At 35.9% G+C, this 58,645-nt stretch overlaps 4 protein-coding genes and 1 long non-coding RNA gene across 16 annotated transcripts; 2 read left to right on the top strand and 3 right to left on the bottom strand.

Moving 5' to 3' along the window:
• Nucleotides 1-5,190: 5,190 nt before the first annotated feature.
• On the bottom strand, nucleotides 5,191-9,548 carry LOC132627928 (ent-kaurene oxidase). 3 transcript variants are annotated; one of them, XM_060343543.1, is made up of 9 exons: nucleotides 9,254-9,548; nucleotides 8,948-9,113; nucleotides 8,272-8,432; nucleotides 7,102-7,263; nucleotides 6,864-7,004; nucleotides 6,518-6,772; nucleotides 6,248-6,409; nucleotides 5,965-6,159; nucleotides 5,191-5,611 (listed from the first exon to the last, which is right to left on the bottom strand). In XM_060343543.1, exons 2-9 carry the CDS (start codon nucleotides 9,102-9,104, stop codon nucleotides 5,300-5,302), a joined length of 1,545 nt encoding a protein of 514 aa, XP_060199526.1. In that variant the 5' UTR covers nucleotides 9,105-9,113; nucleotides 9,254-9,548; the 3' UTR covers nucleotides 5,191-5,299. The 3 variants fall into 3 exon arrangements, with proteins under 3 accessions (XP_060199526.1, XP_060199525.1, XP_060199528.1); XM_060343542.1 differs by having other exon boundaries at nucleotides 8,948-9,116; XM_060343545.1 differs by lacking the exon at nucleotides 8,948-9,113 and having other exon boundaries at nucleotides 9,254-9,547.
• A 9,286-nt stretch (nucleotides 9,549-18,834) lies between these two features.
• On the top strand, nucleotides 18,835-23,650 carry LOC132627929 (uncharacterized). Of its 2 annotated transcripts, XR_009578002.1 has the most exons (3): nucleotides 18,841-19,252; nucleotides 21,768-23,202; nucleotides 23,508-23,650. It is a non-coding gene; the product is annotated as an uncharacterized LOC132627929 (long non-coding RNA). The 2 variants fall into 2 exon arrangements; XR_009578001.1 differs by lacking the exon at nucleotides 23,508-23,650 and having other exon boundaries at nucleotides 18,835-19,252; nucleotides 21,768-23,391.
• A 3,720-nt stretch (nucleotides 23,651-27,370) lies between these two features.
• On the bottom strand, nucleotides 27,371-30,007 carry LOC132623499 (pollen-specific leucine-rich repeat extensin-like protein 3). Its single transcript, XM_060338268.1, has one exon. The coding sequence runs from the start codon at nucleotides 29,836-29,838 to the stop codon at nucleotides 27,649-27,651; it is 2,190 nt and encodes a 729-aa protein (XP_060194251.1). The 5' UTR covers nucleotides 29,839-30,007; the 3' UTR covers nucleotides 27,371-27,648.
• A 1,106-nt stretch (nucleotides 30,008-31,113) lies between these two features.
• LOC132627930 (putative B3 domain-containing protein Os03g0621600) lies at nucleotides 31,114-37,751 on the top strand. Of its 9 annotated transcripts, none has more exons than XR_009578004.1 (7): nucleotides 31,345-31,610; nucleotides 32,559-33,033; nucleotides 33,381-33,529; nucleotides 33,847-34,267; nucleotides 34,390-34,559; nucleotides 36,384-36,768; nucleotides 37,379-37,751. XR_009578004.1 is itself a non-coding variant. In XM_060343550.1 (6 exons), exons 2-6 carry the CDS (start codon nucleotides 32,586-32,588, stop codon nucleotides 36,714-36,716), a joined length of 1,521 nt encoding a protein of 506 aa, XP_060199533.1. In that variant the 5' UTR covers nucleotides 31,114-31,317; nucleotides 32,559-32,585; the 3' UTR covers nucleotides 36,717-37,224. The 9 variants fall into 9 exon arrangements, 7 of the variants coding, with proteins under 7 accessions (XP_060199533.1, XP_060199534.1, XP_060199529.1 ...); XR_009578003.1 differs by having other exon boundaries at nucleotides 31,346-31,610; nucleotides 37,280-37,751; XM_060343550.1 differs by lacking the exons at nucleotides 31,345-31,610; nucleotides 37,379-37,751 and adding an exon at nucleotides 31,114-31,317 and having other exon boundaries at nucleotides 36,384-37,224.
• A 720-nt stretch (nucleotides 37,752-38,471) lies between these two features.
• LOC132629125 (putative transcription elongation factor SPT5 homolog 1) lies at nucleotides 38,472-41,608 on the bottom strand. Its single transcript, XM_060344858.1, has 3 exons — nucleotides 41,546-41,608; nucleotides 39,273-40,278; nucleotides 38,472-39,124 (listed from the first exon to the last, which is right to left on the bottom strand). The coding sequence occupies exons 1-3, from the start codon at nucleotides 41,606-41,608 to the stop codon at nucleotides 38,472-38,474; spliced, it is 1,722 nt and encodes a 573-aa protein (XP_060200841.1).
• Nucleotides 41,609-58,645: the final 17,037 nt, after the last annotated feature.

Genomic DNA, 58,645 nt, shown 5'->3' on the forward strand with positions numbered 1-58,645 from the left:
GTGGTTATCCTGACCTTAGACAGCTAGCTTTTTAGGTTGTGTTACGCTGAAGGTTTATTTCTTCAAGATATTAGAGCCAGATTTATCTCTATTATAGTGTTTCCCATAGTTAAGGCCCACGTAATGTTATTCACGCTTGATATGCCTAGGCATACAGGGGAAGGGGGAAAGGTGTTGTGTCTTACATTGGTTGATGAATAATTATTTGTCTTCTTATATGATTTTGGGCAACTCTCACCTTATGAACTAGCTTTTAGGGTGTGTTAGACCTAAAATCCATTACTTTCCCGTGAGAAAAGAAAGCGTAACTGATAAATAGTGTAAATATGTAGTAAAAGAATATTTTGTAAATCTTCTATTTTAGGTTAGTATAGTTTGTATCCTAATAGGACATTGTAACTATGGTATATTTACCAACTCAATCAATGAGAATGATCACAGAATTAATCTCTTTCATGGTATCAGATACTAGGGTTTTTTTCCTTCTCTTCCGCTGCCCTAATTCTCCGACGTCCTCTACCCACTTTTCCGACGTCTTCTTCTTCTTCTTCTTCTTCTTCTTCTTCTTCTTCTTCTTCTTCTTCTTCTTCTTCGATTTCCGTCCATTTTTCGTGCCTTCCATCAATGGCAGACACCAAGTTCCATCCTGCTTTGGCTGTCTCCAACATCAAGAATCACATCCCAATCATTCTTGAGATGGAAACGGATCATTATTCGGCTTGGGCCGAATTATTCAAACTTCATGCCCGGTCTCACCGTGTCCTTTCCCACATTCTGCCAACCGGAAAGGAGAAGGCTCCTACCACCGACGACGAAAAGGAGTTGTGGTCCACTTTGGATGCCACGGTACTTCAATGGGTATATGCAACCATCTCCACGGACTTATTGAATACAATCATCGAAGAAGACCTATCGGCAAAGGAGGCCTGGGATCGCCTCCGTAATCTTTTTCAAGACAACAAAAACTCCCGTGCCGTTGCTTTGGAACATGATTTCTCTCATGTCAAGATGCGGGATTTTCCAAACGCTTCGGCGTATTGCCAACGTCTCAAGACTTTGGCCGATCAACTTAAGAGTGTGGGGGCTCCGGTGACCGACAACCGCCTCGTTCTCCAACTGGTGGCTGGACTCCCAGAGGCATACAAGAATTTGGGTACCTACATCCGCCAAAGTAAGCCTCTTCCACCATTCTCCGAAGTTCGGTCAAGTTTGTGCCTTGAGGAAAAGGCGTTGGCTGAAATGCACGATGACTCGCCCGCGGATATGGTGGCTAATTCCAAACGTGATTTTGATGACTCTTCTCATCTGGAAAATTCTGGTCGTTCTCACCATCATCAGGGCAAAAATAACAACAAAAACCGTGGCTCTATCGGCAGGAATAATAACGGCGGTGGCCGTGGTTCGGGCGGCGGCAGTGGCAGCCGATGCCGTGGAGGACGCCCCTCAGGTGACCAGCAGCAGTGGCAACAACCCTCCTCACCGTGGCAGTGGGGTTGGATGCCTCAGTGGGCTCCCCCTTGCCCGTATCCTACCACGCAGTGGGCTCGGCCACAGCAGCAGTGGCAGCCGCCATCTTCTTCGTCTGGCCCGAGGTCGCTGGCCCAACCTGGCATTTTGGGCTCGCGACCACAGCAGCAGGCATATGCAGCCGCGGGCCCCCCGACGCAATGGACTCCGACGGATATTGAATCGGCTATGCACACGATGACGTTGAACCAACCCGATTCGAATTGGTATATGGATACCGGCGCCACGTCCCATATGACATCCACAAAAGGTACTCTCTTGTCTTATTTTAATTTGAGCAATCGTAATACTGGCATTGTTGTTGGTAATGGTAATTCAATTCCAATTCGAGGTTGTGGTCATGCTAAATTGCCTCCCCCGAACCCTCCTTTATTGTTAAACAATGTCCTTCATGCACCAAAACTCATAAAGAATTTGATATCGGTTCGTAAATTTACTACTAATAACTATGTGAGTGTTGAATTTGATCCTTATGGGTTTTCTGTGAAGGATTTCCGGACGGGGATGACTCTCATGAGATGTAATAGTAGGGGTGCTCTCTATCCATTGTCCACCTTCAAATTTTTCACCAATTCACCGTCGACTTTTGCTGCCTTGTCTTCTACCCGTTCGCATGATCGTTTGGGCCACCCGGGAGCTTCTATTTTAGATTTTCTTAGGCGTAATAAAAGCATTGAATGTAATAGTTCTAGTTCATCTAGTATTTGTCATTCTTGCGTTCTTGGTAAACATGTTAAGTTGCCATTTGCTAGTTCTATTTCCGAAACTTTGTTTCCATTTGACATTATTCATAGTGATTTGTGGACTTCTCCAATTTTGAGTTCTATGGGCCATCGTTATTATGTTCTGTTTTTGGATGGTTTTACCAACTATTTGTGGACTTTCCCTTTGGCTAGAAAATCTGATGTTTACTCAAAATTCATGGATTTTAAGACCCATATTCTTACTCAATTTGAACGTCCTATCAAGAATGTCCAATGTGATAATGGGAGGGAATATACTAATAGTCAATTTGGAAAATTTTGTGCATCCAATGGGATGTCTTTCCGTCTTTCGTGTCCTCATACATCCTCTCAAAATGGGAAAGCAGAAAGAAAAATTCGTTCACTAAATAATGTCATCCGGACTCTTCTTGCTCATGCTTCTATTCCTCCGTCTTTTTGGCATCATGCATTGCAAATGGCGACGTATCTCATTAATATTTTACCAAGTAAGCTATTGGGTCACAAATCACCTTTAGAGGTCCTTTACCAACGGAAACCATCTTATTCTCATCTCCGAGTCTTTGGGTGTTTATGTTATCCCCTTTTTCCGTCTACTACTATTCAAAAGTTGCACCCTCGGTCAACTCCATGTGTCTTTTTGGGATATCCACCAAACCATCGTGGCTACAAATATTTTGATTTATCCTCAAATAAAATCATTATTTGTCGTCACGTTTTATTTGATGAGACTCAATTTCCGTTTTCCAAAATCCATACTCCGGCTCCCACCTCTTATGACTTCCTTGATGATGGCCTCTCTCCTTACTTGATCCATCATATAGCCGCCAGCCCTCCACCGCTGCCCTATCCCCCTCCGTCGCTGCCCGTGACTCAGGACCACGCCGACCCCTCCCCACCTGGGCAGCAGCCTCCATCGTCCTCTACGCAGGACCAGTCCGCCTCTCTCCCCCACCAGCTTCCCACCACCCCGTAAAACTCGACCATTTCTCCACCTGTCCAGCCCAATACCCACACACGCATGGTCACTCGTAGTCAGCGCGGGATTTTCAAGCCCAAGCACCCATTTAATCTACATGCGGCGGTTACCAAGTCCCCCATACCTCGTAAACCGTTGGATGCACTACGTGACCCTGAATTGGAAATTGGCCATGGATGATGGATATGATGCTCTTATTAAAAATAAGACGTGGGATTTGGTTCCCCATCCACCTAATGTGAATGTTATTCGGTCTATGTGGATTTTTACTCATAAAGAAAAGTCTAATGGTGATTTTGAGAGGCATAAAGCCCGTCTTGTAGGTGATGGCAAAACACAGCAGATTGGCATTGATTGTGGTGAGACTTTCAGTCCGGTCGTGAAGCCAGCAACGATCCGCACTGTCTTAAGTCTAGCTCTATCTAAACATTGGCCCATTCATCAGTTGGATGTCAAAAATGCATTTCTTCATGGCGAGCTCAAGGAGCCGGTTTATATGCATCAGCCTATGGGTTTTAGAGACCCATCTCGTCCCGATTATGTGTGTTTGTTGCGCAAGTCCTTATATGGGCTTAAACAGGCACCGAGAGCTTGGTATAAAAGATTTGCTGACTTTGTTTCTTCCATTGGTTTTGCTAATAGCAGGTCTGACCACTCCTTGTTCATCTATCGCAAAGGGCACCACTTGGCTTACATTTTACTATATGTGGATGATATTATTCTTACTGCTTCTTCAGATGCTCTCCGCTGTTCTATTATGGGCCTTCTTGGCTCAGAATTTGCTATGAAGGACTTAGGTCCTTTGAACTATTTTCTTGGCATTGCGGTGACCCGTCACAAGGGTGGTATGTTTCTATCACAACGAAGTTATGCTACGGACATTATTGAACGTGCAGGAATGTCCTCGTGTAAGCCTTCTTCCACTCCGGTTGACACTAAACCGAAGGTCAGTGCCTCTTCTGGCGATCTGTGTGACGATCCCACTCATTTCCGGAGCCTTGCAGGTGCTCTTCAGTATCTTACCTTCACCAGACCAGATATTTCTTATGCAGTACAGCAGATTTGTCTTCATATGCATGCTCCACGAGATACGCATATGCTTGCTCTTAAGCGGATTATTCGGTATATTCAGGGTACTCTTGATCATGGTTTGCATCTCTACTCATCATCAGTTACTGATTTGGTTTCATACACTGATGCTGATTGGGGGGATGTCCAGACACCAGACGCTCGACGTCGGGTTATTGCGTGTTTTTGGGAGATAATTTGATATCCTGGTCATCTAAGCGCCAACCTACTCTTTCCCGCTCTAGTGCGGAAGCAGAATATAGGGGGGTTGCTAATGTTGTCTCTGAATCATGCTGGATACGTAACCTCCTCTTGGAACTACATTGTCTGATCCCTAAGGCTACTTTAGTTTATTGTGATAATGTCAGTGCCATTTACTTGTCAGGAAATCCAGTCCAACATCAGCGCACCAAGCACATTGAGATGGATATACATTTTGTTCGTGAAAAGGTGGCGCGCGGCCACGTCCGTGCCCTTCATGTTCTGTCCCGATATCAGCTCGCCGATATTTTCACTAAAGGACTGCCACATGTCTTATTTGAAGATTTTCGGGACAGTCTCAGCGTTCGGAAACCTCCCGTTTCGACTGCGGGGTGTGATAAATAGTGTAAATATGTAGTAAAAGAATATTTTGTAAATCTTCTATTTTAGGTTAGTATAGTTTGTATCCTAATAGGACATTGTAACTATGGTATATTTACCAACTCAATCAATGAGAATGATCACAGAATTAATCTCTTTCAGTAACAACCCAACATTGTTTTTCAGCAATGCCGAATTCCGGGTAGATCAAATCTCAGTAAGAATTGATCCATGAGACTTGCACATATATGCTCCTCTAAAATTATATATCATAATAGTGAAATTACTTGGGGTAAGCTGGAACTAGAGAAGTTAAAGCAAGTCGTCTGCATTCATAACTATTCGATTAGTAACAAAAGCTCTCAAACACAGACTAGCTAGCTCTCTTAGTACAGAGTGGACAGTTGAAATCTTAAATGCATTAATTTCTTGGCTTGATATGAGCTTGCATTGGGTGAAGTTTATGAGTAGTAAGACCCATTGTTGCAACATTTTCTTCTTCTCCTTCTTTTAGGCTCCATTCAAACTCTTGTATCAATCTAGCAATAGTTGTGCAACTAATTGTCATTGCTTGAAAAGCACCAGCACATACCCTTTTTCCAGCCCCAAATGCCATTGTCTTCTGCAATTCCATTGGATCATACTTGCCGTCAAGAAATCTCTCAGGCTTCCACTCTTCAGGACTCTCCCACACTTTCTTGTCCCTATTGCAACCGTATATATTTATTGCGATCTGCATATACAATGTATACAAACAACTAATTCAGATTACCTGATAAGAAACAATAACAACAACAATTGTGCCTCGGTCCCAAACAAGTTGGGGGTCAGCTATATGAATCCCCACTTCCTCACTTCTTCATTTAAGCTCATTTCATAAACGCGTGCCTAGGTGGCACGTCCCAATGATCAGTGTATTATGAGGATTATCATGAATTGACAAGTTTTACGCTGGCTGCTGGTCAGCCAATGCCATCCATTGTTTGGGACGGGCAATGTAAGCAAGCTCATACAGGCAAAGTTTACTGCACCTGATAAGAAAAGAAAATTTTAATTTACAAGAACTAGGGAAAAGGGGTTAATTACCTCAGCTCCCCGAGGAACATGGTATCCTCCTAGTTGCGTGTCTTCGTGGACATATCGTAGAGGAACAATAGGTACAGGACTATGCTTTCTCAATGTTTCATGAAAAACAGCACATAGGTATGGAAGTTGGCAAAGTTTCTCTTCTGTGATCTTGTTCGATCCACAAACATTTTGAATTTCCAAAAAGAGTTGCTCCTACGTGATTGACAGTCGTGAGATACAACCAAACTGCAGAGAGAAATCAAGGCAGAAAAATAAGAAAAGGGCAAGATTATGATACTACCTGTCGTTTTGGATCTTTCGCTAATTCATACATAGCCCATTCAGTGCTCACCACTGTTGTGTCTGATGTTTCAATAATTGCCTCCCAAAGCAACATTAGAATTTGCTTCTCTGTTAATGTCTTAGCTTCAGATAACAAGTAGTCGATACAACTGTTCAGTTCCTGTATATAGATTCCACCAATTTAGAAAATTAGCCAAGGACCATAACATAATTATGGTATGGATTATGGAATTAGCATCTACTTAAAACGAATTAAAAGCAAGATCACCTCTCCCGAGTTAATACGTTTTCGTTGCTCTATTATTAGGGCCTTCATCACTGCTTCCCTGCGTAGATGTTTTTGCTGAATTCTATTCTCAAAGCTTTTATTAGGAACCCACTTTAAATAGGGGAAGAAATCTCTCCAGTCCACATCAATTGCACCTTCCATTATATCAAGTACTAAGATCTTGAGTAATTCTTCTTTTGGCAAAGTGGCATCGAGTTCCTCCACATAAATAGACTCAAGATCCTTTCCCAAAGCCTGCAAATAAAGTTAAAACTTTTTAAAATAACCGACCAGTTGTTTTCTGAAACAACAACATACTTTTGAAGCTGAATTTTGAAAAACTCACTTGTTTCAATGCCAAACCAAAAAGTTCTGACTGAAATGTCTTCCTGAGATTAACTACTTTGTTAGGATCGTTCCTAACCAAATCATGCAGTTGCTTAGACACATTTTTTATCAAGGTGTCCCTGTGGATGCGGTAGCTTTTCTGCATATTAAGCAGAACTTCGCGTTGGAATCTAGTCCATGAAGCAGACTTAATTATAATGAAGCAAAATATGGAGGGCAATTTCTCAATGACAAACCTGAGCAGTTGGTCCTAGAACACTGGTCAACACGTGGCGCTTCACTGTCTTGTGAAACTCATCATAATCACTTATTGCAACCATATTCTTGTCACAAGTAAGGATTTTCAATGCGTTTGTTAGCTTTCTGGTTGAGATGGCTGAATATCTAGTCACCATAGCCTAATAATATGAACAAGCACAATAGCAAAAATTCAAAAAACAGATCATCCGTATCAAGTATTGTGAGTACAGAAATACAAGCCACCCAAATGACACAACAATGATTTTAAAAAACGATGATCAAGCATGCCTCTATACTTTAAGCTCTGTGCAATGATGTGTGACTATTTCTCTAACCTCAGCATTAGTTTAGAAGGATCTTTATATTCGTTGTATTTTCTCTGATATTATCAGAACTGTACAGAACAGCTGAGGTGGTACAGCCACTCTTTAATCATATTTATTACTGTGACTAAGAACCACTACACAAGAACCTTTTCCAATAGAACAGTTGAAGTCTATTCAAGACCAACAACATACAATCCAGGGTTATATAGAAACCAAATATGGAAATAGCAGTTAGCTAAACCACCAACTACTTCGCCTTCGTAGTACGGCCTAGTGTTTACAACGAGGAACTAGGGAATACATTCCAGTTAGCAATTATCTAGAGGCAGGGACACTTACTCTGGTAGTATAGTATTGAAACCTATTCTGGTGCAGCTGCAGCTATCAGGAAATTTTGGAGCTAATATACAGCATTAGTCAGATTATGTGTTTCAGCGCCCTTCCAGTCAGACTGAAGTACAATATTTCTAACTCTCACTACTCATTGGCAATTTTGCTGTCTACGCTTCTCATCAGACACTGGCTCTATATTCTTACAATTGTCATTAACTTTTACTAGTTGAGGCCATATCTCATATATTATTATCTTCTAGCTAGATAAACTTGAAATACCACATTATTTCTCATGCCTTAAAAGCAAAGACTAAGAGGACAGAAAACCTTTTGACATCATACAAAATTAAGAAAGGAGAAGCTATATAGCAAGTGAGAAATGGATAATGGTCAAACAAGGTTACTTGAGCTACAAACTTAGAGCTCAATTCCAATCATGACTTAGACGCAATTTGAACCCAAACTTATAAAACAGAAAAGAGGTTTGTGAGTGACTATTTAGATTACCTCCTTGGCAAGTTCATTAGTATTGAGGACAACAATTGTATTCGCGCCGGTTTTGATGGAATAGATGGGTCCATAGGTTTCAGCCCATTTTGTAAATGTCTTGTGGGGTTTTTTCTCAGTCATCTGCAGTAAATTCCCAATCACTGGTAACCCTGGAACCTCTGCACCAAATCCACACATACTTCTCAACATCATTTACCTATCTACATGCATTATGCAAAGGCCAATGGAGCTCATGTCGACACAAAACATAGATATATATGTATAAAATTACTAAAATTTCAATATTTTTACATAATTTTGCAGGATTGTAAAATCTTGAAGGTTGAACAATCAAATTCAAAATTACGAATCCGCCTCTCGCTCTATGCAACAGCAAACTCGGTTATATTGGGGACAGGGGCGGAGCTAGAAGTTGACGTATGGAAACCTTGTATTTGTATCAAGAAATTCACTGAATATGTACAAAAAGTAAATATAGAACTTGGGTACTAAAACCTGATGTCACTGTCCGTAAATATAGAACTTGGGTACTAAAACCTGATGTCACTGTCCTAGAATTAGAACTCATAAAATTCAAATCCTGGCTCATCTCTCAATTTTGGGGTCATGAAATTCAATCCAAATAGCAGAATTGGAATGAAACTCATACAAGATTCAAAAGTAATAAATTTACCTGGCAAAGGTGGGAGAAAATTAGAAGATTTCCTTTTTTGATCATTAACATACTCTTTAAGGAACCATAGTGAAATCCCACCAAGAGCAACAGCTGGACCACCCACTGTAAGAGCAGTTCCTAATGATACTGCTTGAAGATTCAAAATTGTATCCATTTTTCACCACTTCTAGTTTCAAGAACCACAAGAATATAACAAGAGAAGAATGAAAATTTATAACCTGAAATCTGAATTAATGGACTAAAGTTGGTGACTGTGCATATTAATGGAACAACAAGTGTCAATATAAACAAAAAATATTTTACCTTTTGGAACTTGATACAACCAGAAGCTGATGAAAAAGACAGAGAGAAGGGTCTTTGTCGTTTACTTAACTTGACTTATGGAACGAATATACCAATCTGATTAATTATCAGAAAGTTGCAAACTTTGGAGAATTCTTTATAATCAAATAAAAGTAAAAAAACAGAGACCACCTTGGAGGATCATTGTTGGTGGTGGATGTTTGGACTGGCTAGACACTTTCTGTCCCATTAGCTTGTCCACCATGCATCAACTTCATGTAGGCTGCTTTTTTTAATTGCTCACTTATTGCAGTAACCTTATTTTTTCGGTATTTGAACTTTACAAGTTCTAATTTTGGGATAGCTATTTCAGATGTTAGTAATATGAGTTTTGAAATTATTTTTTGTACACATTTTCTTAATATAAATACAAAATTCAAACTAAAATTATTGAATTCGACCTAAGCCCTTTCTTGTGTTGGTTTCATTTTGTAAAATGATGTTTGATTCAATACAAGATTTAAAATTAAAAAAATATATGCAAATAATTATGAATCAGTGAATAAATTCCAATTCTCTCTCTCTTTTTTTTCCTATCATACTTTTAACTAAAGGGATTTTCTTCGATTTTTCAATAAATATAAAAAGTACTTTAAATAAAATATGTGTTTATAACATGTCACACTAATTCTATAGTTTTATGAGCATATTATTGATAATAAAATAAAAAGCTTAAAATTACATGTTTTCAAATGAGGAAACGTGTGATTCTTTTTTACAACATATCAAAAAAGAGAAATATTTTATAAAATGAAACAAGTGAGTAGTGTATATATTGCCTGTATCTACAAGTACTGGATATGAATTTTGATAATTAGATGTTCCTAGGACTATGCTAATCTAAACGGAAAAGGAAATAGCAGACCACAAACATAAACAAACGCCTTCTATTGTTTGTCTTTTTCCTTTTTACCATGGAAAAAGGGTCAAAAATATCCCTCTATATTGGGAAAATGGTTAAAAATATCCTCCATTATAAATTTGGATAAAAAATACCCCTCCCGTCATTAAGGTTTTCAAATATACCCATGTCTTAACGAAAATTCCCAAAATAACCTGATTTCATTTTTAAACTTGCTCCATTTAAACCCGACCCAACTAAATAAAAAACTCATATGGGTTACCCGCTCCTGTACCTAGTGGCTCCAAATGTAGGACTCGGGAACAAGTTGGCTGCATATGGGGTTTTTATGTAGTTAGGTCGAGTTTAAATGACGCGGGTTTAAAAATGAAATCGGGTTATCTTTGGGGGATTTGAGGATTTCCGTTAAGATAGGGATATATTTAAAACATTATATGACAGGAGGGGTAGTTTTGACCCAAATTTGTAACGAAAGATATTTTTAGCCCTTTTCCCAAAGTAGTGGGGCATTTTTGACCCTTTTACTATGCCCCAGTACTCGTCCAATCCAAATACAAATTGCCATGAGTCTTGTTCCAAAAGTTATTGTTCTAATAAAGGATTTTTTTTAAAGCAAGTCCACTAGGCGAGGTGCCCTAGGGCTAGTTTTTTATTTATATAATAAAAGCGAAACGCAAAGGAAAAGTACAAGCAAGGAGGCTAGGACTTACCATACTAATCCTATTGAGGCGTAAAAAACCTCTACTAACTAACATGCATGTAAAAAATAAGAAGAAGAAAGCACTAAATATTCTATGATCATCACAGAGTTTATAACACACTCTATGATGATATTACAACTGATAATACTTAAATGTGAAATATTAAAATAAGCAAGAACATAGAGTCAAACCCTTGTTTTTTTGGAATTGTGAATTCTTCAAGGAGATGTAGCCCGATAAAAATCTGATTCTTCACCTTGTCTTCTTCTTCCAACAGCTTCAAAATCTCTTGATACTTCATCAAATCTTCTAGGATCTATTGACCTTGTTGATGTAGTTTAACCTTGTCTCCTTATGTTTTGCCACTCTCATTGGCAGTTGCCTTAGAACAACCTCCTCAGATACTTTACCATCCCAACTATGTTTTCTTCTATGAGTCTTCTTTGTCTTGAATCCACTCCTTTGTTGCCTAGGTGAAAGATCTCCATCCCTAGCCACCTTAGCAAAGCATTCATCCAATATTTCATTCTCATCTTCTTCATCAAATATGTCAAAGCCCAAATCACTATCAAAAGCTTTCAAAGGATCTTCCACTAAAGCTCCTGGCTCATACCTCTTGGCCACAATTCCAATAGGCTTCCTTTTAGTAGGATTATCCATAGCATTCAAATTTTCCATATCGTGTGACACTAAAGCATGAAGAACATTAGTAGGGGTCAATTGAATATTCGGAATACTTACATTCAAAGGTGCACTCATTTGAGCCACAAGTTGACCCCAGCTAAAGATGGAAGAACCATTGCATGGCTTAGCACAAATGTCGGGGCTACTGGACTCAACTTGCTGCGCATTGAAGGGGATGAAACCTGCCCATCCTCCTCCACTATGTCTGCCCAACTCTTTACACTCGTACCATATTTTTGGTCACTCTTCGTTTCAACGTTATTGCTTAAACATTCTGGAGCGGAGGCCACAATCTTTTCCACACTTTGGTCATTCCCTGTGGGCATTACTTGCTGCCCAGAGTCATCATGTTGCTCACCAAATATCTCCACAGACTGAGTGGGGATCTCAAACGCCGAAGTGTTCAATGTGACCATCAACAGCTTCAAGACGGGGACCGGACAAACCAAACTTGCAACTTGTTGCTGCATTAGCATATTTGCCAATTCCGGATGTGCAATATGACGTTTAAAACATTCTGAAGCAGATTGGTGCTCCTTTCTACCTGAAAGAGCCTAAAAAGTGTTAGGACACACAATGTCCTTTGTTGCAATGCCTTGTTCCTTTGTCACATTAAGTTCTCTGACAATTTGAGGACTAACAGATTGTTTGTGTGAGACCACTATCCAACCTTCACTTCCAGCATCATCTCTAGCATTGTTCAAATCCATATCCTGCTCGGAAACTGTTGAATTCCCAACTGCGACACCTGTATCACCAAAACTAGGCAACTCGTTGATTTTGGCCCGTTGCACCACCTCTTACACTTTTCCAACCAAAACCTCCTGACTTTCATTGCTATTAAGAGAATGGGATGCCTTAGACTTACTATTACCCGATGGACTACCCTCATTCCTTCGGATTAGGACGCAAATCTGGAGCAGCTTCCTTTCCAACTCATGAGCTTTCAGTGAGGTTTTTGGATACCCTAGCCAATGCTCTGCCTACTTGAATATCTCCCATGTTAGCTCCCTTTTGTTTTTGCTTCTTAGTGTTTAAATAATCACGTGCATCTCCTTGCAATTTCTCAACCGAAGGTCCCTCAATCTCCATTGCCGTAATATCTTCTTTTTAACCACTAAGTTTTCTCCAATTAACAATCGACACTTTTTTTCATCATGACCTTGGTTCCTACAATGGGTGCAATATTGAGGCAAATTATCATACACGACCTCCTGAAACTCGTCAATAATTCTGCCCGTAACTTTGTCCACACTTTGAAGTCGAATATGATCCGAATGTTTGTCCAATAAATCAAGGATCACCCTAACCCTAGCCATGCTAGGTCTTGATCTCACTTGCGTGGCCTTATCCACAACAATAAGTTTCCCAACTGCTGAAGCAATGGAAAACAAAGATCTCTTAGCAAACAAATCAGTCTATATGTTTGGAAACAAAATCCATACTGCCGCATGTGAAGTCTCCTCCTTAGTGTTGATTCCAATAGTCCATGGGGAAATCCTAATTTGATGGTCTTTGCCGTTGTGCATGAAATAATTCACGCCTCTTGATATTACAGCCACAAAATCATCATATTGATCCATACGAATAAGAAGTTGTCTTTGAGCAAGCAACTCGACGAGACAATGTCCCTTAACGCCGAGGAACTTAGGCAAAATCGATCTTAAAGCTGGCAAATCCGGTGATCCCATGGATAGTTTAACCACAATGGCTTGATGAAGTCCCTCCTCCCTAGCAAAAGCTTGTCGTTCATCCAACGTAAATTTTAATGTAGGAATTCCATGAACAACTTCAATAGGTATCAAACTAGTTTGAGAAAAGTTAACGGTTGATTTTGTTTGATTCAATCTATCGGCATGAATAGGGTTTGTATTGGTGTTTGTAGGGTTTTTGGGAGGCTCTCCTGCAGCCAAAGGCTGGGGAGAGACGGTGGCAGCCATGGCTGCCCTAAATCTCCATGGTCTCAAAGGAGAGAGGCAAGAGGAGAGAGCCTAGGGTTTTGTCCTAAAGGATTTTAGCTTATTCCATTGGGGAAAAAAAAGATTTAGCTTATTTTCCAGCAATCTTGGATTTTAACCACAATTAATGCATTGTTATGAAATATATTATGGATGTCCAATACACAAATATAATGCTTCTCCTCCACCATCTTAATGGTTCCTCTATTTTCCTCCACCATCTTAATGGTTCCTCCATTTTCCTCCACCATCTTAGTGGTTCCTCCATTTTCTCATATATTGAATGCATATGTAGCACTATAAATAGAGGCATAAGTTTTCATATGAAATACACTTGAAACACATTTTGGAAGAATAGTAAAAATCTCTCCTCTTTTGTCATTCTATTTCTATGGTTTTCATCCTTTAATATTGTGACTCTTTTAGCTTCATTTTATAACACGTTATTAGCACGAGACTCTGCCGTTCCGAGCAAATACTTTAAAGCCTCGAAGGTATTGATTTTCTATCTTTCTTTACTAATGGCAAATCTTACCAAACGTGATTTGTAGCTTTAGATATATCCGACAATACCTATATGTCTTGGATTCTTGACGCCGAAATTCACCTTAATGTGATGGGTCTGGCAGACACCATCAAAGATAAAAATGAGGCATCAAACCAAGACCGTGCCAAGGCTATGATATTCCTCCGCCATCACCTTGATGAGGACTTGAAAATGGAATATCTCACTGTTAAAGATCCTCTTACTCTGTGGAATAATTTAAAAGATAGATATGACCACATGAAGATGGTCATACTTCCATAAGCACGTTTTGATTGGCTCTATTTAAGGCTCAAGATTTTAAATCTATTAAGGCATATAATTCCGCCATGTTTAAAATTATTTCTCAGTTGAAATTATGTGGTGAAAATATTACTGATCATGATATGCTGGAGAAAACATTCTCCACTTTTCTTGCCTCGAGTATGCTCCTGCAGCAGCAATACCGAGAGATGAAATTCAAGAAATATTCTGATTTAATAGCACATCTTTTAGTGGCTGAACAACATAATGAATTATTAATGAAAAATCATGAAAGCCGACCACTGGTACTGCCCCATTCCCTGAAGTGAATGAGGCAAATTTTCGTCATTCTAGGCGTGAAAGAGGTTGTGGCCCCAATCGTGGTCATGGTCGTGGTCGAGGAAGGAATTTTAATCATGATTCTCGTCTTGCACCAAATAATATCCTTCACCACCAGCAGTGTAAAAGGAAGGATGAAAAGCATAAAGCTGTGCAAAAGAAAAATTCAGAAAATAAATGCTTCCGATGTGGAGGAAAGGGGCACTGGTCACGTACCTGTCGTACGCCAAAACACCTAGTTGATTTGTATCAAGCCTCTCTCAAAAGGGCAGAAAAGGATGCCGAAGCAAATTTTATTTCTGAAGATAATGTTGAGCCCATGCATCTAGATGTGGAAGATTTCTTTGAACTCCCTGAAGGGAAAATAGATCATTTGATCGGTGATGGATCTGTAAAAACTTAGATATTTCATACGTGTCGTTTGTATGTGGTTATGTTTCCATGTTTATGTAAATGAAGTGTGTGTAATGCTTTGTTTAAATAGTAATATATGTAATAAAATGTGTGTAATGCTTTGCCTAATCATAATATCTACTTTGATATTCACTTTATCTATTATTTCATTTTGAAGAATCTATGGAAATTCCTCAAATTTTATTTGGATCAATGACCAATCATGAAGATATTTGTGTGATTGATAGTGGAACAACACATGCCATATTCAAAGATGAGAAATACTTTTCTCACTTGCATAGAAAAAAGGGAAATATTAATACAATTTCTGGCAATTCAAAATTGATTGAAGGCTCCGGAAGAGCTACTATATTTCTGACTAAGGGGACGAAACTTGTTATAGAAGATGCATTATTCTCTTCTAAATCCCCAAGAAACTTGTTAAGTTTCAAAGATATCCGCCGTAATGGATATCACGCTAAGACATTAAACGAAATAAATTATGAATATCTTGCCATTACAAAGAATGTCTCCGGCCAGAAATATGTTTTGGAGAAATTGCCAACTTTGTCTTCTGGTCTGTATTATGCAAAAATTAGTACAATTGAAGCACACTCGATCGTAAACCAGAAGTTTAATGATTCAAGTGCTTTTATGCTTTGGCATGACCGAATAGGTCACCCTGGATCAATAATGATGAGACGAATTATTGAAAATTCAAATGGGCATCCACTTAAGAACCTGAAGATTCTTGAAAGTGGTGAATTTTCATGTGCTGCTTGTTATCAGGGTAAGTTGATAGCTAAGCCATCACCAATGAAAGTTGACATTAAATCCCCTGCTTTTCTAGAACGTATACATGGGGATATATGTGGACCTATTCATCTACCTTGTGGGTCATTCAGATATTTTATGGTCCTAATAGACGCATCTTCAAGATGGTCTCATGTGTGCCTCCTATCGTCTCGAAACCTGGCGTTTTCAAAATTATTGGCACAAATAATACGCTTAAGGGCACAGATCCGGATTATCCCATTAAGGCTATACGCCTCGATAATGCCGGAGAATTTACGTCTCAATCTTTTGATGATTATTGTTTATCAGTTGGGATATTTACAAGACCTGACATAGCGTTCTCTGTTAATTTGCTAGCAAGATATAGCTCTTCTCCTACACGAAGACATTGGAACGGAGTTAAGCATATATTGCGATATCTGAAGGGAACTAGTGATATGGGTCTGTTTTATACTAACAAAGGTAGTACAGATCTTGTTGGTTATGCAGATGCAGGTTATTTATCTGATCCACATAAAGTTCGATCTCAAACAGGCTATCTGTTTACATGCGGAGGTACTGCTATATCATGGCGATCCACAAAGCAGTCCATTGTTGCTACTTCTTCGAATCATGCTGAGATAATAGCCATTCATGAAGCAAGTAGAGAATGTGTGTGGTTGAGATCAGTGATACATTTCATCAGAGAAAGATGTGGCTTGAAGTGTGATACAAAATTACCCACAGTATTATATGAAGATAATACTGCATGCATAGCTCAATTAAAAGGAGGATTTATAAAAGGAGATAGAACGAAGCACATTTCACCAAAGTTATTTTTCACACATGATCTCCAGAAGAAAGGTGATATTGATGTGCAACAAATTCGTTCAAGTGACAATCCTGCAGATTTGTTCACCAAATCTTTGCCAACTTCAACTCTTGAGAAGATGATATTCAAGATTGGAATGCGAAGACTCCGACATCTGAATATTGGTCTTCGTCAGGGGGAGTGAAATACGCGTTGTACTCTTTTTTCCTTAACCAAGTTTTGTCCCATTGGGTTTTCTTGGTAAGGTTTTTAATGAGGCAGCTCTCAAAGCGTATTACTAGATATGTGTACTCTTTTTTTTCCTTCATTGAGGTTTTTTCCCACAGGGTTTTTCCCAATAAGGTTTTTAACGATGCACATCATCTATGGACATCCAAGGGGGAGTGTTATGAAATATATTATGGATGTCCAATACACAAATATAATGCTTCTCCTCCACCATCTTAATGGTTCCTCTATTTTCCTCCACCATCTTAATGGTTCCTCCATTTTCCTCCACCATCTTAATGGTTCCTCCATTTTCTCATATATTGAATGCATATGTAGCACTATAAATAGAGGCATAAGTTTTCATATGAAATACACTTGAAACACATTTTGGAAGAATAGTAAAAATCTCTCCTCTTTTGTCATTCTATTTTTATGGTTTTCATCCTTTAATATTGTGACTCTTTTAACTTCATTTTATAACATGCATGTCATTGTAGGTCTATTTTGAAGTCAAATTATTGTTAAATGTTCAAATCATCACAGGCCACAGTCACTACCTTGAACTAATATTAGTAACAAATTAACCTAAATAATTATTAAAATTAAACTGCAGTGCGCATGCCCTTATAGCTATTAGTGCACTGTATGGGTGCGCACGCAAATCGTTCACTTTTGCTATTTTTATTTTATTTTATTACTCCTATCTATTCAATGTTTTTGGTTACTTTTCTCTAATTGAGCCATCAGCCATGCAGCTTTTGGCAATGAGTTGTTGCCTTGTTCGATTTTAATGAGTCCAAAATGCAGCCTTTGGGTCCAAATTCAATATATATATATATATGTATTTTATATATAAAAAAGCTTTCCATCCTTTATTCTGTCTTGTGTAAAATCTTTGCTTCTTTACAATATTCTGAATAAATTTCATGTATAGTTAGAAAAAATGATTATCATGAACTAGCTAGCGTATCTACTACATATAAGGTTGTGACTTGTGAGAAAGCTGTAATACAGTCAACAATATTTTGAAACTTCCTCTCATTTCATGCATGCCTTCTACTGTACTACATCTTATAATTTGGTATTTCATCTTATAACCATGACATGCAATATAATTTTCTATTTTCACAGTTAAAGAACAAAAGGATTTTATGAATCCCTACATATTGATTAGTTAATCAGTCGAGCGTAACCTCAAGTGGGTTCAATGGACAAGATAATTAGACTAATTACTTTTTCATCAACATGGAGAAGAGGAAAAAAAAAATTGAGGTTTGCACTGCAAGGGATACATTAAAATTGAAGTATTACATTCTGTTAGATATATTATAAGAGAAATACAAATACTTTTGTATGTTTAGATGTGCAACAGTGGAAGAAGTTAAAGAAAAACAAAGACACCTCTAAATTAAATTGCATCGTATCATTCCTATACGCATATCTGATCAAGGATGAAATAAAGCCGTTATCATTAGTGGAATATTTTAAATTATAATTTAAAATTCATTTATAATATAAATAGGTAATCTTTTAGGATTTTATTTTAGAATAAACCTCTATTTTTATTAATTATTTTGTATTACTTGCATTGAAATATATAAAGTTACTCACTACTAAAAAAAACAGGTTTTACCGACCTCAAAAAACGACCTCATGAGGTCGGTAAAGTCGTAATATTTATTTTTTAATTTTTTTTAAAAATAAACCGACCTCATGAAGTCGGTAATATTATACCAAAATTTGAAAAAATAATGTACCGACCTCACTAGGTCGGAAATTTATTTGATGATAAATATTATAACTTTATTTTTAATTTAAAAGAATACCGGCCTCACGAGGTCGGTATTATTTTAAATAAAAAATAAAATTATTAAATATACCGATCTCATGAGGTCGGTATATTTTATCAAAAAATAATTATTTAAGTTACCGATCTCGTGAGGTCGATAAATATAATTACAAAATAAAAATCTGATCACTTAATTTATTAAGCCTGTGTTCCTTTACCTCATTTTTACTTTTCACTCAAAATTTAAAATCCCCCGCCCACTCCTCTCTCTCTCCTCCTTTCACCACCACCACCGTATCCTCACCACATCGCCGTACCTTCGCCGCTAGACAGCTCCGCCGCCAGCCATCTTACTTGTTGAAGAAAAGGAGCAAAAGATTCAAGCTTCCTTCCTTTCAGTTCAATTTCAGGTCATTGCTGACGGCCGGTTCCAAATCCAAAACCCTAAGCTCTTTGTTCCGTTCCTCTACTAAATTATCAAAACAATAGAAATCCGCTACTACACCTTCAACTGCCTCAGCACAAGATATTGCCCAAAAACAATATGTATCTTCCATTAACTCAACATCTAATGTTTCTTCTAAGCCTCTCAGTGAAATAATAGCCGAATGCATCAACTTTAATGACTCTGGTAAGCTCACTTTTCAATTCTTTTTTCCTTTATAAGTAGAAACACTTAAAATTGATTAATAATTTGTGTTCAAGATTTAAAATTGGTAGTTGACTGTTGTCTCATACTAGTAGTTGTAGAATTACCCTTGTAGTTTCTTGTTATTCTTGTACTTCAATTATCGTAATATTTTGTTGTAGTTGTTTCTTTTAAGAATGCTTGAACTTTAATGACACTGATAAGCACACTTTCCAATTCCTTTTTTGCTGTAACATTATAAGGAGAAACACTTAAATTGATTAATTATTTGTGTTAAAGATTTTAAATTGGTAGTTGAGTGTTGTCTCGCTTATCCGATGATATTAGTAGTTGTAGTATTACCCTTTTAGTTTTTTGTTATTGGATTTTTGTTATGCTCACTTTCCATTTTATTTTATTTTTTTGCTGGAAGAGTATAAGGAAAAACACTTAAAATTGATTAATTATTTGAGTTAAAGATTTGATTTTGATAGTTGAGTGTTGTCTCGCTTATATGATGATACTAGTAGTAGTTGTAGTATTACCCTTGAAGTTTCTTGTTATTCGATTTTTGTTAAGCTCACTTAGGGTGTGTTTGGTACGAAGGAAAGTGTTTTCATGGAAAATATTTTGTACTGGGATAACCCCTTAATCCCTGTAACCAAGTGGCCCCTAAGTCTTAGATAAGTTAAAACCTGAGGAAGAACAACTAATTAATATTAACTTCTCTTTGTTTATTCTTTTGTTGACTCTTTTGATTGTGTTTTTTACTTTGCTATACTGAGTGGACTTAGTTGTTCAAATTAGAGAAGAGTTGTTTAATATTAATGCACATTATGATAGATGCCATCATATTGGTACGACATCATGTTTTGCTTATTGTACTTAGGACAATGTTAGTTTGGTAGAGCAATAGTGAAGAGGCTCTCCAGCTTTCCTGCGACTTCTACTTTCTTTGGCTTGGATTTGGGAATTTTTGTTGTGTACACAGTTGTTCTACCACGTAGAAGATGATATTACCTTCCTCTGCTAAATGTATATTGAAATGGTAGAAGTATCTGTCAATATGTCTTTTTTCATTCCTTCTTGAGTCCTGATTTTGGAGTGGGGCTATCTTCGAACTTCAATAATTCATGTTGTGACCTTTGAAGTCTTAATAATAGTTCGAGAACTCCTAAATGGGTCACCACAAATTTTTAATTGCCAGATCGAAAAATTCTGCCACAATGTCTAAAATGTCATTCCCCACTTTGGAGTTTGAATCTTCCTCTGTCTTAGGAATTCTTTTATGATATTTGATAGCAAAATCATGCCTGCGCCTTAAAGGCTTAAACTCACTGCCCATCATAGTCAATATATGACTTTATCTGCAGTCAATATAATTTAGATACGATCTTATTATGGTGCCAATTATTGTTTACGGCTACTCAGCTATACGATTAGACCATCAATAGATACATGTAGTATTTTGTCTTGTACGGTTGTACGTATACTTGTACGTTGGTTCTTGAGGGGTACGGTACGGCAGAAACAAAAGATGCTGGAATGAAAGAGTAAACTGACTTGGCAGCTACTCCATAAATATATAAACAGAAAAGCAGAATCTTATACTTTTGCATCTGATGGTACTTTTCTCCCACCTTAATGTTATAATTATTGAAGTTCCTTTAGAAAAAGATTAGTTCTATTGTTTCTGCTCTTTCTTGTGAATTCTTTCTCTTCTTGCTAGGTATTTTGGAATATGATGCACCTGAATGCATCTGTTGTTGATCTCTTTAAAAATACAAATTATTTATGTCATTGCCTTTCCAAGATAAGGCACGTATAAGTAAATTGAAAAACTTTGTGCAAGTTAGTACATTGGAAAAATGTTCAATTTACCAGTTGTTAAAAAAAAAATGTACAGTGGAAAAATGCATGGTTAGACTCAAAGTTTAGAATTGATTGCAACTATCTGCTTAGCGAAATGTTGCCTTGATGAGAATTCGCCAATTGGTGTTTGTTTATAGTGTAAACTGCAAAGGGACTACAAAATTGGTTTAATTTTTAAAAAATGGAATGGTTGTTGCTGAATAGGCGGGCTACTTTGATTAAGGTTTTACCACTCTTTTTGATTTGAGCTTATGACTACAGTGGCGGAGCTAGCATATTAAATTCGGGATATAGCTTTCTGTTGACTAGTTTACCATTGTAATGTGGATGACCAGTAATGTTGTTGCATCCATTGCTCTTATATGAAGAAGTAGTATGATATATTTTTCACTTATTGTTCCTGCAGTATCCCTATCATCCAAAAAGATTAGTGGCGTTGTTCATGTTACAAGCTTTAGGTTCTCGTATTTAGAAGATTGAAATCTGAATATTCAACATGAGATGATAGAAACTCACTTTACTACTTGTTCACCTAGTGCATTAGTATAGATCAAAATGGTGTTCTCCGTGGCATTTTAGATCTGTATACTTGCGATGTTTTTCTACAATATTATCATCTTTTGACATAGTTATTTTATTATTTCAGGTCATGGAGTATGAAGTTCAAAAATTTCCCTTGTGGAAGATTTCACTATGATGAAGAGTAGGGATGTACATGGACCGGGTTGGTTCGGATTTTTTAAAGACCAAACCAAACCAATTGCATCGGATTTTTAAATCTATACACCAAACCAAACCAACAAAAGTCGGGTTTTTCAACCTCGGATTTTCTCGTTTTTTTCGGGTTTTTCGGGTTTTTTCCGGTAAAGTCTTCATACTAAAAATATAACTTGTACTTCAAATATTTCTTTAGTCCTAGTAAGATACGACTATCTAATTAAGATATTTATTAAGAAAATAACACAAAACGTGCTGAGAGATGACATTGTACTAAAATATTCAACGAAAAAAATTAATGTAATTACATAAAATAAAATTTTCATAATCTAAAAGTACTAAGTCATGCTACAATAAATACAATTAATTTATAAGGCATGTAGAAAATGATCATAATCTCAGGGGTCGTTTGGTTCAAAAACAAATTACGCTGGGATAAGTTATGCTGGGATTAATTACGTTGGATAAGTTATGCTGGGATTAGTTATTCTGGAGTTATTTTTTATTAACTGTTTGGTATGTTGGACTAAAGATATTATACATTGGATAATTTCTAAAAAGAAGAGGTTTCTTCTTTATCCCGGGATAACTTATCATGGGATAACTTATTCCACCCTGTGGCAGGTATAAGTTATCCCAGCACTATTTTTACTCCTGGGATAACTTATCCCATGATTACTAACCAAACGAGGGATAAGAAATTGCTAAATTCTTATCCCAAGACTATTTATGTTTATCCTTCATACCAACGACCCCTTAAAGTACTACGTCATGCTAAAATAAGTATGGCTAATAAGTATTAATTACATGACTAGATATTAAAAAAAATAAAAAATTAAGTTATGTATTTTCACTTTCTAAACTAATATAAAACTAAAGAATAGATATCAAAATTATTGTCATTCCAGTGTTAGATATGAATTTCTTCTGTTAGCATTAGTATTGATTTGATTTTTGTTGAGTTTTATTTGAGTTACTAATATCATTGAGCTATAAAACTTATTAAACCATTCAAAATTCTAATTCGAAGCTTGAAATAATATGTTAAAAGACAAAAAACTATGAAAAAGTTAAAGAAACATTTATAAATTACTATAAATAAATATTTCTATTTATAAAATATGTTTGAAATTTTATAAATGTAATGTCGGGTTGGTTTGATTCGGTTTGACTTTTTTTTAGCTAAAACCAAACCAAACCAATAGTATTCGGGTTTTTCTTTTTAAAACCAAACCAAGTCAAACCAAACCACTAGTCGGGTTTTTTTCTCGGTTTGGTTCGGATTATCGGTTTGGTGCGGTTTGTCGGTTTGCTTTGTACACCCCTAATGAAGAGTTTGGAAAATTATTTGAAGACATTAATCGGTAGGACTAGTTATTTATTTCAAACAAGATCATTTTATTTTTTTAGGTTGTGACATTAATATTTTGGATTAGTACTTTCTTTTATTTGTTTAGATTTAATAAGATATTTTTTTAATGAATTAATTGTCTTTTAGCACTTTCCAATCTTTCGTTGCTTCTAGCCCACTACGAGCTCCCTTATACTAGTAATTGTATTTTCTGAATGTAGTAGCTTAATGTTTTATGTATTTATAGTAGTTTGATGTATTGTTGGCAGCTGTTTGAGCTGGTTTAATTTGAAAGTAAAATTATTTTCATCTTGACAGGTGGGCAGCTGGAATAACAGCTAGGTGCTACCATTTTTCTTGCAGAGTATCGACCTCATGAGGTCGGTTTTGGGCCCAGACACATAAAATACCGACCTCATGAGGTCGGTTTTCTGTAAAATATTTTCAGAAATTGTAAATTACCGACCTCATGAGGTTGGTTTTCTGGAAAATTTTTCAGGGAATTGCAAATTACCGACCTCATGAGGTCGGTTTTCTGCAAAATATTTTCAGAAATTGCAAATTACCTCATGAGGTCGGTAAACTAATATCATTATATTATTAATATAATTTACCGACATAATGAGGTCGGTATTTCATATAATTAATATTCGACTAAAAAAAAATTACCGACCTCATGAGGTCGGTAAACTAATATCATTATATTATTAATATAATTTACCGACATAATGAGGTCGGTATTTCATATAATTAATACCCGTCTAAAAAAAAATTACCGACCTCATGAGGTCGGTAATATTTCCGACCAACTCTTTTCCGACCTAATTTTGAGGTCGGTTTTTGCCCAAAACCGACCTCATGAGGTCGGAAATTGCCCCTTTTTTTAGGTCGGAAAATGCAGTTTTTTTAGTAGTGACTATTACTTGTTATTTTTACTTGTATAAATAGATATTAGAGTTTTGATTATTATTAATAAAAAAAAAATTATTCTTCTCATTTATTTCATTACAGAACGGCATGAAGTTATATACTCAATTAGGGTTTCTCACTTTTCTTTTTCTATCTCGACAATAATATATTTTTTTAATAGGAAATTTATTACATAGATTAAAGAGATAAAAAAAACCATGATTTTAACGAAGCAAAAGAAAAAAAAAAGACAAGTTGATAATGTAAGGGTAAAATAGGAATTTGAAAAATTCAATTAGGATAAATGAGGGAGAATGAATATTGTTCAAAGTTGAGGAGAAATTTTATTTTTAGAGTAAAGTTGGGGGGTGGAAATAATTTTCACCCATTATTTAAATGAACTGAAAAGAAAAATATGTCATGTAAAATGCAATCAAAGCGATAAACATCTTATTTAACATGCCTCAAGGCTCTACATGTTACACCTCGGAAATTTCCGTATGTGTTGATTTGTGGATAGGTTAATATGAGCTTAAGGTGATTATGAAATCCCTACGAGGTTAAGCAAAAGATTAGATAGCTTGAGATTCATCTAATAAGATTTTGAAGTTTTATGAATATGTGAAGTTTAGTTTGTTGAAGAGAGCGAAACGGAAGTCGTGTTCGGAAATATTCCGCTATGATTGAGCTAATGTTTATGTGGTGATGTTTTAAAGGGCTAATATAGAGCCTATTGTATGGTTAACGAAGTATTATACAAGTGCTAAGAAGGTTCCATAAGGATTGGAGATCAAACGAGTCGACGAAAACGAACTTCGGGAAACCGGGGATTATACAGCCAAACATACTGGCCGTATAAAAAATACGGACCGTATGTTGGACCGTACAATCAGCCCAGATTGGCACCCCTCTCTGGACCAAATCTACGGCCAGACATACGGTCAGTATAATTTATACGGACCGTATGTTGGTCCGTAGAGCTGGTCGGGACAGGTTTGGTGTATTTAATGAGGGATCCAAGTCTCATTTCCTTTCACACCCATTCTCTCTAAAACATCTCTCTACACTTCTCCCACAAGAATTCTAGAGATATTAGTGATCAACAACATCAATCTAAGTGAATCAAGTGTAAGAAACCCATTAAAGTTCATCCAAGGCAAGGAATCCAAGTGAAGTTGAAACTAGGGTTTTGCTCAAGTGAGGTGTTTTCACCCAAGGTTCATCCCTACACCATCTAAGGTAAGATTTCTGGTATTTCCATGTTGTTTAAGGTATTTGAAAGTTGAAACACTTGGATTATAGAAGGATATAGAAAAATGGGTCACGAATGTGGAAATAGTGCCATTTTGAGTAATAGCTTGAATTGAGTCATGATTCTTGATGTGTTGTAATATGGATATGTTATAAATGATGTTAAGAACATGGGATAGGCAATGTATATGAATGAACGTAGTCGTGTGTTATGACCATGGATATGAGTGATTGGAAGTGAATCGAGAAATATAGATAATGTGGATAAATAAAGACTATTGTTATGATATTATGAATGTAGTATTGACGTTTGAGAGTTGATATATGATATGGAAGAAGTCGTATAAATAAAGGAGATGCTGTCCAATTTTCTCTAGTTTTAGTCGTGTATGCTAGCCATTGATTTCTAATGATAGTATGACTCTAATGAAGGTAGAAACGTGAGCATGGAAGGAGAACGTGTAAGTGTAGAATAGTTGAACGGGAAGGTATATAAGGCTAACCCTTCTTTCATAAGGCATGGTTCTTTGGCCAAATATCTACTCTTCTATGAGCCTATGACGCTCTCCAAATGATTCTATCCTAAAAAAGGCTACAAAGCTTATAATTCACGATATGTATTACGATTGTACTAGATTCCTCATATGACGAATAATCCTATAAGGATAGATGTGATGAATAACGATAATGGTAATGATGATAACGATGATAATAGTAATGATGCTTATGAGCTATTATGTATATGTGCCTATGTATAACTATTATGGAACTCCGAGCTTATAAGACCGGGTAGAATGTATATATTTATGTAACGCGCGCGCACCTCTGCAGTTGGGTACGGATAACCCTGAAGCCTTAGTAGAGCCAGGTATATGAAACCCTGAAGCCTTGGTTGGCCAGGTATGTATGATAACCGAGCCTAGCCATGGTCGGGTACGTGAAACACCGAACCTTCGTGGTCGGGCATGCTATGTAAATGTTATGTATATACTATGTAAATGTTATGTATGTGCTATGGATGTGTATATGATATAGATATGAGTATGAATACGAATATGAATAAGAATACGTATATGAATACGACTATGGATACGAAATGTAAGTGAGTACGGATATGAGTACAGATACGAATACGGAAGTATGTACACAATCTCACATTAGAAATGGAAAGTCCCTGTGAAAGGCAAGTAAGTGCTTATGACGATGACACTACTATCTCCCATCATATGTTATTTCTTATATTGCTTATTATGCTTCTATATTGATATTGATCATGCTTTACATACTCAGTACATTCTTCGTAGTGACGTCTTTTTGTTTGTGGACGCTGCATCATGCCCGCAGGTGGCCAGGGAGACAGACTTGATTCATAGCTACATTACTCAGGGACTACATAGCGGAGCTCCATTTCTTTCGGAGCTAAAGCTTTTGGTACTTATTCTTTTGTGTGTATATTTATGGGCATAGTGGGGTCCTGTCCCGCCTATATGATATGACATACTCTCCTTAGAGGCTCGTAGACATGTGTATATGGTTAGATGTGTTTGGCCTTGTCGGCCTATATTTTGGACGTCATTTTGTTGGCCTCGTCGGCTTATGTACATTGATATGGGCATAGTTGCTAATGTTGATATAAAGGTATTGTTGTCCAATGGAATTAGTATGATTGATGAATAGAAATGTATGATTTTATATGTGGCTCACCTAGATGTAAATGTAAAGGTATGATAAGAGGTGTTAAGTTAAGGGGTGTATGATTTTATATGTGGCTCACCTCGTCGGCTTAATCACACTTTATATAACAAAGAAAAATCAATTAATGAATGTGTTAAGTTAAGGCCTCGTATTAGAGTTTCGCCTTAGACCTCCAATATTGAGACGCCCCTGCTACCGTCTACAGGCGATCTAACATAGGGTAATCAGATGAGATAATCTCCAAAAGTACATAATTATGCATAGCCTCATGTGGAAAAACAAAAAGAAAAAGAAAACAACAAACGTTTTTTTCTTTCTTTTTAAAAGAATGGCTCACCCATTGTCGATGATCTTGAAACAACAAATGTAATGATCGATATTACACATTTTTATCAGAATCTGCACTATACCTCTAAAATAACCGAAAGTTCCTTTTCTAATGCACATTTGCAGAAGAAAGGAATGTGGAGTACTATAACTAATTTTTCCTTTGTACACAAAATTAGGAACTAGCTACAAGAGAGAAAAGGGTGTAAGGATACATTTCCTTTTATATTTAGTAAACATGTTATAAAATAATAGAAAAGAAATGAATATCCACCGATTAATATCCTTGGAATATTGGTGGCGGTGGTGATGCATAAACCGAACCAATGTTTGGTGGAAGTGCAACATCTTCGAAAGGTGGAGGTGCAGACAATCTTGGAGGAGGAGGTGAGGACACTGGTTGTGGTGATTGGACAGGAGGTGGTAGAGAAGAGTGAATCGGAGGTGGAGGAGAGTGAACATGTGTTGGTTGTGTTGGTGGTGAGTGGACAGGTAGTTGTGGAGGAGAATAGACTCGTGGAGGTGGGGAGTTGATAGATTGTGGGGGAGGAGAATGAACGATTTTTGATGGAGGAGAATGAACAGGTAGAGGTGGGGAATTAATAGGTTTTGGTGGAGGAGAATGGACAGGTTCACGTGGAGGTGCAGAGTAGACTGGTTTTGGCGGAGGAGAATGGACAGGCGGTGGTAGGGAGTGGACAGGTTGTGGTGGAGAATGGAAAGGTGGAGGTGGAGAATGGACGGGTTTTGGTGGAGGCAAATGGACAGGTGGGGATGGAGAATGAACGAGTGGTGGTGGAGGAGAATGTACAGGAGGAGGTGGGGAATGAATGAGTGGTGGTGAAGGAGAATGTGCTGGAGGGGGTGGCGAGTGGACGGGTTTTGGTGGAGGTGGAGAGTAAACAGGTCGTGGAGGTGCAGAGTGAATGGGTTGTGGAGGAGGAGAATGGACAGGTGCAGGCGGAGAGTGGACGGGTTTAGATGGAGGAGAATGGACAGGTAAAGGTGGGGAGTGGACTGGTCTCAGTGGAGGAGAATGAACACGTGGAGGTGGGGAATGGACGGGTCGTGGTGGAGGAGAATGGACATGTGGAGGTGGGGAGTGGACGGGTCGTGCTGGAGGAGAATGGACAGGTGGAGGTAATGAGTGAACGGGTCGTGGTGGAGGAGAATGAACACGCGGAGGTGGAGAGTGTATGGGTTGTGGTTGAGGAGGTTGTGGTGGATTAGGCTTTGGCTTGGGAGGCTGAGGTTTTTGCATGGAAGGTTTCTTAGGAGGAGAATTTACTGATAGTTTTTCGCATTTGCCACAATCAATTGGCTTGCTCACAACAGAATCACACTGATGTTGAGACTTTTGTTTTGGTCTATTCTGCAAACAATTATTTGTATCATCAAAAGTCACATCTTTTCTTGAAAATAAATTTTCGCAAGCTTTACCTTCACCATTGAAATAATTTAATGCAAATGTGAGATTCTTCAAATGTGGCATGCGACAGAGATCTTCAGGAATTATTCCACTTAAATCATTGTTTGAAATGTCTAACAGCTCAATCTGAGAAAGTCCATTAAAGGACTTTGGCAAGGTCCCGAAAAATGAATTTCCAGCAACATTAAACACTGTTACATTTTTAAGCAATCCGATCTCAGCTGGCAAACATCCAGCAAGATCATTATTCAAGAAAACAATCTCATCCAAGTCTGCCATCTTACCGATGCTACTAGGAATGCATCCTGTAAATTTGTTATTTGCAAACACAATTACGGAAGCCGAAGAATTTCCAAGATTATCCGGGATGGTGGAGGTGAAACGATTGTCATTCAAGAAAAGAGCATCAAGATCTTTGTCGAACAATTCTGGAGGCACTGCTCCCTCAAAATTATTAAACCTTAGATCAAGGTACTTAAGACTAGGCATCGAGAGAACAACCTTAGGAAAAGGGCCAACCAAAAGGTTGTTGCTAACATCTAATTCGTGCAACAACTCTAACCTTTTGAGACTTTCTGGAATGATTCCACAAAAGCGATTAGAGTTGAGATGGATTAGAGCTATATCTGTTAATAATCCTAATTCAACAGGAAGGTGGCCTGCAATATCTGCATGGTTGAGATCCATTCCAGCAACGACCGTGACACTAGGATCATCGAGAGCAGGGGAACAAAACACGCCTTTGTAGTTGCAAATGTCTGGACCTTCCCAGTTACTGGTGAAATTAAAAGGGTCAGAATAAACAGCCTCTTTCCAGGCTTTTAGAGCGATATAGGCACGCCTAAGCCTGGAATTTGAGAATGTAAAGTTTAGATTGAGCTCGTATTCATAATTGTCCGGTAAGTCACCATCTTCAGGCAACATTAAGAGTTGACGTCGTGCAATAAATGATGCTTCTTCATCGGAAAGTGCATAAGATAATGAAAAAAGAAGAGAAAGGAGGAGGAAGAAAATGAGAAAACAACTTGAGATATGCATTTTGGTTTTTTTCTAACAAGCTGCCTTGGGGAAACTACCAAGGCTGCCCTACAAAAAAATAAAAATAAAAACTAAATTCAACAAGGATAAGAGTTTTTGGAAAGATCAAGAAATCCTCATTATATGAGTAATGAAATTCAGATTCTTGGTGAGAGTAGAGTATGGGATATATAGGTTATAGGCTTATAGCTAAGGGTCAGATGGTGTCAATTATACATGAAAAGCTAAGAGTATTTTTAGAAAGCCAGTGAGAGGCCAGTGATGATCGATAAAACACCTGAAGAAAGAATAAGATCACAAAGGCAAGCCTTAAATTTCTCTAGGCCGATGGGTTAATTATGACATATATCTTCTCTGCTAACATAAAAATGGAATATTAACACTTGTCCAACACATAGAGAAATATGAGATAATTTGACTTTGTAGCTTGTATTATAGCAAGTATCAAAAAAAATTTGTTACTGGAATGGACTGTGTAAAAATGCAACCATAGAAATCCATCTGGTAATCATTTTGTGTGTCTTATAAGTCTGCTATATGCAGGAAACACCTTATTATACACTTGTGGTTCTACCAAGTAACCAGGCAAAGTCAGGAGATGTTTGTGACTTGTAAGTTCTAACTAATAGATTGCCCACTTAAACAAACAAGAAGTCCATTGCCATGAGTTCTATTTTATGTAGTGTCTAGACTTCTCTTTTCATTTGCATTTTTCTGAACTAACTAGTAAATTTATCAGTGGCTACCCTTTAGCGAGTAAATTAGGCCAAGTTCTGTGTCATTTGCAATATCGTTATATTAAAAATGAAGCCCATAACAATCTTCCTCTATAACAACGTTTCACTATTACAATCAAATTTTCTTTTGAAATTGACTTTTCATGTTATGTTTTGTTATAGTATGTTTTTCATAGCAACATTTTGCTTTAGCAGCCAAATAATATCTGGAAAACGATGCCATTGTAGAGATGTTTGATTGTAGATGCTTAATTTCTAGAGCTAAATTTAATATAAACTAATTTACTTTTTTGAATTGAAAAATAGATATCTGAAAATTACACAAAGTAGCCTCTTATAGAATTTCTCTCACCTCAAAATGATGAAAAAATATATTCAATTTTAAAATAAAAAGGTCATCTAGTTCGCTTGACAAGTTAGGTCGGGAATAATAATGCATATATTATAGTAGTAAAATATAAAAGAAGTAACATGAATGAATTGGTCCTATTAGTTGTCATCATCTAAATCCTATAATAATCATTTGGATTACGTTCTCATTTCCGGTAAAATTGTAAAAAAATAAAAAATATAGGGGGAACTTGAGATGAGACGACCCAATTGTAACTTGGATCTAATCCGTAAAACACCACAAGTGTTGCAGTAGTACTTTGTTTCTTCACTTGACCAACGCGCCTTGTTTTCCACGTACACGTCACAGCCCTCCAACCAAGGCGAAAAGTCAGAGTATTTTGTTCCGCGTGTAAGTCACGCTTCATCTCAGAGGAGCTCGCTCGTGTCATTGCTCTGTACAGAAATTGTTATTTTTCATCTAAAATTCTCTCTTTTACGAGTAAATTAATTTCCACTTTCTCTCGATTTTCAACATTTGCTTTCTAAATTACTTGTTTAATTTCACACCCCCAGATTCTCAAAAAATGCTTTAGGTTTTTGACTTCAATATTTAGGTAAAGAAGAGAGGATATAGAGATGTGGGATGCAAAAAGGCCTCATTTTCTTGTGGGTTTTAACCCTTCTATGAGTTCTGAAAAAATGGTAATACTATGAATTTTTTCTTTTTTGTTCCTCTCTATGTTATGCTGGAATATAGAAAGACTTCATTTTTTTTTTCCTGTGTTGGGTTTGTTGGTATTCTTACTGCATTGGGCAAAAGTGTTGTGAAAAAAGGGGTTGGCCAAGAATGTTGTTTTTGGATCAAAGATACTAACTTTAGTGAAATTATTATGTGGACTACTCATTGAACAAATGCATGATGAGAGTGAATGCTGCATTGAGATTGCTTTTCATTTAAGTGCTAATTTAGTAGTATTCCCCCTCTGTCCCAATTTATGTGACGCCTTTCTATATTTAGTAGTAACAATTTAACTTTAAACTTATCATTATAAATGATTTACAACCACGCAAGCATATATGACTTGTTTTAGATCACAAGTTTTGAAAGTCTTTCGTTCATTCTTAAACTCCGTGCTCAGTCAAACACCTTCACATAAATTGGGGCGAAGGGAGTAGTACTTTAAGCTGCAGTTACTTCACTTAGGAAACAATTATGTCATACATATATGAGTATTGGATGTGCTACGTATCAGACAATGATACATTCATCTTTTAAGTTTAACAAGCTTCATAATCTATTCTAAACTGAGATCTTAGTATTCAGAGTATAAGGCGCCTTATCTTAGGGCCCTGCATAGGTGCGCGGCGGGGTCCATATGAATGAGCTACGCGAGGCTAACGTGTGCTACTTCCTGAGGAGTATGTGGCCAGGCGTGTGATACTTTTTCCACGTGATTATTTCATGGCAGTATCAAGAGTTTTGTAATAGAGATCAGTATCCCGTTTGTATAAATGTTTTGAGTAACATTGCTCTTGAAACGGCTTGCCTATGCATTTTATAAGGAAGAACTTAGTGTTATCAACTCTTAGAACGACATGGTTGATCAACTCTTGCAAAGTTCATTAACTGTTTTGATTTCTCTATTGCAGAAAATTCCATCAAAATTCATTAAACATATGGAAGGAAGGGCTCCCGGAACAGCACTTTTGGTGGGTCCCAGTGGAAATTCTTGGCCTGTGGACTTAATACAGCGAGATGACGGTTTATTCTTCCACAGTGGATGGGTTTCATTTGTTAATGATCACTGCCTTGAAACTGGGGATTCTTTGGTTTTCAGATATGACGGTGATTTGCATTTCACTGTGCAAGCATTTGATGAAAGTTCATGTGAGAAAGAAGCTGCTTATAACGCTGATTGCAGTCAAGCAGCAACAAATTTGTACAATCTTGCTTTGAGAAAAAGATTTCGAGGAAACTCAGCTTTATTAGATTGCATCGTTGAAGGTGTTCCGAAGAAAATGAGAAGCACTCAGATTCCTTCAGAAGAGAATGCTGGAGATGCGTTAAATAATACAGTTACTATTGCTGTACCATCTCAAGCAGGGGCTGTCTGCAACAACCCAGGTGAATGGTTAGATTATTCTTTATTACAGTTCCTTTTAATCATGAATAGACATTTCGTAAACAACAATTTTTCCCATTGAATTGTGCAACCGCCTCATCTAAAAGCTAAATGTTTAGAGATTCGACACTTTACAACTTACTTCCTCATGTGTTGGTCTGAATCTTTATGACTTTGTAATATTTCTTACTATGCACATCATTTGTATACATTTATGCCTTGCAATTCTCTTAACTAGATTTTTTGTTGTTTTCGTAAAGGCAAAGAAATTTCAGCTGTTAGCAAACAACTATATAACAAAATTTTTAGTTATCGATTTGGAATAGTAATTGGTATTTTGAATCTAAAGTAGAGGTGAAAATAGACAATGATACCTCCGAGGAAGATATGTGGATGTCTGCACAAGAAGCGGATAAGGTTGCCTATTCATTTACTTCAAGTTTCCCCAGCTTTACGAAAGTTATGAAGAGGTTCAACATCAGTGGCTCATACACCCTGGTGAGTAGGTCTTCCGTTTTCCTTAAAATAACATTTCTTGTTATGTCTTTCTGCAACTTCAAAACCTTATGAATAAACGTGCGGCATTCAGTTGCCTTTTGTAGCCTTTTGTATCATTAGTGATTGGTTTAATGTATGCCTATGCTTTTACGTGTTGGATTTGCTTCATCTTAGGAGATGAGTCACTCTGGAGACATTGGCTTTATTTGATGTTTTGGTTAGACTGGTATTGCAGCGATTAGACAAGTTTATTCTTATTCACCACACCTGCACATGCATCGTTTGATTTGTTGGTCTCGTACATATTTTCTTGGCAGAACATCCCTTACCAGTTTGCCACGGAACATCTTCCCAAATGCAAGGTGAAGATTTTACTTCATAATTTAAAAGGAAAAACTTGGACTGTGAATTCAATCCCAACTACAAGAGTACAAACATCACATACCTTTTGCGGAGGGTGGTTATCCTTTGTTCGCGACAATAACATTGATTTGGGAGATGTCTGCATCTTTGAGCTTGTTCACAAGTGTGAATTACGCGTGCGTGTTCTGAGGGTGGAAAAGGAAGGAAATGATTACAGTAATAAGGTTGTTCATGAAGGACAAGCTGCTGATTATGCTAAAATTTCTGGATGTAAGTCCAGGAAAGCGGGAGCAAATTCTAATCGCTGTTTACAGCGGGTAGCGAAGGCCACGACATATGATAAAAAAGGATCTGCTCATGACAAAGAGAAACCTGGTAATATTTTAAAGAGTCATGATCTCCATTATCAGTCAAAGATCAAGTTAACTAACTTATTTTAGCTGTCCTTCCTGACACTGCACTTGTATTGAATCTTTTTAACTGTCATGCTCGAACAGAAATCAGGAAACCTACTAGTTCTCAAGATAAACAGGGTTCTTTCACCAAGGGCTGCATGTCCATGAAATCAGTACCTGAAGAGAAATTAGCTGCTGAATCTTTCATTTCTAATTTCCCTCATTTTGTGCGGATCATGAAAAAGTTCAACATTAGTGGCTCTTACACTTTGGTGAGTAGCTTTTTTGCATGTTTTATCTTTTTATTTAGTGTTGTAGTCCCAACCTTTTCTGTCCGTCAGGTTTATTCATTTTTCCTTTAATGTTTAATATATGCCAAAAACTTTGTTTACTGACATGAATAATTATTTCCTATGTAGAAACTAAATGTCCACTGGACTTAGTGTCTAATTTTGTCTCTTTATAGAGCTGATGCGTTTGGTATTTGACCCTCTTCGCCTTCTAATAGATAATTCTTTTTAGTAAGGCCCTTCTAACAGAACATATAATCAACAGTCAAAAGAAATCAGAAAATTGTAATCCGAGTGAATCTTATACCTCAACTTTTGCTTATGAGCAAGTCAAGGCAATTGTAAGTTGTAGGTGCTCCAGGCATCCCTGTGAATGATGTGAATCTTGTTAGTGATACCTTTTTTTTCATCTGTAACCTATAAGAGTAATTATATATTTAGTGGTGTCTATTCTATTGGGCGTACATCGAAATAAATGAATTTTAAAGAATATAATGTTCATATGGCCTATCTCTAAAATTGTGTTACTTTGCTTAAGAAGCATCTAGATGAAATTTATATTTAAATACTCCATCCATTATAATGATATGAAACTCATTCCATTGGGACGTTGCATAATGTTTAACGCGATTTCATTTTATACGACTTTCACAACTTTAAATATACAACTGTTCACACTAATGAACTCAAGCTAAACGAGCTTGATCTCAACTCTTTTCATGAACAAACTCGAGCTCGAGATCGAGTTCATGCAAAACTTATTCTATCCCAGCTTGAAGTCAACACTTGCATTGTATGGTAATCTAACTGAACTGGGTTTCATTCGTATATCAGTTAATCCGTCAGATTTCAGCTTGTTACAAGCTCTAATTAAAGAATAAGACGCGTTAGATTATCGTGTATATTGTGATATAGTAACAACCCATAGTATATGTTATGGGATATGTAACCAGAATGTCTAATACTTTTTTCACTTTTCCTCAAGCCTTGTAACCGTGCTGGGCTTGGTGGTGTCCAGGCTATTTATTAAGATTTGACTGGACACTCAAACTGGTAGTGGGTGCCAGTATCTGTTTTTTCTGGTCTAAGATCAAGTGCAATCAGGTTTGGAACATTAATGTGTCTTGGATCAACTGCATTTAGATATGATCTTATTAAAATGTATCTATGTATTAACCTTCATTGTACTCCATGCTGCATTTCCCATTTGATTAAGTCTTATTATTCTTACCTAGTTGTTGTTCGCTTCTACCTATTCCTTTATTTTTTATGCTTGGGAGACTTGATCCCTTTCTGATTCTCTCCTTTCTCGCGTGTAGAAACAAAGAGGTGTGAAATAATGAGGTCAAAATCCTGAATCTTTTAGAATAAGTTTATAAGTATCAAAGGTCTACCTGATTTCTACCAGTTTATTTCTCTCTTTCTACTAACCTCTGAGTAAGGTGTTGGTTGTTTGGTTTTTTTCTTCGTAATGGGAGTCTATGTAGGGTTAGAAATTGAGTTGAGATTGCTCAAGGAGAAAATTAAAACTGGTTTAACTGGTTATTTGGTAAGAGATAAAAGGTGCGAGGCTAGCTGTTGTATGGCTCAACGCACATACTTTTGACACTACCTCGATGTGCTGTAAATAAAGCCTTTTTATTTACTAAAAAAAAAAAAGCAGAATATTAACAAAAGCTGTTCTATCACTCAACTGACTATTCTGGTCTTGAAAAGATTACACTTATGGCATTCTCTTCATTTCTGTTGATACTTGTTCCTTAGGCATTTCTCATACTATTCTTTGCTTTAAATTCATGTTCTTAGCCTTTTACGTCTTCACAGAAAGTTCCATATCAGTTCTCAATGGAACACCTCCCAAAATGCAGAACGGAGATTGTGCTTCATAACTTGAAGGGAGAATGTTGGACTGTAAATTCAATTCCGACTGTAAAGGTACAAACGCTGCACACATTTTGTGGAGGATGGTCTGCATTTGTCCGAGATAATGACATCCAGATGGGCGATATCTGCATATTCGAGCTCATTGGGAATAATGAAATGCGTGTACATATATGTGCAATTGGGAAGAAGGGCCTAGATTACCGAAATGGGATAACTTCTAGCGAGTCGGCTATCCTTTCGTCCTTGACAAGCTAGAGTCCTTTGACATAACAAGCTGTAGGAAAGATTACTTTTTGCCTAATACAAGGTGAGGGGTAAACTCTCCTTGATTCTAATAATTATGGTTCCATTGCATTTGGTAGAGTTGAATAATCTATCTATGCTTTGATCGGTGTTGTATTATTTACAAGGTGACACTTTGCTACTAAAAGGTTTTCGAAATCAGTACACAGTGCCGTTCCACCACATTTTTGCCAAAACCTTGAGAGAGTGGTCATATGAGTGTCACATGTCTTTTTACAGTTTGTTGTTTTCAGATTGGAAGAATCGTGAAACCCTGTTGCAGTACTTTAGAAAGTTTATGTTGCCAAACTCTGGTTTCTAGCTATTTATTTGCTTATGTAGTGCTATTACAGCCCTCTGGTGTTTTGAGAAATGCAAAGTGCCACAAATTTTCAACAAATGAAGGGGATTATGGTACCGACATAAAATTATAGTTGTGATTTTATGCAAATGTTGATGACAAAATGATGATTTACCTTCCTTTTACTATTTCAGTTTCTTTCTTTTCTTTTTCCTGATCACATTTACTGTTTCAGCATCTGGGCTTTCCTTTTATCAACATAAGGATGTTTTTGGTCAATTCGATCATCAGTGCCTAATTACTCTTTGTTTCCGGTTTGGCGTTTTGCTGGAAGATAATATTAGCGAACTTGGATACATTGGATAAGAAAAGGAATACACATCAATGTTATGGAGAAGCGCTTAAAGTAGGTTATCAAACATTTGACCAGGTTGGACATGCCTTCAGTAGCTTAGATGTTTTGTTGTGGGCGTTGTCTGAGAACTCTTGTTGAGACTGTTAGTATAAATACTGTGCGAAAAGCTTCTCATTTCTTAAAGTCATAGATTTCCCTTTGTGAATAAGTCTCCTGTCTGGAGTTAATCCAATTGCCGTGAAACATTTGCTGTTGGTCTGTGTATGGAGGGTATGTAAAAAACAGGACATCTTCTAGAATGAGAAATCAAAGTTTCACATCTATTACTACTTTAGACTCATTAGAACTGTTCCGTTATCACTCTCATATGTATACTGTTTTGGGCTCGCGAACTTTTGGAGTGATCTGAAGATTGCAGTTTCGAATTCTGTCCCGACCTCTAATCAGCGGTAATCTCCAAGCATGCCTTTCACCTTGAAATTGATCTCATTCAGTTGGCTTCAGATACTTTATTAAATTCTATTTGACACTTTATGTAGCAGAAACTATAGCAAATATGGGATCGCAATATGTGTCCTTAATAAGTCCTTTGTTCTTTTGTACTACTTGCTTTAGTTAGTTCTACTGTTTCAGAAAATAGAGAGAAGAAAAACAAAGAACTCAAGTACATTAATTAGTCAAAATTGAATTGTCACATTAAATTTGAGGATTAAAAGTTCCTCCTTTCCATCCCATTCCTCTTATGATCCTCTTACTTATGATCATGACACATTAAAATTATGTGTTTGCAAACATAACGTATCTACCTTCTGGTCGGGTCTACTACTGAGGAACTGGAATAATTTGGATATCAGATTGATCTGACAATTAATGTAAAGCTATTAGTATTGTACATTTAGGAAGCTAGCAAGACAATCAAAACGACTTGAAAAAGATCATAAATCTAACTTTGCATATCAAACTATCAAATACCATGCTTCAGAATAAACGTAAGGGCAAAATATATTTACATTAAGAAAAAACTAGAAATAAGTAAGAGCTCACAGAATGCTAAAACTAGTTCAATTAGTTACTAAGGATTCCATGCTCGACTTCGCATTGGCGTTCTCATTCTTTCATGAATAGGTGTTGCAGGAGAATCTCTTGTTGGAGTCATCCATGGACGAAGTGGAGTTCTTGGACAGTACATAGGAGTCTCACCCCCTCGGCCATATCGTTCTTCCATGCAACTAGAATTCTCCGTTTCCACGTTCTCATAAATTTGATCGCGATCAACATAAACAAAATTCATTTGAGCCTCCAATTCCACCCGGGTTTTATTCCCTCTAACTTCCACAACTGTCCCAGTCATCCCATTATAAGGTCCTTGACGGATTTTAATTCGAGCATTCAATAATGGATCACGCCTTACTCTTCCAAATCCTTCTCGTTTCTTAAGAGGTGGAGGTCTGAAATTGGTTATTGTTACAACCCCATTTCTACTTCTGTTGTTATCTTTAGTACAATATGCAACCTCAGAACTTTTCTGGATATGATCAGCCAACACATCCAATGTGTTAGTAGATTTGTCGGGCAGTACAGTTACTACATGTCCTTTAACTGAAGTAATTGAACCAATTTCACCTTCCTTACTTCCAGAAACAACTTTAACATGATCTCCAAGTTCAAATATCTTGATCAAATCTTTGCTGTGGATTGCAACACTCTCAGGCAAACCTATGCTATCTGGTTTGAGGTAAACAATATCATCATCAACTTTCAGAACCCGTCCTTTTATGGTTTTCAGTTCTCCATTGAGAACAACAACTTGATCTCCTTCCTTAAAATATTTTTTCTTCTGATTTTTTTGCAAGCAGTGTAGAAAAAGATAAACTTTCTGTATCATTATCATCATCTCTAGCTCCGCGAAATTTCTCAAGATCATCCGGAGTTGGCTGAACATTGTTACTGATCGACCTAATGGACACTGGTTTATACAAAAAACCATCTTTGAATTTCATGCCATTAACTGTATCAAAGTAATCCCCAGTAACTAAATCTCTCTGTCGCTTCACTGGAATTTCCAATGCCTTGGCTTTACTAGCACTCCAATATCTCGGTGGAGGACAGAATTTCTTCGACTTTTCCAGCGGTAAATTACCTTCAATTTTGTTAACCAAAGCCTGAAAATCAATTCTTGGAATCAATTTCACAGTAACTCTTCGTCGAATATCATCCACATTCACAACTTGTGCAAGGTCTCCTTTGTAATTCCCAGTCTTCAATCTCACCCAAGAATCATTTGAAAATTCTGATTCTCTGTTTTTCACAGTAAGCACATCAGACATCTCCTTGTTTGGAACCATTACAATCTTATTTTTCAAGAAAATATTGCGCATCCCTTTACATGCATCCCTAACATGAGATTCTTTATCTGCTTCAACGTATATGTAATTCTGGAGATGATCAAGTGCAATTACCGATTTAATTTGCAGTTTAAAGGATTTATCAATTTGCTTCTGCATTAAACATGCACCTACTTCTCTCTCATGGCCAATTGCACACTTAACCATCCATAACTTAGAATCTTTTATTGTAGGCAAAAGTGCTTGCTGAAATTCAAGAACCTCTGTTGCATTTTCCTCTTCTTCATATCTCGATTTTCTTCCGTATCTTTCTACAATTCTACGTGTAAATTCGTCTTCGTCTTCACCAATTTGTGGATGAATAACATGACGTCGTTGGAGGACAGAATTGTCTATTTCGTTGGAATCATCGTCAATGAAACCTTCTTCTGCTTCTTCTTCTTCGTCTTCTCCTTCCTCGCCGCTGTCAACGTCTGCTTCTAACTCAAAAAAATGTGACGCTGCCCTTCTTTTACTACCGATTTCTTCTTCGAACTTTTACAATGTGAAGAAAGTGTGGAACGTAGCAAAATATGCAGTTTGGTTTATGATTTTGTTTTCCAAAGTATGAGGTGTACGTTGCTTTTTATAGGCTTTTAATGTCGGTTTTAGGTAATCCCAAAACAGGAAGTTTTTTTTTTTTTTTTTTTGGTTTATAAAAGTGAAGGTAAAGGGGGATTTTCTGCAAGAGATTTCTGCAATTGGGCGTAACTGTCGTAATCTTTTTTCCTCGTATCTTGGCATACACGTTTTCCGAAGTCAAATGACCCAACAAATTTCCTAAATTATAAATAAGGAAAAAAATATAGCATTAATTACTCCTTTTGACATCTTGTTCGGATGGTTGCTATTCATCATTTCGCAATGTATGATACTGTATTGTATTAATTTTGTAAGTATAATATTTGAACAAATTATATCATTTGTTATGATTTAATTACCATTTTTTGTTTGATTTGAATGGATGCTATTGTGCAATAAATTATACTCCCTCCGTCTCAATTTATTTGACACTTTTTGCTTTTCGATAGTCAAACGAGTTGTTCTTTGATTGTAATTTTTTCATATATCATTTAAATATTTTAAATTATTAATTATGGTGACTTATAGTACTTTTTACGTAGTTTTCAAATATGTAAATTTTATTTCGAAAAATTTAAAGATTCTATGTTCAAACACACGGTCAAAATTATGAAGTTTGACTCTCGAAAAAATGAAAAGTGTCAAACAAATTGGGACAGAGGGAATAGTAATAACTAATAAGTTATCCATCTTGTGAACTTCTTTTTGGTAAATTATTTTTCTGTTTAATTTTCAAGTGGAGCGATAAGCATTAAAAGAAATTGATATCCAGTAGAGTACTACATAATTACATATTCCTTTTACGAGCTAAAACGCATGTTTCTATTCAGTAAATTACTAAATTAGGATTTGACATGATATGTTTTCTAATTCACACCACCAATATCTGGAGTAGCTATACAAGTGTCATTTTCCCGCTCTTAAAAGTTAAAACATAAAAGCATTAAATTCTAGGTAAATGGTCAAATTTGTCATTGAACATGCGAAATGATATAAATTTGTCCTTTGTTAATAGATGGGATCAAATATGCCCTCGTCGTTACTAGTTGGGGTCAAATTGGCCCCTGAACTATGCAAAATGGAACAATTTATCGTTTTTTCAAACTGTGGAAGCGTAGCATCCTGTAATGCCATGTGACAAACAATTAAGGATTATTTTTAAAACGCAGGGTAATTTGACCCTTTCGCATAGTTCACGGGCAAATTTGATCCTTTCGCATAGTTCAAGGGCAAATTTGACCATTGCCCCTAATTTTAAGTTTTTATTTTTTTTATTCCTCTTTGCGCCACTACCTTTACCACCAATCACCCTTTCTTCCTCTTTTAACCCTATGCGGCTATACACCTACATTAAAGAGTAAGGAGAGACATCTTGTAATAACTAAAATTTTCTTCTCGTTTGTTTGATTGCATGTTTTTTCTCCCGATTATTTAAAAATTAATGTTGACGTTACTTTACAAATATGTGTATTACATGACTCGGAGTACATGTGCAACTCATATGCCATGAAACTACTAGACTTAAAATGACATCAAAAGTGTTGTAAGTTGCAACAATTTTGATATATTTAAAAATATTTAAAGAGGATAACGTAAAGAAAAGAAATGACAAGTGACAATGACGGTATGCAGGAGGGAGTGATAAATGAAAATTCACTCAAAAATATGTTGAGATTTTTTCGATTTTTTTTTTCTTACCCCTCTCTAGGAGCTTTTACCTTTTTGCTCCCTCGATTAGTCGAACCCAAAACCTTAGAGTTGAAGGGTGGAGGACGCTTAACACCTAAGCAATCTCTCTTGTCCCATCTTTCAACACCATTTATCTTGTATATTCCAAAGTCTCTATGCGATCACACTGTAAGATCTCTATCATTATTTTTTAGTGTTCGAATTCAAATTTTTAAAATGAAGAAATTATTTTAATTAGTGTTTTCTCATTTAATAGGCTCTTATGTGATGCAAATTCAGATTAATCCTCCAGTAAATGCAGAATTGAGAATGGTTATGATAATTATCAAAAAGTAAAATGTCAAAGGATTATAAACCTATTGCCACTGCACGACTCGACATACACGTGCAACACAAGTGCCAAGGAATTGAACTAATGTACTAAAAATGACATAAAAAGTATTATAATTTAATATATATAAAAACATTTAAATACTATAAGGTAAAGAAAAGATATGACAAGTGGTAATGGCGGCATGCAAGACGGAGTGATCAATGAAAACTCACTAAAAATTGTCTTACAAAAAGTTGAGGATGTGTAATTTGTCATGCTACTACCTTGAAGATTCTCAATAGGGAAAATAAATTTAAGAAAATGCAGACCTAAGCTAGCATCTCTCATGAAGCAATGGCACTTGCTAGATCGAACCATCAATATATAGGTGAACACAAGAGGAAGAAAAACATAGTAAATGGAAAAATGAGATTTGGATAGAATCAAACTTACCATCACATAATCTGAGCCTTTCACTAATCGTATGAGAATTAACGACCAAAATTGGATTGAATAAAATGAAGAAGCAAATCGGTATCCTCTCAGTCACTTTTAGATTCCCTTAATACTTGAATTGAATGAAGAAGCAAAATAGTGTCGCCCCTACCGGTTCAAACACCTCCTCTTGGATCTGCTAATTAGATATCATCCGGAAAACTTGAATTGAAATGAAGAGGCGAATGAGAGTGTCTAGTGTTTTATATGTCTACTCTTGGACGTTGAGTTATTCCTTGAAAACAACGTTTGTTCAATTTCGGCAATTCAAATTTACTACTTGTCGAATAAAGACGAGAGGGGTTATAAAAATACAACAGTTACAAGAGGCTTAAATCAATTATTGCCAAGAATTTCCTTTTATGTGTTGTGGTACAAAATAGTGAATGGTCATGATGAAAAATATAAAAAAGAAAAAATCTTGAACAGAAACATCCCAAAGAATTATATAACTTATTGCCGCTACATGACTAGAAAAACACGTGCAACGCACGTGTCAAGGAACTGGTATACTTAAAAATGACATGAAAAATATTATGATAATAATTTAATAAATTTAAAAATATTTAAAGAGTATAACGTAGATTAAAGACATGACAAGTGCCAATGGGGACATGCATGATACAGTAATCAACGAAAATTCACTAAAAATATGACAAGATTGATGAGATCTCTATAATTAATTAGAGTGTTCGAATTCAAATTTTAAAAATGAAGAAATTATAATAATTAGTGTTTTCTCATTTAATAGGCTCTTATGTGATGCAAATTCATATAAGTTCCCCAGTAAATACAAAATAGTGAATGGTTATGAAAACTATCAAAAAGACAATCTCAACGGATTGTAAAACATTTGCCACTACACGACTCGACATACACGTGCAACGCACGTGCCAAGGACTAGTATACTTGAAAATGACATAAAAAGCATTATAAGGTACAATAATTTAATATATTTAAAAATATTTAAAGAGTATAACTTAAAGAAAAGCCACGACAAACTGGCAATGGAAGCATGTAGAACGGAGTGATGAATGAAAATTCACTTAAATATATGACGAGATTGATGAGATCTCTATCATTAATTGGAGTGTTCGAATTCAAATTTAGAAAATGATAAATTTTTTATAATTAGTGTTTTTTCATTTAATAGGTTCTTATGTGACACAAATTTAGATAAGTGCTCCGGTACATACAAAATAGCGAATGGTGATGAAAAATTTCAAAGGATTATAAAATCTATTGCCACTACACGACTCGGCATACATGTGCAACATACGTGTCAAGGACTGGTATACTTAAACATGACATAAAAAGCATAATAAATTACAATAATTTAATTTATTTAAAAAAAATTAAAGAGTATGACATGAGGAAAGACATGGCCAGTGGTAATGGCGACATGCAGGACAGAGTGATCAATGGAAATTCATTAAAAAATATGACGAGATTTATGAGATCTCTATCATTAATGAGAGTTTTCAAATTCAAATTAGAATATGAAGATATTCTCGTAATTAGTGTTTACTCATTTAATATGCAATTATGTGACGCAAATTCAGATTAGTCCGCCAGTAAATAAAGAATAGTGAATAATTATGAATAATATCAAAACGAAAAATCTCAAAGGATTATAAAACCTATTGCCATATTCAAGTTGAGTACTCCTTTGATTGATACTCTATCTTTTCTAGACTTTTAGGTAAGGGTGGGCGTTCGGTTCTTTGGTTCGATTTTTTCAAAGTTCGGTTCGATTTTTTTGAAAGTGGACACTGAACACCACACTGAATTAGTTCTGTTCGGTTCGGTTTTTTGAAGTTCAATTCGGATCAGTTTCGATTTTTCTAGTTCGATTTTTTTTTCCAGCATGGGCCTAAAATGAGCTAATTTTTGCTTGTAAATTTAGGGGTGGGCGTTTTTATTAGTTAATAATTATTTTATCGAGCAAAGTCAATTTAGTTTGGTGGCTCTGCGCAGACTACGGAGTACTGATTATTGCATGCTATTGATTGTTTCAAAATGAGATGCTTCATATATATGATGAAGTCCTATAGATAAGTAAACATCATCACCAAAATATTGACTTCTATGTTAACTTTCAATACTACATTGTTTTGTTACCTAACTTAAAACATTACGAGGACATAGAAGTTGATATCATATAGAAAATAATATTAAGCAGCTAAGAAGCAACAAGAAAATGAATCATGAATAGAGCCTATCAAAGGCCAACATGAACAACAATTACCAAAGATTCTGAACTTCTGATATACATAAGTCAAACAACTAAAGATGCACCAATATTAGCTATATTCGGGACATATATCACATTTAAGAATGAGTACTGGAAGATTTGAACTCGTGATGTAATCTTTTGTATTATGAATGTCAAGCTGATCATTAAACTGACTGCAATTCATCAGTTCATTAAACTGAGGACAGAGGAGAGAAACTGAGGAAGTGAAGAAATGAAGTTAGGGCTTAGGTTAAGTGAATGAAATTAGGGTGAGTCTATACTCTATAGGGATGGGCTTGGATACATTAAATTTGGGCTTGAGAGAGTGGATTGAGTGTTGTAAAAAATAATTGTATTCATATAGTAAATCTTTAAAAAAAAAAAAAAAAAACGCAGTAAATCTTCGGTTAAACCGAAATACCGAAGAACCGTTGACCCGGGACCGAACACTGAACCGAAACACTGAATTTGTTATATATAAAAAAAACCCAAAACCGAACCAAAACACCAAAAAACTGAAACCGAACTAATTCGGTTCGATCCGGTTTTTCGGTTTTGGGTGTTTATGCCCCGCCCTATTTTCAGGTCTCTCTCTTTTTCTCTAGTTTTATAATAAAGAAATCTACAATCAGGTGAGTAATTAATAAATAAATAAAAGTGTTCTAATCTTCAAAGATTTCTATATTTTCTTTTTCGTATTTTTTCTTTCCTTTTTGATATTCCTTCTACTACAGGCATAAAGGGATCTACAAAAAATACATCATTTGTTTCTATTTTGTTTTCCATCCCCCCTCCCCTTGGCAGAACGAGAGACTAGTGTAAAAGTTCCACGAAATGAGATCGTGTACTACATAATTCGGTATACACGTGCAACGCACGTGCGATAAACTTAGTATACTTAGAAATGACCTAAAAAGTACTACTACTCCCTCCGTCCGAAATTATGTGATATAGTTTGACTAGATACGGAGTTTAAGAAAGAAAGAAAGACTTTTGAAACTTGTGGTCTAAAGCAAGCCAAGAATATTTGTGTGGTTGTAAATTATTTCATAAGAATTAAAAGGGAAGTTTAGAAATTGAGATATTGAAAATTGTATTTTATGAATCACACACCCCATAGCCATTAAGCTCCATTTCTAAGGAACGTTTTTTAATTCCTCTAAGTAATACCTAGTGGGTGATATTTTATTAAAATAGAAATAATAACAAAAGTTACAACTAATAAAGAAGCGGAAAAAAGAAAATTGAAAAGCAACAAAAGCAAATAAAGACAATAGCCAAAAACACTTGCCTAATTCCTCAAAGTGTCAATTGACACCGCCCCTAAATTCTCTCCAAGTTCTCTTGATCCATTAAAGTTGTAGGAGCTACGGAGTTGGATTCAAGATCATCAGAGCTGGGATTCATCCCCCAAAGGCTAGATTTTCAAGTGTCGGAGCAGCACTCACCGATTTATGCTCTGGATCCAAATTCTCTTGACACATCAAAGTCGCCGAAGCTACAGAGCTGGATTCAAGATATATAATCGGAGTTGTGATTCATCCCCTAACATTTTTAAGCGTCGAAGCTGCACTCGCCAATTTATGATCTGGATCCACCTTCATAGGTTAGAGTTGAATTCTCTGGTATAAATTTCTAAGGAACTAAGAATATCATAGATGATAAAGTATGTTGCGTAGATTTAAAGACTGGCTAAATATTTAGATTACTTAAAAGATAATTACAAGTAACAATATAAATTTGCATATATGCTATCGTGACTTCAATTATATATTGATACTATAGTAATTTTACACCATTAATATTATTCCATAATAGCAACAAAGTGCAACCTCTTTGAATGTAACAATAAGTAACATCATACATTTTTTTACAAAACTTTCTGCACCCAATTTTCAGCAGCAGAGTGGGAAGGAGTGGCTTAGAAAACATAATTCATGAAGTATTGGTTCATCTGAAGACAACCTTAATGTCATATGCACTTTTAACCTTTACTTGCACATCACTTTAACAATGAGATATGAGGGTAAGAGTTGCAGGAAATGAGATTGTGTACTGCATAACCCGTGCAACCGACGTGCGAGAAACTCAGTATACTTAGAAATGACCTAAAAAGTACTATTTCCTCTGTCCTAAATTATGTGATATAGTTCGACTATGCACGGAGTTTAAAAAAGAACGGAAGACTTTAAAACTTGTCGTCTAAGATAAGTCAATAATATTTATGTGGTTATAAATCATTTCTTTAAGGATAAAAGAGGAAGTTTTGTAATTGAGAAATACAACTATAGAGTTTAAGCTTTTTTAATCAGTTGTATAAAATATATTTTCAAATTGATAACGAAGGGCACATAGCTCAAGAAAATCTTCAAATTGCTCCTCTGCAGCTTCTAATTGGAAGAATGATGACAAATCTTAGCTGGAACTTCATTGAGAAGGAAGATCTACAAAGCATAAGCATTCAGCTAAGGAGTGGAAATCAAAAAGGGAAAATGTCATTCAAATTAACTGGAACTTATCTGGAATCGAAGAAGAACAAGAGCATCAACGATCTTGAGCAATGAAGTAGCAGATGAGAAGAAGGACATCGGACCAATTTTACTTTACTTCCCTTTCTAGACTCTTGGTCTTGTTCTTTTCTTTTACCTTTGTTTGGACTTTTCCTTTTCTTTGCTTATTTGTGTACAGACTTATTTGGATTTTGATTATTTAATAAAAGAGTTAGTGGGGACAAAAAACCCACTGACCGCATTTAAAAAAAAAAATTGACATAAAAAAAGGATATGACAATTTGACTTCAATGACTAATCAAAACGAGTATGAAATAAAAATATTGACAATTGTATTCTATGAATCACACACCCAGAGCCGTTAAGCGCCATTTCAAAGAACTTTTTTTAATACCACTATGTAATAGAACTAATAATAAAAGTTACAACTAATAAAGAAGTGGAAAAAAGTAAAAGGAAAAGCAACAAAAGCAAATAAAGAACAGCCAAAAACAGTTGACTATTTCCTCAAAATTTCGAGCGACACCGCCCCTAAATTCTCTCCAAGTTCTCTTGATCCATCAAAGTCGTTCGAGCTACGGAGTTGGATTCAAGATCATCAGAGTTGGGATTCATACCCCAATGGCTAGATTTTCAAGCATCGGACTGCACTCGCCGATTTCTGCTTTGGATCAAAGTTCTCTTGACCCATCAAAGTCGTCGGAGCTACCGAGCTGTATTCAAGATATATAATCGGGGCTGAGATTTATCCCCCAAAGGCTAGATTTTCAAGTGTTGGAGTTGCACTCGCCGATTTGTGGTCTGGCTCCACCTTCATAGGTAAGAGTTGAATTCTCTGGTATAAATTTCTAAGGAACTAAGAATATCATATCATAGAAGATAAAGAATGTAGTGTTGATTTAAAGACTGGCCAAATAATTAGATTACAATATAAATTTGCATATATGCTATCGCGACTTCAATTATATATTGATACTATAGTATTTTTTACACCATTACTATTATTCCATAATAACAACAAAGTGCAACCTCATTGAATGTAACAACATATATTTTTTTTACAAATTTTCCGCACCCAATTTCAGCAGTAGGGTGCGAAGAAGTGGCTCAGAAAACCTAGTTCTTGAAGTATTGGTTCACCTGAAGACACCTTAATGTCATATGCACTTTTACCCTTTACTTGCACATCACTTTATGACAAATGAGAAATGAATGTAAGAGTTGCAGAAAATGAGATTGTGCACTGCATAACTCGTGCAACACACAAGTGAGAAACTTAGTGGACAATAGTACCAAAGCGGACAATATCACCAATGGGTTGGGCTGTTACATTAGTGGGTGATATTTTACTAAAATAGAAATAATAATAAATGTTACAACTAATAAAGAAGCGGAAAAAAGGAAAATGAAAAGCTACAAAAGCAAATAAAGACAACAGCGAAAAACAGTTGCCTAATTCCTTAAAATGTCAACTGACACCGCCCCTAAATTCTCTCCAAGTTCTCTTGATCAATCAATGTCACCGGAGCTACGGAGCTGGATTCAAGATCATCAGACTTGAGATTCGTCCCCCAAAGGCTAGAGTTTCAAGTGTCGGAGTTGCACTCGCCGATTTCTGGTCTGGATCTACCTTCATAGCTTAGAGTCGAATTTTCTAGTATAAAGTTTTATGGAACTAAGAGTATCATAGAAGATAAAGTATGTAGCATAAATTAAAAACTGGCCAAAGTATTTGTGACGCCCCAGCTTAGGAGGAAAGTCCCATATCGGCAAAACACAGGAGAGATGTTGGGTATATAAGTAAGCAGGTCTTACACCCTAGTGACGTGTTTTAAAGCCGTGCGGGTCAAGGACCAAAGCGGACAGTATCACTAGCGGCTTGCTCTGTTACAAATGGTATCAGAGTCACTCATGTGTCAGCCTTGTCGATGGTGGGCCAGAGTTCAACTGAGTTTAGGCAAATCCCATGTGGTGGGGTAAACCTCAGTGAGGACGCTGAGTCCATAAGAGGGGGTGTATGTGACAACCCAGCTTAGGAGGAACGTCCCACATCGGCAAAACACAGGAGAGGTGTTGGGTATATAAGTAAGCATGCCTTACCTCCTAGCCACGTGTTTTAAAGTTGTGCGGGCCTAGGCCCAAAGCGAATAATATCACTAGTGGGTTGGGCTGTTATAGATGGTATCAGACCCACTCACATGTCAGCCTTGTCAATGGTGGGCCAGAGTTCAACTGAGTTTAAGAAAATCCGGGGTAGGCGGGGCAAACCTTAGTGCTGAGTCTAGGCAAATACCATGCGGTGGGGCAAAGCTCAGCGAGGATGTTGAGTCCATAAGAAGGGGTGTATGTGACACCCCAGCTTAGGAGGAAAGTGCCACATCAGCAAAACACACGAAATGTTGGGTATATAAGTAAGCAGACCTTACACCCTAGTGATGCGATTTAAAGCTGTGCGAGCTTAGACCTAAAGCGGACAGTATCACTAGCGGGCTGGGCTGTTATATTATTAGATTAATTAAAAGATAATTACAAGTAACAATATAAATTTTCTTATACGCTTATCGCCACTTGATACTATAGTATTTCTTACACCATTAATATTATTCCATAATAACAATAAAGTGCACCCTCATTGAATGTAATAACATACAATTTTTTACAAAATTTTCTGCACCCAATTTTTGCAGAAGAGTGGGAATGAGTGGCTTAGAAAACATAATTCATGAAGTGTTGGTACATATGAAGATAACCTTAATGTCATATGCACTTTTACCCTTTACTTGCACATCACTTTAGGACAAATGAGAGATAAGTGTAAGAGTTACAGGAAATGAGACCCTGTAATGCATAACTCGGCATACACGTGCAACGCACGTGCGAGAAACTTAGTATACTTAAAAATGACCTAAAAAGTACTAATCCCTCCATTCGAAATTATGTGAAATAGTTAGACTAGATACAAATTTTAACAAAGAAATGAAGACTTTGAAAACTTGTAATCTAAAATAGGCCAAAGATATTTTTATGGTTCTAGATCATTTCATTAAGGGTAATAGAGAAAGTTTTTGAAATTGAGAAATACAATGATAGAATTAAAGTTTTTTTAATATCAGCAGTATATAATATATTTTGACATAAAATAAGGATATGACAGGACTTCAATGACACGACTAATCAAGACGAGTACGTGATAGAGATATTAACAATTGTATTTTATGAAACACACTCCATAGCCATTAAGCTCCAATTCTTAAGAAACTTTTTTTAATGCCACTAAGTAATACTTCTTGGGTGATATTTTTTTTTAAACAGAAATAATAATAAAAGTTACAACTAATAAAGAGGCGGAAAAAAAAAGGAAAATGAAAAGCAACAAAAGCAAATAAAGACAACAACCAAAAACAAATGCCTGATTCCTCAAAAGGTTGACTGACGCTGCCCCTAAATTCTCTCCAAGTTCTAGTGTGATGCAAATTCAAATTGGTCTGCCACTAAACATAGAAAACTGAATGGTTAAGAAAACTCTGAACAACAACAACATACCCGGTAAAATTTCACAAGTGGGGTATGGAAAGGATGTTTCCATAGACCCTCGGCACAAGGACAAGAAATTCAAAGCAATATGAAAAAAGAAATAACGGAAGTCAATAAACTGTAGCAAAATCCTATAAAAGCCTGATAGAGTAGTCCAAAAAAAAAAAAAAGAGCAGTAAAATTGAAGTACAAGAAACAACAAATAGAAACATTTCAGATAAAGTATTTTTTTAAAAAAAAAAAACATCAGTCAGATAACCATTTTTCTCAAGCATAGTAAAACCCATTCTCTTCCTTTTACCTCTTTTTTTAACAAAAATGTACCTGACTAAGGTAATAAGCATAAACCCAAAAAAGATTGTATATCTACCTTAGGCTTGTTGTTTCTGCACCAATTCAAGAAAAACCTCAAATTAAGATGAGACCATCTCCAGGTTTTTCAGTTGCTACTGAAATTCCAAGAATCCCCTAATCATGGCATGATTTTGCAAGGGTGAAGAGGGATGTGTAAACCAGCCGTTGGGCGGAAGCCAAGACGAAAATTCTCAAATGATTATAAAATGTACTTCCATCTTCAATTTGAGTACTCCTTCCATGATACTCTCCAAACTTTTCTAGAATTTCAGGAAATAAATTTTGATTTCGAAAAACAACAATTTATCTTGTCAAAGGAGAATGAACTTTAATTTGTGAATTTGTTCTTATCTTTCAAAAGAGACATCTTGTAATAATTAAAGTTTTTCCTTCTCGTTCATTAACTACATGTTTTTTCTACTAATTACTAAAACTTGTGTTGATATTACTTTAACTAAGCATACACGTGCAACACACGTGTGAAGAAACTAGCATACTTTAAAATGACATAAAAATCATTATAAGTTACAATAATTTAATACATTTAAAAATATTTAAAGAGCATAACATAAAGAAAAGACATGATAACGGCGTACAAGATGGAGTGATCAATGAAAATTCACTCAAAAATATGACGAGATTGACCAATCTCTATCATTAATTAGAGTTTTCGAATTCAAATTTTGAAAACAAAAGAAACGTTTCTCATTTAATAGTCCCTCATTTAACGTGAATTCAGATTAGTTAGCCATTAAACACAATATATTGAATGATCAAGAAAAATATAAAAGAAAAATCTCAAGAATTATAAAACCTATTGTCATCTTCAACTCGAGTACTCCTTCAGTTGATATTCTCCATACTTTTCTAGATTCGCGGTTCTCTTTCTTTCTCTGAAGTTTTATAATCAGGAAAATCTACAGGTGAGTTCTTAATAAATAAATAAATAAAAGTGTTCTATTCTTAAAGATTTGATTTTCTTGCAATTTTCTTTTCTTTTTGACTCTCCTTCTACTGCATCTATAAAGGGATCTGAAAAATACCTCCTTTGTCTGTAGTTTGTTTTCCTACAGAGAGAACAAAGAGGGTATATACAGATAATAAGCATTTGGATTTTTTTAGCATTTTCTTTCAATTGCATACGTTGAATTGTTGAGATATAATTAATTACGCTAATGGTGGATGCTTAATCGATTATCGTTTCCTTGTCGGCGATGTCTAAACACAAGGAACGAACTATCAATGACTTATACAATGCAACTTTAACTCTTTCCCAACCAAAGATAACCCCTTTGTTGAGAAAAAGCCATCGGATGCAAGGGACGTTTGATGAATCTATATGTAATTTCCAGACGAATACGGTGAGACCACAGCAAGGAAGGAATCTATTCTGTGTTCTCGGAATCAGAGTGTTGGTGGAAAATTAGTCTCTGGGACGTGTCACGCATGTTCCACTCCTTGCTCATCTTGTTTTCCAACTAGTCAAAGTCCCCCTTCCACCAACTCCCAATAATTTTTTTTCCTTTGGCATAATGAGAGATGACTGTAACAGTTGCTGGAAATGGGACCGTTTACTGCATAATTGGTCGTGCACGTTCGAAAAACCAGTCTACTTAGAAATGATCTTAAAAGCACTATCAATTAAAGTAATTGGTAATTTAAAATGTATAACATTAAAAAAAAAAAAAATAAGACATGGCAAGTGACGAAGGTCACGACGGAGTGATCAATGAAAATTCAGTCAAAATTATGATGAGAGTGATAAGATCTCTGTCATTAATCAGAATTTTCGAATTCAAATCTCATGAATGAAAAATTAGACTATTAAATGTGTTTTGTTCTTCAATAATCCTGAAAGAAATATTAATGGGTACTTGTCTACTAATGTCTATCTACATCGGATTGACTACTACCTCGAGGACTCCGCTTCGATATAATGTAGAGCGACCAGTATCTCGAGTACTCCGCTTCGATATCATCAAGAGTGACAACTACCTCAAGGACTCCGCTTTGATATCATCTAGAGCGTCTTCAGGTTAATAAACACCAAATATTAAATGGTTAAAATATCTCAAGTATAAATCCTATTATAATCTTCAACTACCCCTTCATTTGCTTCTCTCTAACTCTTCTACACTTTCAAGTGTCTCGCACTCTCTCAAGTTCTAGAATCAAGAAATCTACAATCAGGTGTGTTCTACAATAGATAAAAGAAGTGTTCTATTCTTCAATTAAAGATTTTATCTTGTTTGTAACTTTTCTTTTCTTTTTTACTTTCATTTTACTGCATGCATAAAGGGATCTGAGAAATTCCTCAGTTTCTATTTTGTTTTTCCCTTTTTTCCCCAATTTGTTTTCCTTTGGCAGAATGAAAAATGGATGTAAGAGTTGCAGGAAATGGGAGAGGAGATGTACTAGTCTCATTTCCAAGTGGTTCTATTCTTTCAGATTCTCTCTGGGCTTTTTGATCAGCAACTTGTAAGTGAAACCTTTGATTTAATGAATAATTGGAAATTTATGGACCATCCATGCCGTTTTTTTCTTCTCTGATCTTCAAGACTTCAAGTCAAAGGATTATAAAACCTATTGCAATCTTCGACTTGAGAACTCCTTCCCTTTACAAAAACGTGTACTATACGACTCGACATATACTTGCAACACACGTGTCAAGAAGCTAATATTATTAAAAATGACATAAAAAGCATTATCGGTTATAATAATTAATATATTTAAAGAATATAACGTAAAGAAAAGAAGGACAAGTGAAAATGGCAGCATGAAGGACGGAGGATCAATGAAAATTGACTAAAAAATATAACGACATTGATGAGATCTCTATAATTAATTAGAGTTTTTAAAGATGAAGAAATTTTTATAATTAGTGTTTTATCATTTAATAGGCCCTTATGTGTCGCAAATTCAAATTGGTCTGCCATTAAACACAGAAAACTGAATGGTTAAGAAAAATCTCAACAACAACGACATACTCGGTGAAATCCCACAAGTGGGGTCTGGGAAGGATAGAGAGGTTATTTCCAGTAGACCCTCGGCACAAGGACAAGCAATTCAAAGCAGTATGAGAAAAAAATAACGAAAGTCAATAAACCATGGCTAAATACTATAAAAACCTGATAGAGCAGTAAAAAAAAAAAAGAGCAGTAAAATTGAAGTACAAGAAGCAACAAATAGAAACATCTCAGGTAAAGTATTTAAAAATAAAAATAAAAACATCAATCAGATCATCATTTTTCACAAGCATAGTAAAGTCATTCTCTTCCTTTTAACTCTTTTTTAAACAAAAATGTACCTGACTAAGGCAATAAGCAGAAACCCAAAAGAGATTGTATATCCACCTCAGGCTTGTTGTTTCCACACCAACTCAGGAAAAACCTCAAATTAAGATGAGACGATTTCCAGGTTTTTCAATTGCTACAGAAATTTCAAGAATCCCCTAATCAAGGCGTGGTTTTGCAAGGCTGAAGACGGATGTGTAAACCAGTCGTTGGGCGGAGGCTAAAATGAAAAATCTCAAATGATTATAAAATCTTCTGCCATCTTCAACTTGATTACTCCTTCCATGATACTCTCCAAACTTTTCTAGACTTTCCGGAAATAAATTTTGATTTCAAAAACAACAATTTATCTTCTCAAAGGAGAAATGAACTTTAATTTTTGAAAGTTTTCTTATCTTTCAAAAGAGACATTTTGCAATAATTAAAGTTTTTCCTTCTCGTTCATTAACTACATATTTTTCTACTAACTACTAAAACTTGTGTTGATATTACTTTAACTCAGCATACACGTGCAACACACGTGTGAATAAACTAGCATACTTAAAATTGACATAAAAATCATTATAAGTTGCAACAATTTAATATATTTAAAAATATTTAAAGAGCACAACATAAAGAAAAGACATGATAACGGCATACAGGACAGAGTGATCAATGAAAATTCACTCAAAAATATAACGAGATTGACAAATATCTATCATTAATTAGAGTTTTCGAATTCAAATTTTGAAAACAAAAGATTCTTATAATTAACGTTTTCTCATTTAATAGTCCTTCATCTAATGTGAATTCAGATTAGTTCGCCATGAAACGCAATATATTGAATGATCAAGAAAAATATCAAAAAGAAAAATCTTAAGAATTGTAAAACCAATTGTCATCTTCAACTCAAGTACTCCTTCAGTTGATACTCTTCATACTTTCTAGACTCTCGGTTCTCTTTCTTTCTCTGAAGTTTTATAATCAGGAAAATCTATAGGTGAGTTCTTAATAAATAAATAAAAATGTTCTATTCTTCAAAGATTTGATTTTCTTGCAATTTGATTTTCTCTTTGACTCACCTTCCACTGCACCCATAAAGGGATCTGAAAAATACCTCCTTTGTTTATTGTTTGTTTTCCTAGAGAAAGAACAAAGAGGGTATATACAGATAATAAGCATCTGGATTTTGGGGGGGTTTTCTTTCAATTGCATGCGCTGAATTGTTGAGATATAATTAATTACACTAATGGTGGATTTTAATCTATCATCATTTCCTTGTCGGCGATGTCTAAACACAAGGTCCGAACTATCAATGATTATACAATGTGACTTTCACTCTTTTCCAACAAATACAACTCCTTTGTTGAGTGGAAGCCATCGGATGCAAAGGCCGTTTGATAAATCTATCTGTAATTTCCAGACGAATACGGTGAGAGCACAGTAAGGAAGGAATCCATTATGTGTTCTTGGAATTAGAGTGTTGGTGGAAGACTAGTCTCTGGGACGTGTAACGTGTGTTCCACTCCTTGCACGTCAAAGTTTGTTTTCCCTCCCCATCCCACACCCCACCCCACCCCCGCCAATTGTTTTTTTCCTTTGGCATAATGAGAGATGAGTGTAAGAGTTGCAGGAAATGGGATAGTGTACTGCATAATTCAACGTGAACGCGCAACACACGTACGAAAAAACCTGTCTACTTAGAAATGACCTTAAAATCACTATCAATTAAATTAATTGGTAATTTAAAATGTATAACATTTAAAAAATAAAAAGACATGACAAGTGACGAAGGTCACGATGGAGTCATCAATGAAAATTCAGTCAAAATTATGACGAGACTGATAAGATCTCTGTCATTAATTAGAATTTTCGAATTCAAATCTCATGAATGAAAAATTAGACTATTAAATGTGTTTTCTTCTTCAATAATCCTGAGAAAAATATTAATGGGTACTCGTCTACTAATGTCTAGCTGCATCAGATTGACTACTACCTCGAGGACTCTGCTTCGATATCATCTAGAGCAACCACTACCTCGAGGACTCCGCTTCAATATCATCTAGAGCGACAACTACCTCGAGGACTCAGCTTCGATATCATCTAGAGCGTCTTCAGGTCAATAAACACCGAATATTAAATGGTTAAAATATCTCAAGTATAAATGCTATTATAATCTTCAACTACCCCTTCATTTGCTTCTCTCAACACTTCTACACTTTCAAGTGTCTCGCGCTCTCTCAAGTTCTAGAATCAAGAAATCTACAATCAGGTGAGTTCTACAATAGATAAATAAAAGTGTTCTATTCTTCAATTAAAGATTTGCTCTTTTTTGCAACTTTTCTTTTCTTTTTGACTTTCCTTTTACTACATGCATAAAGGGATTTGAGAAATTCCTCCTTTGTTTCTAGTTTGTTTTTCATTTTTTCCTTTGCTAAAAAGAGAAATGGATGTAAGAGTTGCAGGAAATGGTAAGAGGAGATGTACTGGTCTCATTTGCAGGAAATGGTAAGAGGAGATGTACTGGTCTCATTTCCAAGTGGTTCTATTCTATCAGATTCTCTCTGGGCTTTTTGATCAGCAACTTGTAAGTGGAACCTTAGATTTAATGAATAATTGGAAATTTATTGACCATGCATGCCATTTTTTCTTCTGTGGTCTTCAAGACTTCAACTCAAAGGATTATAAAACCTATTGCCATCTTCGACTTGAGTTCTCCTCCCTTTACAAAAACATGTACTACACAACTCGACATATAAGTGCAACGCATTTGCCAAGGAACTAATATTATTAAAAATGACATAAAAAGCATTATCAGTTATAATAATTTAAAGAATATAACGTAAAGAAAAGACAAGACATGTGACAATGGCAGCATGAAGGACGGATGATCAATGAAAATTGACTAAAAAATATAACGAGATTGATGAGATCTCTATCAATAATTAGAGTTTTTGAAAATGAAGAAATTTTTATAAGTAGTGTTTTATCATTTAATAGGCCCTTATGTGACGCAAATTCAAATTGGTGTGCCATTAAACACAGAAAACTGAATGATTAAGAAAAACCTCAACAACAACGACATACCCAGTGAATTTCCACAAGTGGGTTTCCAATAGACCGTCGGCACAAGGACAAGCAATTCAAATCAGTATGAAAAAAGAAATAATAGAAGTCAGTAAATCATGGCAAAATACTATAAAAACCTGATAGAGCAGTAAAAAAAAAGTAGTAAAATTGAAGTACAAGAAACAACAAATAGAAACATCTCCGATAAAGTATTTAAAAAAAAAAAAAAAACATCAATCAGATCATCATTTTTCTCAAGCATAGTAAAACTCATTCTCTTCCTTTTACCTCCTTTTTAAACGAAAACGTACCTGACTAAGGTCATAAGCAGAAACCCAAAAAAGACTGTATCTCCACCTCAGGCTTCTTGTTTCTGCACCAACTCAAGAAAAAACTCAAATTAAGATGAGACGATTTCCAGGTTTTTCAGTTGCTACTGAAATTCAAAGAATCCCCTAATCAAGGCGTGGTTTTGCAAGGGTGAAGACGGATGTGTAAACCAGTCGTTGGGCGGAAGCCAAAACGAAAAATCTCAAATGATTATAAAATCTCCTGCCATCTTCAACTTGATTACTCCTTCCATGATACTCTCCAAACTTTTCTAGACTTTCAGGAAATAAATTTTGATTTCAAAAACAACGATTTATCTTCTCAAAGGAGAAATGAACTTTAATTTGTGAAAGTTTTCTTATCTTTCAAAAGAGACATTTTGCAATAATTAAAGTTTTTCCTTCTCGTTCATTAACTACAAATTTTTTCTACTAATTACTAAAACTTGTGTTGATATTACTTTAACTCAGCATACACG

Source organism: Lycium barbarum, chromosome 2 (genome assembly GCF_019175385.1).
Source record: "Lycium barbarum isolate Lr01 chromosome 2, ASM1917538v2, whole genome shotgun sequence".
NCBI lineage: Eukaryota > Viridiplantae > Streptophyta > Magnoliopsida > Solanales > Solanaceae > Lycium > Lycium barbarum.

What these genes read in the sequence shown, in the direction of transcription:
- LOC132627928 (XM_060343543.1), bottom strand. Translation starts at nt 9,104, where the DNA reads ATGGATACAATTTTGAATCTTCAAGCAGTATCATTAGGAACTGCTCTT. An exon ending in TTTTCTCCCACCTTTGCCAG is followed by an intron (nt 8,433 to 8,947) that starts GTAAATTTATTA and finishes GATTTGGTGCAG; the next exon opens with AGGTTCCAGGGTTACCAGTG. An exon ending in CGAAAGATCCAAAACGACAG is followed by an intron (nt 6,160 to 6,247) that starts GTAGTATCATAA and finishes TCAATCACGTAG; the next exon opens with GAGCAACTCTTTTTGGAAAT.
- LOC132623499 (XM_060338268.1), bottom strand. Translation starts at nt 29,838, where the DNA reads ATGCATATCTCAAGTTGTTTTCTCATTTTCTTCCTCCTCCTTTCTCTT.
- LOC132627930 (XM_060343546.1), top strand. Translation starts at nt 31,545, where the DNA reads ATGTGGGATGCAAAAAGGCCTCATTTTCTTGTGGGTTTTAACCCTTCT. An exon ending in TCAGTGGCTCATACACCCTG is followed by an intron (nt 33,530 to 33,846) that starts GTGAGTAGGTCT and finishes TTTTCTTGGCAG; the next exon opens with AACATCCCTTACCAGTTTGC. An exon ending in TTAGTGGCTCTTACACTTTG is followed by an intron (nt 34,560 to 36,383) that starts GTGAGTAGCTTT and finishes TCATGTTCTTAG; the next exon opens with CCTTTTACGTCTTCACAGAA.
- LOC132629125 (XM_060344858.1), bottom strand. Translation starts at nt 41,608, where the DNA reads ATGGTCAAATTTGCCCTTGAACTATGCGAAAGGATCAAATTTGCCCGT. An exon ending in CCCGTGAACTATGCGAAAGG is followed by an intron (nt 40,279 to 41,545) that starts GTCAAATTACCC and finishes ACATTGTAAAAG; the next exon opens with TTCGAAGAAGAAATCGGTAG. An exon ending in TGATGATAATGATACAGAAA is followed by an intron (nt 39,125 to 39,272) that starts GTTTATCTTTTT and finishes ACCTCAAACCAG; the next exon opens with ATAGCATAGGTTTGCCTGAG.